Consider the following 64669-nt stretch of genomic DNA (forward strand, 5'->3'; position numbering starts at 1 on the left):
AGCTCCCACTACAGAGCCAGCTTTCCTTACCAGCCTGTCAATTCGCCCCACATCCTTCTTCCTTGTGCTTCCTCCCCAGCATACTACTTCATAGAAGAGGACGCTGGCAACAACAGACTGGTAGAACATCCTGAGGAGCTTACTGCACACATTGAAGGACCGCAGCCTCCTCAGGAAGTACAGCCTGCTCTGCCCTTTCTTGTAGAGTGCATCAGTGTTGGCTGACCAGTCCAGTTTATTGTCCAGGTGGAGACCCAGATACTTGTAGGTGCTAACCACCTCCACATTGACCCCATCAATGTGGACTGGTAGCAGAGTGGGCTTAGACCTGCGGAAATCCACCACCATCTCCTTGGTCTTTGAAGTGTTAAGTTGAAGATGATTGAGTTTGCACCATTGCACAAAATCCTCCACCCGGCTCCTGTACTCCTCCTCCTGCCCGTTCCTGATACACCCCACAATTGCAGTATCATCAGAAAACTTCTGCATGTGGCATGACTCGGTGTTGTAGCAGAAGTCCGATGTGTACAGGGTGAACAGGACTGGAGAGAGCACAGTTCCCTGTGGCGCTCCGGTGCTGCAGATCACAGTGTCAGAGAGACAGTTCTTCAGTCTGACGAACTGTGGTCGCTCGGTCAGGTAATCTGTAATCCAGGTTACCAGGTGAGCGTCCACACCCATCTGCAAGAGCTTGTCTCCCAATCTGAGGGGCTGGATGGTGTTAAAAGCACTTGAGAAATCAAAGAACATGATTCTCACAGCACTTTTCCCCTTGTCCAGGTGGGAATGTGTCCTGTGTAGAAGATAAGTGATGGCATCGTCCATGCCCACTTTCTCCTGGTAAGCAAACTGTAGGGGGTCTGCATGGCGTACCTGGGGTCTGAGCATGCCTAAGACCAATCGCTCCATTGTCTTCATCACATGTGATGTAAAGCCTATGGTACGGTCCCGCGTCTGCGTCCCGCGCACGCGGCACTGGTGAGTGCGTGACGAGAATTGTGTCATTTTTACAGCATGCGTCACATCTTTGAGTCGACCGAAATTTAAGACCGCGCGTCAAAGTGACGCGTAGACTGCGCATGTGTGAAACGGAACTGCTGTAAACACTCCCCTCCAGTAGGTGGACCACATAGAAGAACAACACTTAAACGTAGAAACAAACCTAGACAGAAGAAGACTTGTTTGGTTACCATAACGACGATGGAACAGAGCGCCTGTCCTCAGCTTGCCTGGCTTTGAGTTACGTGAGACACCACGACATGGAGTCAACTTCGACCGATGTAAAGACAATCCACAGATACATTGTTTAACATTATATTTAACGGTCACTTTACCATCTATGGTGTAGAACCCAAAGTATTTCAAGACACCACATTTTAGATGAGTTGGGGACGTAATTATCTGTCTGCTCTGCTGGCCGTTCTGTGCGTTACCTTTGATTGTCGAAACAGGGTGGCTGCATGGGCTCATTGTGGCTACTGGCTATTATATTAGCTTGATTTGGTCATGAGCCCTCGATCATATAGCACTGAATGAGATGGCAAACAATAAAATAAAACTAATCATAGACTGTAGAAATGCGCTACACAGCACTAAAAACCGAATAGTTTAATTATAGTTCGACTACGGATATTTCACGTCACGTCATGTTCGAATAAAAAGTGACAGCCCTACTCCCTGCATAGAGAGCTGACATGACTTCGGATTAAATGCATCTTTTAAAAATGAGCGTATGCTGAAATCAAATCGCGAAACCCAGAGCCAATTAAAGGTAGGCTATCTATCTACAACGCTCAGGCGAAACCCAGTAACACTTGCTGATCGAGATGCATTCTCGCCTGTTCCGTATATAATGCGTTATCAATAGTGATTATAATAATAAAGGGAATTTAGCCTACCTCTCCCAGGTGCAATCATTATCACCTAGCCCAGGGGTCCCCAACCTTTTATGTACCATGGACCGGTTTGATTCCTTTTTTTTTTTCACGGACCGGCGGGGGGGGGTTCCATGTTCCATATGTGTTGTGCATGCATTACTTGAAAAGAACTAGCTTTAGTTATGTATGAACAGTGAAGGTAACGATCTCTTGTGAAAAACGTGAACTTCAAGAAGTGAAAATTGAACAATATGAACTTTGAATATTGAACAACTTGAAGCTACATCTATAAGTGTGAACATGCTTAACAAAATATGGGAACAAAACATGGGAACTAAACGTGCATTAGGCTACGAATATAATCAGTGGGAGCCCTGCTTGTTTCACTACAACAAGAAGCTTCCATCTGGGGGTGATGGAAGACAGTGACACCCTCAGTGTGTTTGAAATGTCCAGTCGATTGCGCAATTTGGTCTTAGTTGCAGTCATTGCCGAAAACCCGGCCTTAGATACGTGGTGGGAAACGTTTTCAGCGCTTTTACGGCTATATCTCGGGATATTCTGCTTTGGTTTTGATCCAAAAACCCGCCAGAGAGGTTTCCTTATACACACTCTTAAGACCACCGTCATTTGCAATTTCGATCAACTGCTCTTCCTCCTGCGCTGACAAGTTAGGACTATTCGGGATCTTGACAAATGGGTTGCGGACCCACTCATTGGTTTGCCGTAGCCTAGATCTTTGGAGGATGGGAAGTAACGCTCAAACTCATTTGAAAGCGCAACAAGGTGATCGCGCACCAGCTGCGAGAGAAAGGGCCCTGCCTCAGTCTCTCCCAAAACCCCCAATATTGTTTGGAACTTATCTGGTCCACTCGTCGTCCCCACAAATCAAGCTTGGCTTTAAATGCAGCGACTTTATCTGCCAGTTTAAAGACAGTCGTCATTCTCCCCTGGAGTGACAGGTTGAGGTCATTAAGCAACCCGAATATGTCACACAGGTAAGCGAGTTTTGACACCCAGTCCTCATCACTAAAATGTGCAGCTAACGGTGACTTTTTTTCTGTAAGAAATCTCTGCAGCGGCTCTCGCAACTCAAACACTCTGGCCAGTGACCTGCTAAAGATGCTTGTTTTTTGTTGCTGTCTTTGTTCGCCAAGAACTGATCAAGTGAAGTGAGCTGACCTGAGGCTGCGCAGCGCTGAAGGCAATATGTAAAAGTGTTGAAGGCGGGACAGACAGACGTAAGAAAATAGACCTTGCAAAATGCAAACATGCGTGCAATCAAACAACTGCATATAGGCCTATGCCATGTAAAAACGTGACATTATTGCGAATTAAATTTAGTTTAGTTTGCATGCATTTTTTTTAAACTCATGTCGTAGGCTACGGCCGGTTAGGAATGTCCTGCGGCCCGGTGGTTGGGGACCCCTGACCTAGCCTACTCCTTAACAATGCTGAACTCAAATCTCGAAACTCGCCTGTCAATACCGGGAAATGCGCTACACAGCACTAAAAACCGAATAGTTTATTTATAGTTCGACTACGGATATTTCACGTCATGTTCGAATAAAAAGTGACAGCCCTACTCCCTGCATAGAGAGCTGACATGACTTCGGATTAAATGCATCTTTTAAAAATGAGCGTATGCTGAAATCAAATCGCGAAACCCAGAGCCAATTAAAGGTAGCCTATCTATCTACAACGCTCAGGCGAAACCCAGTAACACTTGCTGATCGAGATGCATTCTCGCCTGTTCCGTATATAATGCGTTATCAATAGTGATTATAATAATAAAGGGAATGTAGCCTACCTCTCCCAGGTGCCTTCAATCTCGAAACTCGCCTGTCAACACCGGATAATGCGTTATCATAATAATAATTGAAGGAATAACCTAGGCTACCTCTCGCTCTAAATATTTTGACACCATTGACCACAAGATCCTTTTAAAACGCCTGGGTGTTGAAGTTGGTCTGCAAGGCACTGTATTAAATTGGTTCAGATCTTACTTAAGTGATAGATCTTTTTCAGTGCATTTAGGCAATGCCTCTTCGTCATCTGCTCCCATTAAGTGTGGTGTCCCCCAGGGTTCTATTTTAGGGCCTCTATTATTTTCTTTATACATGCTTCCCCTGGGCTCCATTTTCAATCAATTCAATATTCGTTACCACTGCTATGCAGATGATACCCAATTTTATATACCGGTGGCCCCTGAAAATTCCTGCTCATTGACAAAACTTTTTCTTTGTCTTAATGACATTAAGAATTGGATGGCTAACAACTTTTTACAGCTAAATGACAGCAAAACTGAAGTAATAATTTTTGGACCACCAAATTCTGTCAACAACGTAAGCAAGTCCCTTGGCCCTCTGTCTGTTAACCATCACAGTGTGGTCAAGAACCTAGGTGTTTTCCTAGACTCTTCTCTGACTTTTAATAAGCAAGTCAACAGCGTTGTTAAGGGAAGTTTTTACCAACTTAGGACAATAGCAAAGCTCAAGTCTTCTCTCTCCTACAGTGATTTAGAAATCCTTATACATGCCTTTATTTCCTCTAGGCTTGATTATTGCAACTCACTGTATGTAGGTGTAACTAAATCTACTCTAAGCAGACTCCAGCTGGTCCAAAATGCTGCAGCCAGATTACTGACTGGATCTAAGAAACGTGACCACATTTCACCTGTGTTGGCTAAACTGCACTGGCTTCCTGTGGAACAATGAATTAATTTTAACATTCTTCTGTTTGTTTTCAAAGCTTTACATGGTTTAGCACCTCAGTATTTATGTGATCTTTTAATTCCTTACTGTCCTCCTAGACCTCTTCGATCATCTTCCCAGTGTCTTCTTTGTGTTCCTTCTGCCTCTCTTAAATCCAAAGGTAAGGTCTATGCTCCCCAGCTTTGGAATAGCCTTCCTGATGTTGTGAAATCCTGCCCCACTATTAGTAGTTTTAAATCCAACCTAAAGACCTACCTCTTCTTCCTAGCTTTTAACACTCCCTGACTCCCTCACCTCTCCCTTTTTTTAAAATATATGTTTATATGTATGTATATGTATTATTGTTATTATTATTTTTATTATTATTATTTTTATTATTATTATTATTTTATGTAAAGCACTTTGGTGCAATGCTATTGCTTTGAAATGTGCTATATAAATAAATTTGACTTGACTTGACTTGACTAAATACACCCATTATCACAGTGAGACATTATACATTATGAACACAAATAGTTACTTCAAAACTTTTATTGACACGTCATATTTACAGGTTTTTGGTTCATACTTTTTGGTATGAGGCAGGTGTGAAGACTCAATAGAAATTTAATTGAGGACATCTGTACGCACAACTCTTTCTTACCATGACACTGCTGCATGTGTTCAGAAAAATGTCTTTACTTTGTATCGCACCAATATTGCTGCCCTCGCAGCACCGAGTCACTTAGCTACAGGCTAAGTAGTTCTAGCCTAATAAGCAAGTAGGCTAAGCTAGTCTCTCAGCTATACCAACAGGTGTGCTGTGTGTGTTCTGGTGGATGATAAATGGAGCGATGCGATGGGCCAGCTTATCAAACTTCCCAGCAGACAGGCGAATGTACTCGTGGTGCTTTTTCCTTCATCAGCTCTTCCTTCGTTCAGTGCGCGCAGCTCGCACATCCCAAGTTCTTCTTTTCTTCAGGCGTTTCAGGCTTCTTTGGTGGTTGTGTCCTACTTTCAGGCTCAACGTACCGCCCCCAGTTGGTGGGGCAGAGTATCACAGTTAATCCATAGTGCGCAGGCGCTAACCTTAACGATTTAACGTGCATTCAGGACAGCAGAAATTGGAGTATGCTTCACGTCCACGGCAAAAATGACGCACGTCTTGGACACGCGCAAGTGTGACGCAGGACTATGCCAGAGCCTTAAGGTCAGGTCGTGACGACAGGTCTGTAGTCATTAAGCTCACTGGGGTGTGGCTTCTTAGGGACAGGGGTGAGACATGATGTCTTCCACAGTGTTGGAACTTGTCCAAGGCGTAGGCTCAAATTGAAGATGTGCTTCAGTGGCTCCCCCAGTTCAGCAGCACAGGCCTTGAGTAGCCTTGGGCACAGTCTGTCAGGCCCAGCTGCTTTATTGCTGCGCAATTTCTTAAGTTGGACTGTCACTTGATCTTTTGTAATGGTGAGGGGTGTGAGGAGGGGAGGGGGAGGGGTGCATCTGGGATCTGTGTGTCTGATGGCTGTTGACTGAGGTCGTTGTCACCTCATTGTTCGTTATCGCCATGTGGGGGAGGGGTGCAAAATCCAGTGATGGTGGGGGTACGATAGCCTGTAATGATGGAGGTGAGTGTTGCGCTGGTATCGAGGGGGTGTGAGGGTGGGGGCTGGGGGATGGTGGACAGACCACCGCCATTGGAGCTGGAGCAGGGCAGTCAAACCTGTTGAAGATAGATAGATAGATAGATACTTAATTGATCCCCAGGGGAAATTCAAGGTTCATCATTCATCAGTGATAACCTTCATGCAGTCCCATGTCTCCTTCAAGTTGTTTTCCTGCAGTTTCTGTTCCACCTTCTTTCTGTCATCCTCCTTAGCTTCCTTCAGCTTGAATTTGAGTTCCCCTTGCACGCGCCTCAGCTCTGCCATGTCCCCCTCTCTGAACGCCATCTTTTTCCTGTTGAGAAGGGTCTTGACATTGCTGGTTATCCAAGGCTTGTTGTTGGGAAAGCAGCGTACAGTTCTGGTGGGAACAACAATGTCCATGCAGAAGTTCAGGTAGTCTAAGCAGCTTAAGACTCTTAGCTCAGTTCAGGCTTACTGAGAGTGGATCACCACTGTTTCTCACCCCATAATCTAATTAAACAAATCTATTGACTAACCAGTGTACTAATCAGGCGAAAGTTGTGGGTAAACATCTGGGGAGGCCTCTTTTGACAGTCACACAGGCAGTCAGTCCTTATCTAACTTTAAATTAACACAATCTTCAGATGAATTACACTTCAGGAAGGTGGTGGTAGGCCTATGTGATATGCTACTTTTAGTTACAGTGTTTGGGACTTGAGCCTACTTAATGCAAGCCAATTTGGTGGTAGCCTAATTGGGGTTTTTTGCCCCGCTTCTGTGTGTCTATCACACAAAAGTCTCTCTTAGTCTTACGCCTATTATTATTATTATTATTATTATTATTATAGCCTATATAGGCCTAACATACTATTTCTAGAACGTTCTGGAAGTAGTAGGCTGTATTGCAATATCATCATGAACATCCCTCTCTCAAAGAAGTGTTTTTTGAGGGCGGGGTTAGATTAATGACGACATATTTTGAAATCACGCATTGGCGCTGGGTGTGTGAGTTCATTGGTAGCACCTACAGTAGCCTATGTGTTTGGTGTTGAAACGACTGTCTCGTTAAAATAGTCTGCTTTGTTTTGACCGTATTAGTCTTTTGTCGTTGTCTATCAAAGAAAGGACTACGTTCGTTCCGCTCCCAAGATAGGATCAAGGCGTGTCGTCTGTTCTGGGTCGTCATTGCGTCGTCGAACAGCTTGATTAACAAGGAACTGGGCTCATCGTCGGAGCGATCACTGTGACCAGAGGCATCCGCTGTCCCACAGGGGTTGTCTCGCCTTTGTGTGGGGGAATATCAGCTAGGATGGCTCCGACAGACCTACAGAATCAAACTAACAGCATAGTCTGGTGCCTTTTTGATGACCAAGCAGGTTGCCTCGAAACAGATTGCATTGGCGACGGTAAGTGGAAGTCTAGGCTATATTCCAAGCAGTCGAGGTGTTTATTGAAGCATTAAAGACATTGACTTTCACCAGCTATCTATTCTGGTGATAATGTAATGATCATTCAAATGAAAATAATATGTTCTCGTAGAACCAGAGGTAGCCTATATGCGTGAGCTATGTTGAATCTTTCCAAAGTGAAAGTGCATGACGTCTCTGTCCCGGGCCAGACAAGCTAGCTACCTTTCCACACACTGTGTACAGCATATCCAGTAGGCATGTGAACTGTATGGCTAAGTCCCTCTCATAATGACATTAACAAAACACTATTCTAATAACAGTGTTTCCCACAGAATTGAATTCTATTTGTGGTGGTAGGTTTGCAGAATTAACTTGAATGCAAAAGTTTTTAACAAATTAGTGCAGCGTGGTTATGATGCATATTTAAGCACAATTTAGCCAGTCGACTTTTATATTGCAGGATTGTTAATGTTTTCTTTAAACGTGCATGTAGGTAGTTGAGATACAATGAGAGGCTGCGCAAAGGTGCACATAGCTCTACTATAAACTAATTCCATCCTATTTAAATAGTACAACATGGAAAATCATTGTGTGGTGGTCAGTGTTGATATTGTGGTGGGCCGCCACAAATAAGTCCATGTATGGGAAACACTGAATAAACTCAAAGTTTCTCTCTCTCTCTCTCTCTCTCTCACACACACACACACACACACACACTGTCAGATTCAAATCCAGTGTTGCTCTAGTAGCATATTGTTGAGACAGTGATCAAAGCATAAAAAACAATGAAACATATCAACTTGTAAAGTAGTATTAATAGTCACAAACACATACACACACACAAGCACCTGCCCCAGCCCAGTCAGCTGTTCCTTGTCAGCTGAGCTAGATATTTCTCTTCTTTGTGTACGTGTAGGCCTACAGTATGTGAATCAGCTGTGTGCTTTTGGGCCTGACAAACTGTGTATGTTTCCTTTAATCCACACAGAGGATGGGTTTGACCCTGTCAAGATTGCATCCAAGCTCAGGGAGATTGGGGATGACTACGACGAAAAGAGAATCCAGCCGCTGATCAAGTGCCTGGAACAAGCAGCATCAGACCAGGTACACCCTGCTTAAATGCCTAACCATGTTATTTTATGTCTCAAAAATGTATCACAAAATGAGTAATGAACCACATTCAGGCAGATCAACATTCAGTGGAATCAACTGATGAAGCAGCTGATTCCATTCGGTCAATCAATCAATTAATGCTCATATTTTGTCACTGTTACGACTCTTGAAGTGTAATCTAGTCTAATCTAGTGAATCACAAAACAATTGGATGCCCCACACATGTTGGCATAGAGAGCCGTATGTACACTCTGATGACCACATATCTATCACATGGAGTGCGTGCTTGCAAACATGCAGAGTGTACAGTAACGGCTCTCCAAATGCTGAGCTGTCCAGCTGATTGTCCACACGTTTCAGTTCTGCTTCACTTCAAACACTCCCCCCTTCTAGTTGACCCAGCTTGGTGAAACCGAAGGCTATTAAAAACTTCTTTTTCCGTGATCAGCAGATTGCTTGTTTTATACTCTACCTAACTTTTTAATCCATTTTTGAATCAGAGTGTTTGATAAAATGAATGTATGTGAATGCTTAGCGTGGTCTATTTCTTTATCATAAACATGATGTGTTTAAACAAATATTCGCATGACACATTTGTAAGTCCAATACGGTGACACCTGACCAAGTCGTTATGAGTCACTGATCTTCCTGCAGCTCTTTTCACTTTCACTTTTTGTTTACAGGAAGTCAAACAAAAGTGGTTTCACTGGAAATGGTTGCCAGATGTGTACGTAAAGCAGGCCTAGCCTATCATTTCACTGTGACACAACTTGTTGGTATTTGAAGTAAAAAGTCCTTGGAAAATTAATATACCACTTAGGAGAGGGACTTGTGTCAGATACAAGATGACACAATTATTATGATTATATACAAGTTATAGGAGTGTAACTAAGTGTCTTCATTATAATTTAATTATACTGTAGCATTATAATCCACATGTAACCTCATAGCCACCCTGTCTGTGTCGCAATCATAAACACAGCGAGGTGCGTTCAAATTTGGCAACAGTGGCGAACGTTCGTGGTGAAAAATGTGTAAAAACAGTAAAATTTGAACGATTTGGTGTTAATATTCCGTTACGGTAATTGCATTGTTGCCTTCGTCAAACTCACGTCCAGTTCCACTGTATGTTTGCGGAGAACTACCTCCTCAGACTGTTTGCGATTGTTCGCAAATGTTCGCCTATGTTTGCGAATTTGAACGCACCTCAGGTGTGGGGGAACCGCACAGCAGCAGCAGCAGCACCGTTGTCCCGTACCACACACAGGCTCAGTTCCCGTGGAGACCCAGGTATTACCGTTGTCCCGTACCACACACAGGCTCAGTTCCCATGGAGACCCAGGTATGACCGGTGTCCCGTACCACACACAGGCTCAGTTCCCATGGAGACCCAGTTATTATCGGTGTCCCATACCACACACAGGCTCAGTTCCCATGAAGACCCAGTTATTACCGGTGTCCCATACCACACACAGGCTCAGTTCCCACGGGGTCCCGTACCATCTCCCTCCCAATCATTTCCTGTCCTCTCTTCACTGTCCTACAAGTCCTGACTTGTAGATAGTGTAAGCTGGATCTTACCTGCGGTCCTGATTAGTAGATAGTGTAGGCTGGATCTTACCTGTGGTCTGGGTTCAGGTGCATTTATGGTTCTTTGGACCTGAGGGTTACAGCATACCTGTGTGGTTAGTGTGTATGTGATAAAAATGACCATTTGTAGTGTGTGTGTGTGTGTGTGTGTATGTGTGCATAGCTTGTAAACTGCTGAATGAGTGAGAGTGAACTGATGATGTTCAGTAGTGGAATTCGATGGTGTTTGCGTAATAATGTGGTTAGTAAGAGACATGCTATTTGGTCTTCCTACCACCAGATGGTGTCAGCGTTCAGCAGCAGCGTGGAGAGCCTGTGCCAGTCGTGGGTGGTGCAGCGGTCCGAGGTGGCCTCGGAGAAGGACCTGCTGAAGGCATCCGTGGCCGTGGCACTGTACGTGAAGAAGAACTGCCCAGACATCGTCGACACGGTGCAGGGCGCCATGGCAGCCTTCCTCAACACACGCCTCGCCAACTGGGTGGCTTCACAAGGAGGCTGGGTGAGTAGTGTGTGTGTGTGTGTGTGTGTGTGTGTGTGTGTGTGTGAGAGAGAGAGAGGAGGACACTGGATAGGTGTTCAGGCTTACGTGGTAAGAGCGTGCACGGCCTGAGTAAACTTAATGGGTAAGTTAAGCACTTGATGGATGGGTTAGGTAATGAGGTGGAGTGGGTTGGAGGGGGGGCACTTGGGTGGGTTTGGAGGGGGGCCACTGGAAGTGTATGTGTGGAAGGTGAGACACTGGATCAGATGTGGGGTGGGTTTGGGGGGTGCACTGGAAGTGTATGTGTGGAAGGTGAGGCAATGGATCAGATGTGGGGTGGGTTTGGGGGGTGCACTGGAAGTGTATGTGTGGAAGGTGAGGCACTGGATCAGATGTGGGGTGGATTGGGGGGGGGGTGCACTGGAAGTGCATGTGTGGAAGGTGAGGCACTGGATCAGATGTGGGGTGGGTTTGGGGGGTGCACTGGAAGCGTATGTGTAGAAGGCGAGGCACTGGATCAGATGTACAGGCACAGTGTGTGAGGTGGCCTCTTCGTCATCATCCGAGTTCTCTAGTTGTCTAGTGCAGCAGTTCCCATCTCTCTGTGAAGTCAGCTATAATCACACAGGACCTTTGACACACATGTCTAGGTGCCCATATAGAAAAGCCTAGAAAAGATTATCCTATGTTCATTTCTATGTAATATATGTATAATAACTTATACTTGTACAAAAAGTGTGACCCATTATATACAGTAACTTAGAAAATGCACAGAATATGTTTTGTATATGATGACCTACATTACATGTTGCCGGGTAGTATGCTGTTTTTATGCAAGCTACTTACCACAGACTTATACAGTCATGCAAGTATTGTAGTCATTTCCTGTGTATTCGTCACATTGTGAATAAGCCGCAGGACAGTGTTTTATGCAAGTTGAAAGAAACAAAACCATATTAATACCATATTAACTGCCTCTGTGTATTAACCTCATTCCTGAAGAAATTGAGCAAAATCAATGTATAAGCCACGGCTAATAGTTGAGAAATTACGGTACATGAAATGTGATATCTACTGTGTATGAGCAGGGTTTCCCACACTTTACTTGGGTGGGCCGCCCAGGTAAATTAATTGCAGCCCAATTATTATTATTATTTTTTTTCTCGTTCAGAAGTCGGGTCACTTTTCGATCAGAGGTTGCGTCACTGTAGGCCTACCATATTGTCTTCTAACATATTGCAGAGGTGAGATGATATAAGTTAAGTGAAGAAACCTGATAGAGAGTTGCCGGGAAAACCCTGATTTGCCTTGCACAATAATCCTCTCTTGAGCCATTGCTCACTATATGAGAAAGTTGTAGAACACCATGGAATTATGAATACCGATTGTAAAAAAGCAGATGTACAGATTGGTCATCATTTCCTTCTCTCTCCGCCCTTCGTCTCCTGTAGTAACGTTATTTGATCAGTGCTCTTTTTAAGTTGAACTAGGGTAGTGCTTAGCTACTAACTACTACAAAGTATTGATGACTATTGTCTTATGTCATGGGGGAGGTCATACATGATCTAACATTCAACAACTGCACCCTAGACTAAGCTATGACACTTTTTAACCACATAGGTCAGTTTTTGGTCTTTTACTCACCCCATGCCACCTTCTATCCCTGCCCAAAGAACATCATCGTCTCTCTCTCTCTCTTTATGCTCCTCTGAATGCATTAGTTTACATGATCACATGGAACCACGATAATAAAGCCACACAAAGGTTTTTGAATATTTGCTACATTGGCCACAATATTCACAGATTTATGTTCATATGATTATAGTTATGGTTGTAATTTGTAAATGAAAACATATACGCATATCACCCATGTGTTAATGAATTTGTAGATATAATAGAAAGGCAGGAATTGATTTCCCCCACCATGCACATTTGCCTCCCAGAAGGCATCTTTTCTTATGGGTGCTGTTGTGTGAAGGTTAGAAGATTGTGGTCGACGGTTTTGATTTCAGAGTTCTCCCCTCACTTATGGTTGTAATGACTCAACAGTTTCCGATCTTGACTTGAGCACAGGATGTGATGCTGACTAACTGGTATGTGATGTTGAGTATTGTTTGTTAAGAAGTTTTTTGGACTGAGCTTGTGTGAGATGGTGTGAAAGCCTTTTGTGTTGTGTGACCTAAAATGTTTGCTGTGACTTCCTTTGTCATTTTCACTGTGTCACTGTCACTTTCTTTTTTTCTTTTTTTTTTAAAGTATATTTTTGACTATTGGGAGAGAGAGAGTCGGGGTGGGATCCGGAAAGGACCACGGGGCGGGAATCAAACCCGGGTCGCCAGCATACGGTGCAGGTGCCCCAGCCAGTCGTGCCACGGCCGGGGCCTCACTCTCACTTTCTGTCTGTCTTATTGAAGTCTACCTTAATAACACGTCGTCTAGATGCCTCCGTGTGAAGTTAAGTCGACTGATGTTGTTAAGTCGGCTGATATTGGTCCTAGTGTGGTTGTCAGAATTCGTCTGAACAGTGTGGCTCCTCAGTCAGGGATTATGTATCTGCTGATGAACTGGCCTGGTACACACACTTTCTGTGGAAACATCTGCTGATGAACTGGCCTGATAGACACACACTTGCTAAGGAAGCATCTGCTGGTGAACTGGTGAACGCCGATAATTATTTTTAAATTAAGTAAAGGAAAGCCAAATAGTGATCCTAATCTCCAGTATTGTCTTTCCATTGTCGTGCTGCAAGCATGTTGGAAGCATTCCCAGCCAAAAGAGACAGTATAGAGATGTATGTAGGCCACTATATACAGTAGGCCTTAGTATAGAGATGCTTTAATAGGCCTCTATATAGGCCTCAGTATAGAGATGTATATAGGCCTCAGTATAGAGATGCTTTAATAGGCCTCTATATAGGCCTCAGTATAGAGATGTATGTAGGCCACTATATACAGTAGGCCTTAGTATAGAGATGCTTTAATAGGCCTCTATATAGGCCTCAGTATAGAGATGCTTTAATAGGCCTCTATATAGGCTTCAGTATAGAGATGTATATAGGCCTCTATATAGGCCTCAGTATAGAGATGTATATAGGCCTCTATATATGCCTCAGTATAGAGATGCTTTAATAGGCCTCTATATAGGCCTCAGTATAGAGATGTATATAGGCCCCTATATATGCCTCAGTATAGAGATGCTTAAATAGGCCTCTATATAGGCCTCAGTATAGAGATGTATATAGGCCTCTATATAGGCCTCAGTATAGAGATGCTTTAATAGGCCTCTATATAGGCTTCAGTATAGAGATGTATATAGGCCTCTATATATGCCTCAGTATAGAGATGCTTTAATAGGCCTCTATATATCTGTCTGTGTGTTGTGCATCTGCCTGCACAGTCTGTCATGTGTCACGTTGTCTGTTATCAGTTCCGTAGGACGTATGTGAATGAATCACGTGGTGAATCTGCATCTCTGCTGGCGGTGAAACTGCAGTTTCCTCAGGGGAAAATGGGCGAAACTAAAACTCAAACTAATACTAAAAGGGCTATCTGATTATGCCTGCTGATTAGCCTCTGTGTGCTTCCTCCTGGACTGGAGTATTCCTGTTAATTACACATGTCTCGTTCCCACCCTGATGCGACGTGTCTGGTTACATTCCTAGAAGAGTAGTAGTCAGTGCCTAACAATGGCATACTCTCCTGCTGAGTCATCACAGTGATGTGAAGCATGCAGTGCCCTAGAAATGGAAGCTCTAATACTCTCTGAACACGTTTGTGCACGATTAACTTCACATCGGAGAACAAACCTGCATTTCCACATTCTACAATTACAAGCACATTTGCTTGAGTGTCCATCCTCCATGACGCGTGAATGAATGAAAATATGAATTATTCAGTATTGCTCTATGATTTATGTACTTTTATGACATTTTCATAAATATACTGTTTAACATTCTCAGAGTGAACTGGTGTAATGTCTTCAGTTGTGATATAGAAATAGTCTTAAGTCAATGATCATGAAGAACATGAAGAACATGATCATGAAGGACTTTATCTTATATCAACCAGGAATCATGGGTGCTTAATGTACTTTATCTTATATCAAGGGGTGTTTAATGTCCCCTGTCTTATATCAACCAGGATTCAGGGGTGTTTAATGTCCCATGTCTTATATCAACCAGGATTCAGGGGTGTTTAATGTTCCATGTCTGATTGATGTTTGCTTGTTTGCTCTTCTGTTTTTCAGGACAACGCCATCTCCTGTTAGAGATGACTCATCAAAAAGAGTCCATTTTGGGTCCATCTGGAATCGGTGCTCCCCACTACACCACACCATCTCTGGGACACACACCTTTCAATCAGAACTGATGGCCATAGAACGAATCAAATCACTCAGCAAGCCATCTTTTCGTGATGCTTCCTGTGCTGCAAACTGCTAAAGCTGTAGAGGTGTAGAAGTATTAGTAGCATTTGTAGTAGTAGTAGTAGTAGTAGTAGTAGCAGTAGTAGAAATCATGTTCATTATCACACACTTTTTGCACAACTGAAATCATGGGGCTCTTCTGACACACATACCTCTCTCTTTGTATACAGTACCCCATCCACACGGGTATGATTTTTAAAGAAATATTTGTTAGTACATTTTGTGATATTTGTAAGACTACTCTTTCAAGAGAGTAGTAGAAGTAGTAGAAACATAGTGGTGGACAGCATGGATCCTTTTTGAGCTGCACCAGATATTACTTGAAAATGTCAAGTGTGCTAAGTTGTGGGTTGGTATGTGGAGTTACGGTCTAGTTATCTGGTGGTCAGTGGTGCTGCCCAATGGTTAGTTTAGTTGGTTAGGCTTTAGGATGAAGGGCAAAAGACAATCTGTTCAACACGTTTCCACATCCACCTCTTGTCTTAATTTAAATGTAATTTAAATTAATTTAAAATTGTAAAAAGCTTCCTCTAGCTGATGATTCCATTTCCTCCCTAAACCAGCATCACTATCCAGGTGGGAATGGAACATATCAGAGAAGCGTGTCATAGCTTAGACATGAACAGTTGTCTACGAATATGTCTTCTCATCCGGCAGTAGGGATGGTTATGCTTATACTTGTAGTAACACTTGTGGATGTTTGCCATTTGAAACACCAAAAACATCATATTATACCAAATGTGTTGATTGATCAAATACACACTTTTGAGCCAGCCACAATGTGACTTGTGATTATTTTTTTCTTTCATTACATGGTTAAAGTACATACCAGTTATACCGACCACTCAGATATCACTGGCTCAAGGAATATGCATTCTTTTCAGATGTATACTTTACTAAGTCATTGTGGTGTGTGGTAAGCAGTAAATAGATGTAATGTAATATAATAAATGCCTTTTATTGCACTAATCAGAGAGGACTTTAACAGCCACCCTTGTTACGGCCTGTCTTTATCTAGAAATGTGAGCTCTGAGCAAGTACAAGTTGGAGAAATACAACTTCCTTTCCTTGTTTGTCAAATCAGCCTTCTTTGTACAGATCCTCTTGTAATTAAAAATAGGCCCAAGGAAGCTTCGCAAGCAAACTGAAGAAAACACAACTGACCTCCAATCTGTTGATTGCTATCTGTTAGCTACAAGCTGCTTGAAATTCCGATGAACTGTACAGTATACTCTTGGTGAAGTGCAAACAAGGTTCACTGGTAAATGATATCATGTGCAGAAAGTCCACTTGGAGGCGGGCCAGTGTGTAGAGTGAGGGTCAGACTGACAGCTCAAACAGCTGATTCCTGGTGATTAGTGTGTTAGTTCTAACCCTACCATAAATAAACTTTTATTCAGCACTTTAACCTTTGTTAAAGCACTTACAGTATACTGACCTTAACATGTTACCTGACATGAGCTGATCTAATAGACACCCCCTGTTTCCTCTTCTTCTTTTTCTTCTTCCTCTTCTTTTTCTTCTTCTTCCTCCTCTGGTCAAGAGTATCTTATATTCCCCTGTCATGTCCAACCTATTCATCACCTTCCCAACCTTACCTTGATGACCATCTACACCTAGAGGATATTATAGGCCAGTGTAATTAGAGGACATTAAATCCACCCCTAACCCAATCCTGATACTAAACCTACCATAAATAGCCATGTCTTGTTTTCTCTTGCAAGTCCACTACAGTATATAAAATAGCCTGACGAGCCAGACCCACATTAAAATGTAGGGTCTGGTCACTCACCGTTCGCAGTGCTCAGTCCGAGGGGCGGGATAATCAGTTCTCTATCAAATTTGCGCGTCTAGATTTCTAGGCTACTATCTAAAGGCATGCTTGATTTTGCACATGCACTTTACGGATTGAGTCAGCAAGCACTTACCCAGTTGTCAAGCCATGTTTACTTTGCACTTCCACTTTATGGATTGAACCAGCACCTACCCACCCTGTCTAAAGTCATGTTTGATTTGGGATTGGGTTAGAGGTGGATTTAATGCCCTTTAATTAGGGCTGCACGATATATCTAAAATCTATCGTTATCGCGATATCAACACTTGCGATGGACATACCGCAAAGATTACTTAATTTTCGATAAATTCGATACATTTTCTGTGCCGTGCGCATTCCATACAGTCTATGGTGTATTCACATTCTGAATGTCAACATATTTTACCAAACTGATGCGGTCATGCAGCCCAGGAAACGCCCGTCCCCTACCAGTTTAGGTGTGTCTAAGGGAGCTAAGTCGTGATGGCTGAAAATAGTGAGTCGAGCGAGATAGGCTACACTTGGGTGAAGAGGAATTAGTGACTAAAAGGAAAAGCACGTCTGTTATATGGGAATATTTTGGTTTTATGAAGGATGCCGTGTTACAAACACAGCGCAAATGCGTCCTTCTCCACCGTGTTAAAATAAACAATTTCTTTCGTTATCGTTATATCAGAAGTTGTCTTTCACTGTCTGTAAGGCTTGTATTTCATGATTTGCATTTAGCAAAAGCCCCAGACAGCAGCACAGAGGTAATCAGGATTCGTTATTTGTAAAAGTTGTTTAACCTACTTCTGGACTGTGCGATTGCAGCCCAATTACTTTCACTTTCCGCTGCCCTCATAGTCGGCATGCCGGTAGCCTAATAACGTGGGATGCGCAGCGTACTGTATGAGGTTACAGACTGAGATGATTGCCGCGATATAGCTTAAGTAGGCCTAGCTTCTTTGCTAGGCCCATCGAAGGCTGGCAATGTGGAATATTCCGCTGGTTGGTGCACAAGTGTTCAGATTGGCTGTCCACCCGTCTTTTATGAGGATTAGGAGCAGATCTTCCACACAACTTCGATAGCCTAGTCAGTAGGTCTCTTAGCTGTCCACTTTCATCAGGCCATATAGGCTACATGATATTTTATATTATTTAAAAATTATACATTTATTTCTGTAATTATACATTTACCCCCCCCCCCCACCCTACAGTGTATGTTTGCAGCAAGCAGAATGAAAAAAAAAACATTAAATATACTGCTCAAAAAAATTAAGGGAACACTTCAATCATACACTGAATCACTCTGTCACTGTTTGGTTCTGAGCACAAGTAAAACTTTTGAGGCGAGTGTTTTATTTTGCAAGAACTGTCAGACATTCTGTGAATGTAGTTTGAGAATGGAGAAAAGGGTGGAAGGTTTCAAAATATGTGTGGAAAACCTTTATTGAGCAGTATATTTAAATATCGCAAATTATATCGTTATCGCAGTACTCAATAATGGTATCGCATATCGCATGTTTTCCTAATATCGTGCAGCCCTACCTTTAATGACAATGACCAATTGACACACTCAAATTCCCTCTGACTCTGGTGAGTTGGGTAAGGTAGGAAGGGGGATGTACAGTATAGGGTATATAGGATGTATAGGTTGGACATGAGAGGGGATAACAGATGGTTCTTGGTCCTGCTTTCGTAAGGGATGTATATGTATAGGATGTAAGGGATGTATAGGTTGGACATGAGGGGATTAAATATGTTTTACCGCTGATTGGTCAAACACAAGGTAACCCAGGTGGTCAAATACACCTGGCCAAGGTAACCCATTCATGCTGACTTTAATCAGGTGTGCTTAATGAACAGCGTTAGACTGAGACAGAGCCATGGAAAGAGAGAGTTGCGACACTCTTTGATGTCACCACCACGCGATCAAAAGTTCCAAAAAACCTGTGCTGAATGGCAGGAGGGTGGGATGTATTTCTGGATGCAGGAGGACAGTAGTCTAGTAACTCATTGACTACTGACCAAGTGATTGGCCGTGTTCAGTTCCAAAACTCCCACAATCCGGAAACTGGCATGGAAAACCACTGCTTTTTCCATGGTCTCTCCTGTTGTGTTTGTGGTCAAATTTGTTCGATTGACAATTCTTTTCTCTCAAAAAAGTACATTTATTCTGATTATCATGACTTTGATAATACAGGATATCTGAACACACAAAGCAAATTCTGATCATTTTCATAACAATGTGGGTGTTTTATTTAACTTTAAAACACCCATTGTGTTCCCAGTCAAAAATGACCGGCCGGCCATTAGAAATGAATGGGTGAGAAAATGGTCACTGCATAAAATTGAGTCCAGGAACATACCTGTTGATCAGATGGACTGTACATTCAGATTCACACAACCCCCCTTCACCCCCCTCTTTGCCTCTATGCCAGCCCCCACTGGAACCTTTTCCCAATGGAATCTTCCCCTTTCTGACTTGCATGAGCTCAGGTCAATGAGGCCTGTAGGCCATGAACAGCAAATGGAAGTACACAACTGATAATATCCAATAGAACTTAAGTTGATACAAAGGTCTATCATAACATTAGATGATAATATATGTGTTACTATGGATTTATAACAAGTCATAATGCAGTGGTCATTTTTGATAGGGAACACAAAATTAGTGAACATAAAACAAACACAACAGGAGGGCTAAGTGTCGCCACTCTGCTCTACCGCTCTGGACTGCGGGGTTTCGAGAGAGGGGTTTCCTCCGCACTGTTGGCTACCAATCACTGGTGCATTGAACAACTAGTTACACAATAGAGATGTGGTTTTTAAACACTCTCTCAGTGGCAGCTGAGGGTTGCTGCATGACGGGAGGGGATGAGGGTGCATGGTTGTTTTTACATGCAACCACTAGAGGGAGGTAAAAGCCTTCCATCAAGAGGGCGCTATCACATCTAACCACCTGTACTGCTTGGATAATATGTTTCTCATCAACTAACTACATTATATGTCTGTTTTATGATTGATAGTAAAAGTTACATGTAAGTTGTTAAGGGAATTAGTGACACATAACTGTATAGATAACATCATTATATTTAATAGAAGTATAATCAAACTTGCAAATTTGTTACCATGGCTCAGCAACAACGTAAATCACCCCGTTTGTGGCCATGGCCTTTTTTTTAGCAATGCAGCAATAGTTATTCCGACTGGGAAGTATGACTGGCCAGTGATGAAATAGGTTGTTTGCTACAGTCCTTCTTCTAAGAGATGTTTCTGCAGAGTCACTGTTATTAGAGTGATAGCCTACATTTGTTCCTGACTCATAGCTGTGAGGAATCTGTTTTGACTTGGGGTGCCGACAGCTAGTCGCTCAGGGGGTTTGGTGTTATTAACCTCTAACAAAAAAAATAGACAGAGATAAAACATTTAGAAAATAGGAAAGACACATGTGTCTGACTCCTCACAGAGTTAATATCCTTATGGAGCTCAAGGACTCGCTTCAGCATTCTGCGTTTAAGAAATTTTTTTCGTGATTACTCATGTACTGTGTCAATAAGCTCTACACCAGAAAACACACAACCAAATGATTCATTGGTGACAGTGGACTCTGGAATGGACACAGTGGTCAGTGCATCATATCTAGTCCAGATAGTCTATGGTTCAGATCTGATCCTCAGCCTCCCACTCTCTGATGTGTTCTGATGCAACAAACACGACATCAGTAACATGATGGACCAAACTCTGTGAACTCTGGAAGCTTCTGGAGATTGGGTTGTCTTTCCGCAGGCTCCAACGCTCGTCTCCCTGGTGATGTTACCTGAGTGTGTTTGTGCCAGCCTAAAGGCACATGATCGCCACGGCGACCCCTGCCATCACGAGCGCCGGAGGAGACGGATGGCTCTGTGTGATGCGAGCTGGATGACGCCCATCTTTAGAAATGTCACAACAGGGGCCCCTGAGTCAGCTGACTAACGTAAACAACTTGTGAATATGAAGCGAGCCGCAGTGGTGACCGCTGACCTCGACCTTTCGACAGCTTTCCCTGTTTATACAGAGCAACGTCACCAAGCTTTACACATGGCACCATGAGAATAAATAGGAAGCTCTATATCAGTGAATTGTCTTTAGAATCACACCTCTGGAAACCAAGCTATAATACACAAATGTGATATCATTTTAAGGATTTGTAATTTCAGTTGCCTTGGAGTAGTAGATTTTGTTCAGTTAAATTTTGTTTGTTATGTAGTTCAGACCACATTTACTCATGCACATCCATCTTTTAATCTCTTACTTTTCTGAGATTTCTTTTACAATGCATTTTCTTATTTTTCCATGTTTACATGCTAATTTGTAATGCAACATATGTATCAGTGTGCATGAATTGTGCTATAAACTTGCCCTCTCGATCATGATGTATAATGTTTTGAAGACATTGATTAGTATGTTTTCCATGTGTGCATAGAGTGGCCTCCAGCTGAGCGCCAGTGTTGCGTATTCCCGTAGCAGCGGCGGGATTCACAGACACACCCCGGTGTTGTGTATTCGGGCTGCAGCGGAGGGATTCCGGACGCGTCTAGCCTTAGAATCCGACTCCTCCATGTTTTATTCATCTCTCGCTGTGTGAACGTCCTGTGGAGGAGCTGCTGCCATTTCCCATTTCCTCTGTCATGCATCGCCCCTTCACTCATCACTGCACTCGAGTAATCGGTGCCTGGACACTTTTAAATATATATATATATATATATATATATATATATATACACATATATATATATATATATATACATATCTATATCTATATACATATCTATATCTATATACATATCTCAGTAATGGTAGGTAAACTACTGGCCTGAAGTAAGAAAGAAAAACAAACTCACCAAGGTTTTTTTTTTTACTTTTTGATTTATTTTTCTTCCAGTGCCAATTCCTCTTACAGCTACTGAACGTCATAAGGGAGATGAATTTCAAATCAAAACAGGAAGAAACAAATGACCTTCACAAAAAAAACACTTAAACAGAACCCCCCCCCCCCCCCCCCCCCGCCATACCCCACAGTCTTCTGGTCAGTTTGCCAGCTTATTGATCAGCCACCCTGAGAGGAACCAGGGCTTCCCCTCCTTCCCCTCCAGACGCACTCGCTATGGATTAGACTAACCCTAAGCGGGGAGAGCAGCAAATGGTAATACTTCACTCTAATATCCCACCTGTCACACAAGATGGATATTCCTCGGCCAAAATAGCCTCGTCAACATTTCAGCGTGGATGGCCGATACGACCCTTAACCCTTAAGAAGGAGATCTAGAGGAGAGGAGGAAACGTCACCACGCTCTGAAAATCGTCCCCACGCTTCTAGAAAGGCACCGGCTGTGAACCGCGTGTTTCCTTCCGGTTAAATAGCCATGGTTGTAAATGCTCCTATAAGGTTTGCACTTCTGTGGCTAGAGATTAAGCTAAATGGCACATTAGAGAGGAATGCCACTGCACAGATTGCAGGTCCTGTGTGTGTGTACTTGTGTGTGTGTGTGTGTGTGTGGTGCTCGCGTTCTGAGGGCTGCCTTTGTGATTGCTATAATGGTGACAACCACATAGTCCTCATCTGCCAGGAGTCATTTCAACGCTCCGCTCCACAATCACACAATGTGCCCTGGATCCTCATCTCAGAGTGAAACGTCCTCTCTCTGATGAACACCACTGAGAAGGGAGATGGGCTGGTCCAGCTGCCTGAAAGCTTTTAATGCCACATACGTGTGTGTGTGTGTGTGTGTGTGTGTGTGTGTGTGTGTGTGTACAGGAACTTCACCACCACAGTGAGACATCACAGAAGCAAATGGTCCACGGAACACAGATGACCACACTCCTGATAAATGGGCCACACGCATGAGGGACACTTAAAAAAAAAAGAGTCTCTTAACATCTCTCTCTCTTTCTCTCTCATCCATCTTTTTCCTATCTCTGTCTATCCATCATCTCTCTCTCTCTCTCTCTCTCTCTCTCTCTCTCTCTCTCTCTCTCTCTCTCTCTCTCTCTCTCTCTCTCTCTCTCTCTCTGATGTTCTCCCTGATGTGCCCTCGGTTTCAGTCACGTCTCGTCCCCGGCGAGGGGGACTCTCAGATGCCGTCGTTGGAGCGCAGACGGCGCTCGTGACTGCCCCTCTGTGGGCTGGGCCGCCCCCGCAGCCGCCCCGTCTCCCGGCAACACACGTAGCGCTCCCAGATGCTGAGGAAGGCGCTGCGGAACTTCTTGATGCGGAAGGCGTAGACGATGGGGTTGACGGCCGAGTTGCCGTGCGTCAGCAGGATGGCGATGTAGATCAGGTACATGGGCTTCTGGCACTCTGGGCAGAACAGCGTCAGGCAGTTCAGGATGTGGAGGGGCAGCCAGCTGACCGCAAACAGGAAGAGCACCAGCGCCAGCGACTTGGCCAGCTTCAGCTCCTTGCCGTAGTAGCGGCTGGGGTCGGTGTGGTTGGCGGTCACCTTCTTGTTGAGCTGCCGGTGGATCATGTAGAAGATCTCGACGTAGATGGCCAGCATCAGCACCAGCGGCGGCAGCACCCAGCCGAAGAAGTTGAAGTAGACCATGTACTCCATGCTGATGACGTTCTCGAACTGGCACACCACCACCGGGTTGGCGCCCGACGCCGCCGCCGCCAGCGTGCCGTTGCTGTCCTGGCGGAGGCGCTCCAGGTTGTTCCAGCCCAGCATGGGCGTCAGGCCGACCACGATGGCCACCAGCCAACTCACCACCACCGCCATCCCCGCACGCCGCCGCGTCACCACACGCTTATAACTGAGAAACACAGAGGATATAAGGCTGTTAGAACTGCACACACACACACACACAGAGGGGAAACACAGAAATGATATGTCAACATGTACTTTAGCTTATAACTGCACACACACACACACACACACACACACACACACACACACACACACACACACAAACACAGGGGAGGCACACACAGAGGAGATGAGACAGCCTCTTATAACTGTACACACACACACACACACACACACACACACGGGGGAGACACACAGAAGAGAAAACATCTAACTCTGCTTCCTATAACTGCAGTCAGAGAAAACCCCACTATGAACAACTAAAGCGCTCTGCATACTGGGACCAACATGACCATTGACCAATGTCATACCCATACCCACTCATCATGGCAGTGCCTTACCACTGCAAGAGCGCCATTTCAAATGACAGCCAGAATGCAGAACTACTCAGACACTACGCCAGATACTATGCCTCATACCTAAGGACATTACAGACACACATACACACACACACACACACACACACACACACACACACAGGCAGTACACCCGATACTACGCCTCATACCAAAGGATATTACAGACCTGAGATGTGAGAGGGAGGATAAGAAGATATGAGAAAGACAAACATAACATAACCTTCAGTCTCACGGTTTTCGGCTAGTGAAAAATAGTTGCATACAGTGCATAACAAGGATGTGTGGATGTGGAGAAGTTAGGCAGAAGTCAGTTAGACATACACAACAAAACAGATGAGTGATCAAACTAACGGAGTAAACACATGAGAAACAACCCAACACAGAAACAAACCAACACTGAAAAACAACCCAATATTGAAACGACCCAACACACAGAAACAACCCAACACAGAGAAATAACCCAAGAGAAACAACCCAACACAGAGATATCAGTCAGCTCTATATCAGCCAGAGGAGGAGAGGAGAGGCAAGGGCAGCCAATTAGGGCTGCACGATATTAGGAAAACATGCGATATGCGATACCATTATTGAGTACTGCGATAACGATATAATTTGCGATATTTAAATATACTGCTCAATAAAGGTTTTCCACACATATTTTGAAACCTTCCACCCTTTTCTCCATTCTCAAACTACATTCACAGAATGTCTGACAGTTCTTGCAAAATAAAACACTCGCCTCAAAAGTTTTACTTGTGCTCAGAACCAAACAGTGACAGAGTGATTCAGTGTATGATTGAAGTGTTCCCTTAATTTTTTTGAGCAGTATATTTAATGTTTTTTTTTTCATTCTGCTTGCTGCAAACATACACTGTAGGGTTGGGGGGGGGGGGGGGGGGTAAATGTATAATTACAGAAATAAATGTATAATTTTTAAATAATATAAAATATCATGTAGCCTATATGGCCTGATGAAAGTGGACAGCTAAGAGACCTACTGACTAGGCTATCGAAGTTGTGTGGAAGATCTGCTCCTAATCCTCATAAAAGACGGGTGGACAGCCAATCTGAACACTTGTGCACCAACCAGCGGAATATTCCACATTGCCAGCCTTCGATGGGCCTAGCAAAGAAGCTAGGCCTACTTAAGCTATATCGCGGCAATCATCTCAGTCTGTAACCTCATACAGTACGCTGCGCATCCCACGTTATTAGGCTACCGGCATGCCGACTATGAGGGCAGCGGAAAGTGAAAGTAATTGGGCTGCAATCGCACAGTCCAGAAGTAGGTTAAACAACTTTTACAAATAACGAATCCTGATTACCTCTGTGCTGCTGTCTGGGGCTTTTGCTAAATGCAAATCATGAAATACAAGCCTTACAGACAGTGAAAGACAACTTCTGATATAACGATAACGAAAGAAATTGTTTATTTTAACACGGTGGAGAAGGACGCATTTGCGCTGTGTTTGTAACACGGCATCCTTCATAAAACCAAAATATTCCCATATAACAGACGTGCTTTTCCTTTTAGTCACTAATTCCTCTTCACCCAAGTGTAGCCTATCTCGCTCGACTCACTATTTTCAGCCATCACGACTTAGCTCCCTTAGACACACCTAAACTGGTAGGGGACGGGCTTCTTGGGCTGCATGACCGCATCAGTTTGGTAAAATATGTTGACATTCAGAATGTGAATACACCATAGACTGTATGGAATGCGCACGGCACAGAAAATGTATCGAATTTATCGAAAATTAAGTAATCTTTGCGGTATGTCCATCGCAAGTGTTGATATCGCGATAACGATAGATTTTAGATATATCGTGCAGCCCTACAGCCAATAACAAAGCAGTACCCAAACAGACTGACTTATACTATGTTAAATGTGATAAATGACCAATTAAAAGAGAAAGACAGCCTGACTGGCAGACAGACAGACAGATGGAGAGACAGACAGCCTGACTGGCAGACAGACAGACGTTGGCTCCATCAGCATCACTAATCCCTCTCTAGTGGTGCTGGCCGACATAACGAGTAGATGAGCCAGGTAGCGTCCGACCTGACAAGACCCATCCCATATCACACCCAGTTGTTCTAGTGTCTGTTCTACTGTATATCCCATATCACACCCAGCTGTTCTAGTGTCTGTTCTATATCCCATATCTGTTCCAGTGTCTGTTCTACATCCCATATCACACCCAGTTGTTCTAGTGTGTCTGTTCTATATTCCATATCACACCCAGTTGTTCTAGTGTGTCTGTTCTATATTCCATATCACACCCAGTTGTTCTAGTGTCTGTTCTACATCCCATATCACACCCAGCTGTTCTAGTGTCTGTTCTACATCCCATATCACACCCAGCTGTTCCAGTGTCTGTTCTATATCCCATCCAGCTGTTCCAGTGACTGTTCTACATCCCATATCACACCCAGCTGTTCCAGTGTCTGTTTTACATCCCATATCAATTCAATTCAAGGTTACTTTATTAGCATGACTGTAGGTACAGTGTTGCCAAACGAGTCCCAGCTACTGTCCCACTGTCCCATCTACTTGTTAGCCAGCTGTTCCAGTGTCTGTTCTACTGTATATCCCATATCACACCCAGCTGTTCCAGTGTCTGTTCTATATTCCATATCACACCCAGCTGTTCCAGTGTCTGTTCTATATCCCATATCACACCCAGCTGTTCCAGTGTCTGTTCTACTGTATATCACATATCACACCCAGCTGTTCCAGTGTATGTTCTCTATATCAGGTGCTCCAATGTTCTTCTGTTCTTCATTACAAATACAGTAACTTTATTATACTGTGTTTAAGGGATTATTCGAGCATAACGAGTAATAGAATGCAAAGCATGCCCTTTGGCAGTTGAGATCAAATGTCTAATAAACATAAAAAGATGTTTCTCCTGAAAAGTACACACTGTTGGATAACCGCAGTTGACACTGGACTGGAGTGAATCTGGATCTGTGTGTTCCTGGCACAACATCACTGAATCTGGGCCAGAATAATTCATTACAGAGTCCAGTGCTTACGATCAGGTAACATAAGGACAGGGACGCGACTGGGCTGGGCGCGTCCTGGCTAACCGTCCACATTGCATACAGACCCGCTTTGCTGACTGAATGACTGAAGGACCAACCTTCCATCAAGGGAGTCCTGACTGACCGTCCACTCAGACCCACATTAAGGGGGGCATCCTGACTAGCTAACCATCCACACTCCACACAGACATGAGTCCTTCTTGACCATCAAAATAGGTGTGCCTTCCACAGGAGATTCTCCTCTGAGGTTACAGCAGTTCTCTCTGGAACAGATCCAGCCCTCATTTGGCGTGGACCTGTGCTGTGTGTGTGTGTGTGTGTTACAAAAAGAATGTTGCTAGGCTACAAAAGAGCTTAAACATACCGGTAATTAATCATTTGTTTGTCTATGGGCCCTATCATGACATTCTAAAGTGCATCGTCACTCGTCAAAAGTCTATTCAAATTTAGTAGGATGTCCAGTTCACATTGGGAGGGTTTTCGTCCTCAAAAGTGGAGCGCATGGCGTAACAAGGTGTTCCTAGGTCTTTTAATCAGTCATATGGGTGTGTTTGGGGCGTAACATCATTTTAAACCAATGAGAATGACATCTGTCATTCCCTTTAACGGCGCAACGCACGATATGTCAGATAAATGCATCGGTATTTTGGCATTCAACGGCGCATTTGAAGGAGGCTGCTTGCGAGACCGTATGGAATAGTCATTCTTAAACCATGCTTTACTAAAACTTAGCATAGCCTTCACGCATTTGCACTCGTCTATTATTTGAACTCATTGGCAAAGTGAAACTAACTTCACCAAGGAAGTCAGTCAACGACAAGACAGTTATATGCAGTTACTTTCACTATTGACTGACAATGGGTTACCATCGAAAACATAGGCTGGAAAAAGCAACACTTACCCTAATGTTGCTCAAATGACTGAATAAAACAACATTTATCCTGCAGAGGAGTTGCTTATATCTCGTGACAGTGCGTCTTCAGCTGTGCTCCATACGTGTCTCTCGCCTCTCCCCTAATCACTTTTAACCGTCATTACCAATTTGCAAATGATGGTGAATAACTACTCATCATGAGATGTACAGTATTTCGTAATATCTTTATTCTAATTATGTTTAACATTGTAATCGTGCAATTTGTAATGCTTTGCATGGACGTGCGCTGGTGTGCGTTCATGAATGATAGAAGGATGGTGCGTGCACCTGCCAATATGACTGTTGACATGCGCTCTTAAAATAGCATATGAACAACTCGCCATTGACCTCTGACCAGGTTTAGGTGGTGTATGATAGCGATTTTTAGACAACGCGCCAGGGCCCGCCCTAGGTTGTTAATTGCCACACCCCTGGGCGCAATGCTTAAAAAATAAAGGTGCAAAATACCGAATTCAACTTCGCGCGACTGAAAAACGAACTGTACGCCATGCGCTGGTGCCCCAAAGGGCCCTATCATGACATTCTAAAGTGCATCGTCACTCGTCAAAAGTCTATTCAAATTTAGTAGACTGTCCAGTTCACATTGGGAGGGGTTTCGTTCTCAAAAGTGGAGCGCATGGCGTAACAAGGTGTTCCTAGGTCTTTTAATCAGTCATATGGGTGTGTTTGGGGCGTAACATCATTTTAAACCAATGAGAATGACATCTGTCATTCCCTTTAACGGCGCAACGCGCGATATGTCAAATAAATGCATCGGTATTTTGGCATTCAAAGGCGCATTTGAAGGAGGCTGCTTGCAAGACCGTATGGAATAGTCATTCTTAAACCATGCTTTACTAAAACCTAGCATAGCCTTCACGCATTTGCACTCGTCTATTATTTGAACTCATTGGCAAAGTGAAACTAACTTCACAAAGGAGTCAGTCAACGACAAGACAGTTATATGCAGTTACTTTCACTATTGACTGACAATGGGTTACCATAGAAAACATAGGCTGGAAAAAGCAACACTTACCCTAATGTTGCTCAAATGACTAAATAAAACAACATTTATCCTGCAGAGGAGTTGCTTATATCTCGTGACAGTGCGTCTTCAGCTGTGCTCCATACTTGTCTCTCGCCTGTCCCCTAATCACTTTTAACCGTCATTACCAATTTGCAAATGATGGTGAATAACTACTCATCATGAGATGTACAGTATTTCGTAATATCTTTATTCTAATTATGTTTACCATTGTAATCGTGCAATTTGTAATGCTTTGCATGGACGTGCGCTGGTGTGCGTTCATGAATGATAGAAGGATGGTGCGTGCACCTGCCAATATGACTGTTGACATACGCTCTTAAAATAGCATATGAACAACTCGCCATTGACTTCTGACCAGGTTTAGGTGGTGTATGATAGCGATTTTTAGACAATGCGCCAGGTCCCTCCCTAGGTTGTTAATTGCCACACCCCTGGGCGCAATGCTTAAAAAATAAAGGTGCAAAATAACGAATTCAACTTCGCGCCGGTGAATAACGAACTTTACGCCATGCGCTGGTGACCGAAAATACAGCCCAAAATATAGCCCTATGTGTGTGTGTGTGTGTATGTGTATGTGTGTGTGTGTGTGTGTGTGTGTGTGTGTGTGTTATCTTGTGTAGTTACAGCAGCCCTCTGTACAAGCTCCAGCCGTGGCATTGATGTGTGCCACAAACAGGTGCTCCAACGATGCCACTGAGCCAGCCCTGTGCTCCTGCCCTGCCACTGAGCTATCCTAGGCAGGCTGGAGCTCATCTCCTCTCCCCCCTCTCCCCGCACAGACAGCTGATACGGGTGCAACAGGCCTTGGGCCGTCCCATCTGATACACTATCTGTCTGCTGGTAGACTCTCTTCTTCGTTCCAGAGCGACGGACAGTGAATTGATGCCAGGGAGCGTCTCCCTTGGGCAGCTCTGGGGAGAGTGCCAGGGGCCGGAGTAGGCATCTCTGGGCAGACTGGCCCTTGTAATAATTGACATTATGTTTTACATTTATTCATTTAGCAGATGCTTTTATCCAAAGCGACTTACAGAGGAGAATAACATTCAATTTACTACTGTGTGAGTCATACTACTACAGACACAAACACACTCCAGAGGGACTCCAGAGGCACTCCAGAGGCACTCTAGAGGCACTCCAGAGGGAATGAGCAGTTATGCTAGTCCAAGGGGTAGTTTAGGTTAGTATTGGATCAAACACTCATGAACACCATCCCTTCATAAGAACCCATCTCTGATGATATAACCTGGTAGGAGTTTAGTTTCCTCATGTGCTGAGGGATCTGACTATGTAACATTTTACATTACACAGTTGTTCAGCCAAAAGAATAAAAACAAAATATTATAATTAATATATGAGTACTGGGACCCCTGATCCTCCTCTTCCCACAGAGAGTGTATATGATTACTGGGACCCCTGATCCTCCTCTTCCCATAGAGAGTGTATATGAGTACTGGGACCCCTGATTCTCCCTAATGCCTACTATCTGGTCCTGCCATCATAAGGTAAAGCACATTACTTCTCTCATTATACTTCTATCATTATTAGTGAAAGCATAAAGCAAAAATGTACCACTGAATGAATATATATATATATATGGGCCTCAGGAGGGTTGCCGGTTCGAACCACGACCAGTAGGCACGGCTGAAGTGCCCTTGAGCAAGGCACCTAACCCCTTACTGCTCCCCAAGCGCTGCTGTTGTTGCAGGCAGCTCACTGCACCAAGATTAGTGTGTGCTTCACCTCACTGTGTGTTCACTGTGTGCTGAGTGTGTTTCACTAATTCACGGATCGGGATAAATGCAGAGACCAAATTTCCCTCACGGGATCAAAAGAGTATACACTTATACTTATAGGAGGAATCTTCTAGAATGCTACATTTTGTCTGCATGCTACTGGATTCGTCCGGAGAGGCAGTGCCCCATAACCAGGACTAAATGGATGCCACTGAAACATTGTTGATCACTGCCACATGGACTTATATGAGCTGAGTTGTTGAAAGTCTGCCGTGAGTCAGCATCACCATGTCGTAGCAGCGCCAAGTCAGAGTAATTAAGAACTTTTACAGAATAACCTTGGAACGACCTAGGATTCACCTGCTGCATTTTATTATACTGAGCATAAGGCTCGAAAGGATTAACAGAGCATAAAGTGTAAGAGAAAGCATGTTCTTTGGACAGTTAGGGTTTATTAAAACGTGAAATATGAGTGTTTTTAGAGTTTGGGAGACAACGGAATTCATGAAACTCATTACTATAAAAGTACACAGTATGGGATTGCTTTGGCAAGAGATCCTTTGTACAGTCCTTGTGCAGGAATGTCCCAGGCTGTCCATTTATTAGGAAAGGGCTGTGGTCATTAATCCACCTTCAGACTGCAGATCACAGTCCCCACCAAAATAAACCCCTCTGTTGATAATGATCATGCAGATACAATTAATCAAAGGGATCTGGAGGAGCGGCTGGTTTGGGAATGGAGGTATGAGTGCACCACTGCATCAGGACTACTTCAAATGACAGCCCTGATGCATGTCTGGAGAAGAGAAGGGCTTTTCTCCACACACACACACACACACACACACACACATACACACACACACACACACACACACACACAGAGGCAGGGGTGCGCTCCAGAACACACACACACACTGCTGAACACACACACACACACAGAGGCAGGGATACGCTCGCGAACACACACACACACACACACACACACACACACACACACAGGCAGGGGTGCGCTCGCGAACACACACACACACACACACACACACACACACACACACACACACACACACAGAGAGGCAGGGGTGCGTTCACGAACACACAGATACACACACACACACACACACACACAGAGGCAAAGGTATGCGCGCACACACACATACACACATTTGAATTCTATATTTGAATCCACCAATCAAATTTCTACAGAAAGGATTCAAATATTCCCAGAGGTGATAGAGCTTTGACATTCAAGGGTACATAAAGCATCACCTACGCCACACAGCAAGACTGCCCATCACAGCTGGAGTTCTGCCAGTTGTTTAGACTTTCCTTTTGATAGCCCTGACAGTCTTAGTCCACTCACAGTCATATGAGAAAGACAAACACACACACACACACGAGTTTTAACAAGATTACTCCGGCACTCACATAGACACACACACACACACACACACACACACACACACACAGAAATACCAGCACACATATACACACACACTAGTTTTGTCACGATACCAAAATTATTTTTTCGATACCGATACCATATTTCATTTCATTTGATTTGGGGGGCCGCAACCCCTTGACGTCATCAGAAATATTACAGTAGTGTGATCATTAACATTCCTAAATTCTGCTCGACCCTCCACACACACACACACACGGAAAATGATGGCCAAATGTCATATTTTCTGTCATATATTTTGGAATTCATAAGTGTATATATTTTGTTAATAGTGTGTAATATTTTATAACCTGCATAATTAATAGTAAATAAACATATTTAGTCATTTCAATACTGATTTTAAAACTATTACACTTAGGCATATCTTTAATGTGGTGTGTAGGTCTAATTGAGTGTGCATTGGTGGTGTGTAGTTGAGTGCCTGTCGTTTTAAGAAATACATGAGGGTAATTAGCCTTCAGTCTCATGGTTTTAGGCTAGTGAAAAATAGTTGCATACAGTGCATAACAAGGATGTGTGGATGCAGTTTGTTATGCTTTCTTTGTCATTAGATAAAATACATGTTCAAAAGAACAAACAAGTCGAAGAAAATCTTTCTGGGATCATACAAGAGATGAGTGTCATTTATGATTTTAGTGGGCACTATACAAATGACAGACATGACCTGAGTTAGCGGGATAGTTAATGTAAAAGTTTGCCAAGGTTGTGTAGTCTATTTCTGATATTAAACCCAACAGTAAGCCTAATGACCTAAATCCCATAGCCTAGGTAGGTTAGCAACACAAACTTGAGAGATGTAAGTGAGCAAATCAACTTAATATTAGACTATTATTATGTGTTACTGCTGTGCAGCCACAGCATCACTTAAACTAGCAGCCATGTCTGGCTGTTTATGGCATGACAGCTAATAATGTGTGTGAGGAGAAAAAACGCGCAGGCTAGGAGAGGCACTAGGCATGCCTTGCACACACTAATGTTACTACAAAAGAACACGGCCATTTTTAAAAAATATCGATACTAATAAAATTAAGTATTGTGACATTTTTGATTTCAGGGCATCGCAATTCTTTTGTAGTATCGGTGCCTACATTAGTGCAACACTAACACACACACACATACACCCCTACACACACACACACACACAAACACACACACAAACACACACACACACTTGACTTTCAATAAGCTTATTCTGGCACTCACATAGACACACAGGCATACACATGCACAGTAACACACACACACACAGAGAAGCATCTGCACATACATACACACACACACAAGCTCACATAAGCTGACACACAGAAAGAGAGAGAGAGAGAGAGAGAGAGAGAGTGAGAGAGAGAGAGAGTGAGTGAGTGACTGACTCCAGCCAGCCACGGATACGTTTCAGTCACGCATTGCCATTTAAAGCCCACCATCCCCACCACCCCCACTACACACACACACAGGTACCAGGTCTGGGAGCGTTCCAGCCTCACGATGATATTTAAAGCCCCAGTGGCTCTCCTTCAGGTCATCCCCATGACATCACTCAGATCAGATCAACTCAGTCCAGGGACATGGTGCAAGCACAGTGCGGTGCTGTGGTGTGGTGTGGTGTGGTCTGGTGTGGTGCCATCGCTGCGGTAGGGTGTGGTCTGGTGTGGTGTGGTGTGGTGTGGTCTGATGTGGTGTGCGGTGCTGTGGTCTGGTGTGCGGTGCTGTGGTGTGGTCTGGTGTGGTGCCATCGCTGTGGTAGGGTGTGGTGTGGTGTGGTGTGGTGTGGTGTGGTATGGCGTGGTGTGCTGTGGTGTGGTGTGGCGTGGTCTGGTGTGGTGCCATCGCTGTGGTAGGGTGTGGTGTGGTGTGGTGTGGTGTGGTGTGGTGTGGCGTGGTGTGCTGTGGTGTGGTGTGGCGTGGTCTGGTGTGGTGCCATCGCTGTGGTAGGGTGTGGTGTGGTGGTGTGCGTCTCATTATCCGGCACTTTCCATCTCAGTCAACAGCACCTCCATGGGGACACCCCTGCATGTGATGAGGAGGACCTGCTGCTGAAACCACTAATGCTAACAGAGGTACTGTACAGTAAGTGGCAATTAGTCAGACACACTCTCTGGAGCCCACTGATCCCTACGGCCCAGGTCACCATGCTGGAGAATAAGGCTAGCGCTACCAGCGCTACTGAGTCTCTCTGGAGAATGGCAGGACTGCCCATGGGGCCCCAGTAATGAATGACTGCCCCCTTTCAATCTCAATCAATCAACAATGACAAACTTGTAGCACTTCACTGAGAGAGTTGTTTACACAACTACAGAGTCTCAGCCACGCAGTGAACAATGTCAAGTGACAGCAGCCATAATGTGAATGCTCCTTTTCAGAACATGACTGCATGTATTTCAAATGGTGAGAGAGAAGTGGACTCTTTCTCTCTCTTTCTTTTTTCTCAAATAGTGAGAAAAGCCTCACACGGATGACAGGAGAGCTGGACGCAATGGGATTCGCTGCAGACTGAGCGCAACGTTGCACCTGTGGAATTCAGCGTCTGTGAGGGCCGGGGGCCTCTGGCAAACACTGCCCAACCTCTCTACCCGCCCCCCCCCCCCCCTGGCAAACACTGCCCAACCTCTCTACCCCGCCCCCCCACCCGGCAAACACTGCCCAACCTCTTCTTCCTCTCCGCTCTCTCCCTCTCTGACAGTGGGGCATGGAGACTGGGAAGCGCTGCCTGGAGGGCTCCCCGAGACACCAAAACAAAGCACACCTGCCCAGACTCAGGGAAAACACACATCACACACACAAACAACACATACAAACATCCACGTCTAATGAGCTGTCACCATCATGGGGGGATTTAGTTTCAGCCACTGTAAGCAACTGTTGATGCAATCATTCCTTGTGCACATATTCATACTTTGGGGAATCTTAAAATGCTAATATCACATGCATGTGGTTTCTCTGTATGGTTGATGAGTGGTCCTGGCATCTCAATTGCTTCTTGGGGCACCAATGAATGGATTAATTAAGTAAACCTAAAGACAATAGGTTAGATGAAATAACAGAGAGAGAGAGCAAGTGTTCCATGACCTTCAAGAAGGGCACTGGTGGTGATCAATTTGATTATTCTCTCACCCTTGCACTGGTTTTCAAACCAAATCTCAATCATGATCAGGCTCGGGAGTTTGGCCTTTAAATTTGGCCCCAGAGGACCAGATCATACACACATCTGCAAGAGATGTAAGCGCGTTCGTCTCTATAGGATAGGATAGATCTTTAGAGTTTACTCATTGTGACCCATAGCCTACTTATTCAGTGACTGGAACCTGACAGAGCAGCCACCATATTATCACATGGACTTTGCGAATCATCTCTGACTCTGACCTACTGGTATTATTATATTTCATACAACAGAAATAGACTGACATTTAATATTTAGGTGGGGTCGATGTGCCGGCTTGCTATGTCGTGAAAAAAATCAGCTTACCTCATTGGGATTTTCACTCTGAGATAGCGATCAATTGCTATGGCCAGCAGAGCCAGGATAGAACTTTGCGTCAACACCAGCACGGTGCAAGCCACCAGCAAGCAACTGTAGAAATACGTCTCGAGCCCGATGCTGATGGTGACGGCCAGCGGGATCACGAGCGCGCCCACCGCAATGTCCGCCAGCGCCAAAGACACGATGAAGTAAAATGTCGTGTCCCTCAAAGAGCGATTGATCAGCACAGCCCACACCACCATGACATTCCCAATGACCGAGGAGAGGGCGATCACTACCTCCATACCAATGTAGAGAGACTGCGAGTGAGGTAAACCAGTAGGCATCCTTGGTGCGTTCGGGTCGCGGGCTCCTATATCGTCTTGAAGTGCAATGTTACCACCTTAAGTGACAGGTAAAATAATGTATCTCAAATACACTTTTTGAAGCAGTTCATTGTGTGGACGTTCTGTTAAACAGGACAAATGCGCAGCCATATCCAATATCACGCCAACTTCCATTGTTTACATGTTCAGACGCAGAACGTGAACATGCAGCGTCCTTGTAAACTATAGCAGAGTCTTAAACTTGCCCCTGCGCCTATATACCGCACAAATGTCCATGTCCAGTATTCCACTCCGATGTGCTCCAGCAGGAGACGGGATGATTCATCTCACTTCCCGCCGTGGTCCGGACGGCGTTCGCCCTTAGTCAGTATTTCAAAAGAACGGATCATCCCGTTTATTTTTTTAAGCATGTCAACTCCCCTGCACTCTCGTGAAACTCATAACTGTACCTCAATGACGCTCTCCGTCTATCTAAAAGACGAGAGTAGTTTTGCCTTCCGTACGCGGTTGGAGACGGTCTCAGGTTGTTCAATGCCTTGTCCTTGTGGTGAATGATCTAACCGTCTCTTACGCTCCTTTCTTACCACCTTTGCCTCAGATCCGTATTCGTTCGTAGTCACATGCTAAGTTCTAGACCACCCAATGACTTTCACTGTGTCATTCTCTGACAGGAGGTAAATTAGCCGCTCCTGCGTCCAAGCTCGAGGGAGGGACATGCGAGCGCCAACTTATCAATTAGTCAATTTTCTAAAATACACATTTACCTCTAACTGTAGGTTACGTTTCAAGTGATGCAATGATCCTTTTTGCTTCACATTATAGCTGCACAGCCCAGACTTTGCGTCTCCTGTGAACTTACCCAGCGTGTAATTGGTTTGCACTTAGCTTTTCCGTTTTTTACGGAAAATTAAGTGCCCAAGGGAGCCATCCTTTCACTGAAAGGTGGAAAATAAAGTAGACATATCATATCATATCGAGAACGGCGTCCGTCTGCAAAACAGAAGAGTTAACCTACAGGAAGACATGATCACAATTTCGATTGTTGATGAGCGGATGAAGCTCAAGGCATAATTTTTTAATACCCCACTAGGCCTATGTATGTAGGCTACCATCATTTGAGGCATTGAAGGCGAGTCATAATTGTTGGTCAAATATTAAAATTTTTCTCGATTTATTACATACATTTTCTGAAAGCATACCTCATATTCTCAGAACTACACACAAATTAAAAAAAACACGCACACAATGGGCAAAACCCCTCAATTCTTCAAAACAATGTTATTTCTTCTTAAAACACAAACCATCATATGAATAGACATTAATCAGAACCAGTTGAACACTAACGTGCTCAATGTAAACCACTATGATGAATGGAAAACACTTCTTCTCCATTTATCATAATGACTTAGGCCTTTTTTTGATTATTACACTTACTACAGGCAGCTGTAAAATATTTGAGAATATTGTTTTTATACTCGGGACACACAAATACAAGGTAACAAATATATTTTATTGTTCCCCACAAAAACAATGTACACAGTGTACAAACAACACAAAATTGCACATTCAGTGGTCTACATACAAAACAACAGAAGAATTTACTACAGTACTCCATCATCTCTTCTGTTTTTGTCTGGCCACAGCACCTCATCCACATCACAAGCATATGCTAAAGCTCTGATTGCTAATTGTAAAACTGTGTGACAGGTGTTTGCCCATGTGATGAGTCAGTGTGCACAATAGGGCAATTACTGTAACTTTAGATATTTGAATGGCAGTGTGTTCCTAGTGAAAACAAGATATTTTGTTCATGAAAACTGTGCCAAATGCAGATAATTGTGTGTAGATGGTATCCATGCAGTGCAGAGCAGAGCAGCAACAACATCCACTTCCACAGGGTACTGAGAGCCAGGAAGAGATATGGACACCAGCCAACAGAGAGGAGAGAGGTGAGGAGGAGAGAGGAGAAGTGAGGAGGAGAGAGGAGAGGTGAGGAGAAGAGAGGAAGAGAGAGGAGAAGGAAAGACGAGAGATCAGAAAGGGGGAGGAGGAGATGAGATACCAGAGGAGGAGAGAAAATGAGAAGAAATTGAAGAGGTCTCTTTTCAGCAAGGAGTGGAGAAGAGAGAGGAGAAAAGAGAGGAGGAGAGGGGAGAGGAGGAAAGAAGAAATGAGGAGAAGGGAATAAAGGAGAAAGGAGAGGAGTAGAGAGGTGCAGAACATGGAGAGAAGATTGGAAGAGGAGAGAAGAGGGGAGTGGAAGAGAAAAAGAGATAGAATACCCATACCCAGGAAAATAGGAAAAATACAACCTTGAAGGGAAGCAAATTTATTTTGAGAAAAAGGAAAATCTCATAAAGAAAGAAATAACAAAAACACTTCGCTCACAATTATTGGCACCCCTGCTTGTAATACCTTTTTAAGCCTCCCTTTGCCAAACAAACAGCTTAATATTGTCATATGACACCCCATAAAGTCGGAGAATACAAAGCAAAGGAATTTGCCTTTACAAAATCTCCCCAAATTGTCCAGATTCCTAGGTCTACACTTGTGCTTTCTCCTCTTAGACTCACCCCACTGTTTTTCTATGGAGTTTAGATCAGGGGACTGAAATGGCTGAAGCTTAATTTTGTGTTCAGCAAATCATATTTGTTTTGATCTTGACATTTGTTTTGGTTCATTGACCTGATGAATGATCCAATCATGACTAACCTTTAGTGTCTTGGCAGTGATTGACAAATTTCCTTTGAAAATGTTGGTATTGATGAAACCATGCATCTAATTAGGTTCCCAAGGCCTTTGGGAATAAAAACAGCCCCACAATAGCACAGCCCCTCCACCATAATTCTCATTAGGCATGGGGTTCTTCTTTTCAGTATAGTCCTTTTCTTTGCAAACACCGCACTCTCCCGATTGTTCTCTTGTTTCTTTACTTGTGGGTGCGTGATACAGGGAACTCATAGAAAATAACAGAATGGTTGCACTCCAAAAATCTTTTCTTTCTTGCTTTAATCCATAGCAACAGGGGTTAGTGAACAAACCTTGGCCTTCGTCAGTGTGTTCTTTTTAGTATAGCCATTCTTCTATGTATGCCAAACACACCTAAAGTGTTTCTAGCCAAAGTGCGCAATTTTCATTTCATCTGACAATAGACCACACTTCCAGACAAAGTCACTGTACCATTCAGTAACTCCTGCTGTTTACATTGGTAAATAACTGGACAGGCTTTTACCTGGCATGCCCTCTAAATAAGCTATTAGCAGTGAGGTCACTTTTGAAGATTTTTTGAGGGGACTTGGTGACCCCAAGATGATACCTTTGTCTGTAACTCTCCAACAGTGGTTCTTATGGAATTTTTTTCCTATCTTACCATCCTCCATACTGTACGTGGGGGCAAGATAACCATGGGTCTTTTTCCAAGCATGTTTGTCACATTTCCAGATGATTAGCACCTTTTAATAATTTTCAACAAAGTATCTAGTTGTCATAGACATTCTCTGACTGACAAATGTCACACTTTCACACACTTTCTTTTTTATTTAAATTTAGTGTATTCTCTTGTCTTTCCGATGTTGAAAAATGACTAGAGGATTTAGCCTCTGTGTGACTCTATTTTCATACCATAGTGAAAAAGAAAGTCATGAACTACTTCTGAAAGTTCACAGACACTCTGATTAACTTAAATAAATTGAAATTAGATAGGAAAATGCTTCTGTTAGGTTTTGTTTATAAGATTTTTCAGGGGTGCCAATAATTGTGAGCAATGTGTTTTAGTTGAAAATATTTATTTATTTATGAGATTTTCTTTTTTCTCAAAATAAATTTGCTTCCCTTCAAGGTTGGATTTTTACTATTTTTTTCATTGTGAGATTACATAAATAAATTAAATCACCAACAGATATTTTTTATACCGGTTTTTAGTCAACTTTAGCAGAGGTGCCAACAATTCTGGAGGGTACTGTATATAGGGGTGTATAATCTGCTCAGGCCGGTGGACCTTTGATTAGATCCACACAGCAGGCACACAGCACAACACTGCTTCAGGGCTAGTCCACACGTACGAAACCGATCTTTTTTTCCTCCGTCTTCCCTGAAACCGCATCAAGAATATTTGCCACACACACACACGCACACACACACACAGCAGGGCCGGAGTGGGGCCACTTTTCAGCCCGGGAGTTTCAGGCCCAAGACCAGCCCGCTTTTTCCATGGTGGTGGAAATTGGATAAATTAAGCAACAGTTCAGTTTGATGGTAATTTTCATGTACCCCAGTTATCTTGAAACTCAGTCAGGATGAATGGTCAATCAGGAAACAGGCTTTATTCTTTACAATGATGCGCATCAAGGGAGAGCCACACCTTTCACCAAGAGGATTCACCCGTATCTCTAACTACACAGAGGTTGATACTACTTTATGTTACAAACAAAAGAAGGAGTGACCTCTAGGTCCAACCCAGTTTGAATATGCAATAGAAAGGGAAGATGATGATGTGGCCTTCATCAGGTCAGATCACTCCTTTGTTCTGGGATGTCTCTCAGAGGCCTATGTTTTCACACCTGGAGATAGGCTCCTATTGAATTCAAGGGTAGATAGATAGATAGATAGATACTTTATTGATCCCTAGGGGAAATTCAAGGTCACAGTAGCATACAGACAACATACACACACACATTCACTAACAGCAGAAAAAGTAATTAAAATTACTGTATATAATATTAAAAAAAACAACTAAGCAATAAGGACTGTAGAAGAAAAAGAATATACTAAATATACTAAAATACAAATTATACAAAATAAAACTTAATCTAAATCAATTCTAAAAAACAGTATCCACATAGTGGGTGATTAATCAATCAGGTGCGCTTGCAATGACTGAAGCAGGGACTGAGCCTGTGGTCCTCTGTGCATAAGGTAAGGTAAGGTGCTCTTTGTGAATGAGTGTCATGGTGATGGTGCAAATGAGTAAGTCAAACAGTGCAACAGTGCAAGAATAAAGTGTATATATCTATGTATAAAAAACTATATAATCAAAAACAGAAAAAAATAAAGCATTTGAAATGTATTCCACTCTTCCACAAAGAGGCATATTGAACTATTGTTTACATGTTTTTCAGCGTGGGTAGGCTATCATATTGGTGTTTGGTGATGTAGGCCAGGGGTTCTCAAACTTTTCCACGACAAGGCCCCCCAAATACCACTAGGTTCTGGCCAAGGACCCCCTTGATGTGTTATTAAACCCATCGACAATACTACGGCAAATGTACAAATACGTTAAGCTAATCCTAATAATTATTTTAGCCGCATGCACTTTGCGATGGAGCATACAGTGTGGAAAAATTGCATTTGGGGCTTTCTGCTATATGAGAGCTATCATTCTACTATTATTCCCAGTCATTATCATGGAAAATATAATGTTCAGATATGCGACAAATTATTATAATGGCATTGTATAACAACCCTCATAGTAATAGGTATATTTTACATTTTTCAGTTGTATTTATTTGTTGCTTTTATTTTTCCTTCCAACTTGCTGAGACCCCCCTGGCACCCCCTCGCGTCCCCCCAGGGGGTCCCGGCCCCCACTTTGAAAACCACTGATGTAGGCTACATCTTTACTACACTCACTTCTGAGCAAACAAGACATATAGGTTGACCATGTAGATTACTGCTGTCATATACTGATCTTTCTTACATTAAATAACAATATTTTAATTTGTATTGTTTACTCTTTTATCCTCTCTTGGGCTCATCATCATCAGGGACTGGCTGATCTGCTGCTCAGAGGCTACAGTACAATTTTTACTGCATAGCCACACAGATCAAGCTTGGGTTTTGTTATCAATATTTGCATAATAATATTCACAAAGTTTATGAATCGCAATGTTGGATGATACAAAAAGGCTAATATTTTAATTAATTTAATAAGTTGCTTGTAAATAGGTTGACAACGCTAACGTCCAATATTACCCAATAATTACGTATCTCTACCAGTTGCCAGTGTCTTAAAAAAAATCTGGAAGCTTGGCACATTTGGCAACATCCTCCTCCAATGCCTTCCTTTGTTTTTTAACTGGCCTTTTCAGTCCCTCCTGGCTTCTTTATACCATTTATCCTTCCTGACACTTATTGCTACGGTAGGACCGGACCGGCTATCGGTAGACCTATCTGAGAAAACGTTTTGGAAAAGACGGGCTATATAGATAGATAGATAGATAGATAGATAGATAGATAGATAGATAGATACTTTATTGATATGGACCCAACCAACTCTTTTTGGGAGGGGAGAACTTCCTCACATGGTAGGCTACAACCCATGCAGAGGCTGCGGTGTCAGGCATAGATTGCGGAACGTGAGTAGCCTACTTTAAGCGAAGATAGACTAAGTGACAAATGTCAATATGTTTTTCCTTCACCGGCCCAAAAGTGAAGCGGCCCACCGGGAATTCTCCCGATTCTCCCGATTACCCACCCCGGGCCTACACACACACCAACACACACACACAGACACACACACAAAAACAAATGGTTAATTCATTATGTGTTATCTCTTTTGTGGCCCATGTAACCACATCCATAATCTTCATTCCAAAGTTCAGTTTTTATAACCTGGTGGATTTGATACCCTTTACCTGAAATGGGCAATCAGTACCTGAATGACCCACTTCTGTCTTTGACTGACAGGAGATTCTGAGTGGTGTGTGTGTTGTTTGTGACCTTACTAAGTGTGTTTGCTGGCTCCCCACAGCCTTCACCACTTAAGCTGGCAGAGGGTCTGCCTGACGACCAGGACTTCTCACAGATGGGAGAGCACACGTATACACACACACACACACACACACACACACACTCACACACACACACACACACTAGACTGTGCCTGTATATTTCGGAGGAGCCATTACCCCTATATTACTCAGCTGATCCTCAGCTAAACTTTCTCTCTCTCTCTGTCTCACACACACACACATACACACACACACACACACACACACAGATCTGCTGTGATGGATCCCGGTGTGTGTCTGGTGGGGAAGTGGAACAGTGTGTGTGTGTGTGTTCCTTGAGGTGAGGTCATTACCAGTATATTACCCAGCTGGACGGACTGATTACTCTTTTGCTCACCTTGGTTCTGCCCTCAGGCATTCTTTCAGTGTTTCTCACAGTTTTGTATCTCCACACACGCACGCACACATATACACACACATACAGTACACACACACATACAGTACACACACACGCACACACACACACACACACACACACACACACACACACACACACTGTTGTGTGATGCCTTCTGGGGTGTCTCCAGTGCTATCTGCTTTGGCTCTGTGACAATGCATCTCCGGAAGAAGGGTTTACTTCACGTGGACGCTGAAAGCTTATTAGAGGAGAGTCCAGGGAACTGTGTTGTCCACTAAGGAAGTGAATCATGCTGACATAGCTCTTCCATACTTCTCCATTTTACACCAACACAGGGTGGCAGGTTCACTGAATTTTCACAAGACTGGCCAATGCTTGTATATTTCAATGTTTTCCTTTCAAATTGTTTTGGAAGGTGGTTTTAAATTCCATTGTTTTGATACAGAGTTGTCACAAACACAAAATATGCATTATAATCAGAAGCACAAATGCACCCTTTCAAACAGGCTAATTTATTAGTATCACAAATGTAATTTAGTCTACTGATTGGCTGAGAGTGGATGTCAAAATCAAATAAAAGAAGTCATAGGTTTAATCCTCCGATACACTTGCCTAATACACGAAAGTCAACAAGCAAGGAACACGAGTAGGTGGGATGAGGAAGAGAAAGATAATAACATAAAAGCATGAATATGGATAAAATAATAGAAATAACATAAAAGCATGAATATGGATAACTGCATAAAAAACAAAACAAGTAATCAGCTAAAAACACACATAGAAACAGAGCCTGGTCATTAAGACTAGGTGTAGTCTAGTAAGCAGTATGCATGCAGTGTAGTGTAGTATGCATTATGTATTGATATTTCCAAGGAAGGAAGGTAATGTACAACAACCCAATCACTTCTGACTGTAAAGCCAGTCACTAATGCCCATGGTTGCCCTGGAGAACGATGTTGCTAATGGAGATGCCCAGAATATCGCCAGCCTGAATGCCCTTCTACAGTAGGAGCCCTCTTTATCTAAATAGTGTGCGCGCACACACACACACATACACATGCACACACACACACATTCACTTATCTCTAGAGTCTGTGCAGCCTTTTCCCTGATTCCATGACAGCCAATCTCATTTCAGAAACATTTATGTTTACCTGTCTATATTTACTAATTTATGTTTACCCGCCTACATTTATTCATTTATGTTTACACATCTACATTTAGTCATTTATGTTTACACGTCTACATTTATTCATTTAGCTGATACTTTTGCCCAAAGCTTCGTGGGATGTCATTCAAGCTTCAGTGCAATAAGAGACCTTAGTGTAACAATTCAATACAGAACCAAAATCAGCACTGAGTACAAACCAATTCTGTTGGTTATTATACTGCCTTTAAGGACATGTGTGTCTAATTAGAGGAATTCATTCTTCTGTGTGTGTGTGGTGTGTGTGTGTGTGTGTGTGTGTGTCTATGCGTGTGTGGTGTGTGTGTGTTTGGTGTGTATGTGTGTGCTGTCCGAGCTCTGTGGTCTTCAGGGAGGCAGGTGCTGGGAGATATTGACTTTTCCTCCTCTCGCCCCCTGGATTATTATTTGACACATGAGGCCCTCATAAAGTTCCTCTGTTTTATTGGACTATTGTCACGGCAGGTTTCAGAAAATAACACTATTGAATCATGAGACCCATATTACATTATTTAGCCATTTTCACCTCTGTGTGTGTACGCAAGTATTTTCTTCACTGGTGTCGTTAAAGGTGTGAAAGCGGTAAGAAAAAATACACACTACATAGACATGGCCTATATATGGACATCTAAAGGAAATTATTATTTTCCTATAGAACAAAAAGAAAAATAGAAAGAGAATCTTTTTAGGTAGCTGGTTTCTTTTGTGTAAAAGAATATATTATATAAAGCCAGTTACTCTGCTTTACAGAACAACTCTCTGCCAGTTACCCTGCTTCACAGAACAGCTCTCTCTACCCACGTTGATGTTGTCGTAGTGTTAGTATTAGTTAGCCATCCATCAGTATGGTGGTAGGCAAACCTTGATGAGTTATGACGCATTGTCTAGGTTGTTGGATATAGCTGTGGGAGGTCCCCAACCAATTGCACAAAGAATTGAACATCTTGCTCTGTGTATAATTGAAATGATGAATGTGTGTAAGGAGTTGCACAGTCAGTACAGTACAAGCTGTTATATGACTGACTAATCCGGGACAGTGGTGCCAAGGGGCAAATAAACGGCATTTCACAGTCCTTCTCCCCACAGTCCCCAAGGAAAGCTGAATACTTTATTAGAGACACGGGTCAAAGGTGAAATAAGCATCCAGTGTTTTTTTTCCCCCAGAACTTTCAAATGAGATGTCTACAAGGTGACTTGTAGTGCTGCCAAGTTTAATGATGCTGGTAAAGGGAATTATACAACAATTGGGTTGGAACTATTTATTTGTTTCTGATTGGCCGAGAGACGTTTCATGAGTTGGAATATCCCTGGACATTTCAACTCAGATTCAATAAATCACTCCGCGATACAATGCGAAGATTTGACACAATAGTTGGGTCATCTATGGCAGTTCCGTGACCGTGGAGAGCGAAGGTTCGTTTCTCACTGGATTTGTCATCTATAAAGGTTAAAGAAAAAAATTAGCCGGGGTGCCCCTCACAAAAATGTGGGGAAGTTTTGTGAGAGCCCTATATCCAAAATGGCTGCCATCAGCCAAGCTGGAAATTAACTTTTTAACAGTTTTTCCCACAGTGCGACATAATACATGGTTTCTGAGACTATTTGGGTCAAAAAATTCATAAATTATGTAGATTTATTGATTTCACCTATTGTTGACCTTCATATTCAAGATGGCCGCCGATTTTTGGCTCTTTAAATGTCAATATTTCAAAATTGTCATAGAGCCTTAATATTAGGCTCAAATGGACATTCTGCTCATACTGAGTTCAGTTATGGACAGTAAAATTACAACATACACATATGTCATCAGATGTCTGTCATTTTTTTTAAAATGATTTATTTATTATGATTTATTTATTGAATTAAAGGGACACCAGGCAACGTTTTCGTGTTAATTAATCATCTTCGTAAGTCGGTATATGGTTAAATGACTAATTACAGGGCGAATGAAGACTCTCTCGCCCGCCCCTACTGCCTGTAGGAAGAATATCCCGCTTGCAAGTTCAGTGTATCGTACCCGGCGACCAAAGCAGTTTCAGTTTCCATCCTGCATCCACAGCACACAGGGAGGCTAACGAAACTCTAGCGATTGTTGCAAACGTGTGTATAATGGCAGAGCCGGCGAAGAAGCAGCAAAAACCCTTGACGGAAGATGCAAAGAAAAGGAAAAGAGCTTCAGACCGAGCGAGGGGGAGTTTCGTAGAGAAAAAGCATCAGGCTTGCCTGGTGTCCCTTTAACTGAAAAGACTCTCCATCTGAATCTGTTGAATCTCCACACTGACTCCTCATCAATGCTACTCTCATCTGAGCAGTCATGAGGTGTGAGCTGCTGGGGCAAGGGGGGAAGGGGGGTGGGACGCACTGGTCAACACTTTCTGTTCACTAGTTCCCAGCCGTGACCAATGGAAGAAGGATGCTCTTGCTGTAATGGAGTAAAGGTTGTAATGGAGCTGGCAATATGTGAGGTAGTTTGTCCTTTCCATATGAAGATTCAAAGAGTCATCATCAGGTGGGACACGGATTGTACACTTATTCTTCAGTTTGTGCCATTTGGAAACTCTGGCCTGCCTGCAGCATAAATGACGGAGAGGACAAATGCCTTTATATCCACTCCGACTTCATGTTTTAATTCCAGACTCTCACCCACTCGTTCCAGGAGCTCTCTTGCCTCAGAATTGATCTTCACCTTCTCCAACACCTTCTTCTTCCCATGCCCATAGAACCCTCCCAGCCGGCACACGACCGACCTTCAACGTTGAAATATAGGTGAAATAACGTCAGTTGTTGCGTCAATGTTGAAACAATGTTGAAACAATGTTAAATGCTAAATGGTTGTAAAAGGATATGTAGACAAACATTGAAACAACGTTCAATGTTAAATGGTTGTAAAAAGGTCAAGAAAATCAATGTTGAATTATAGGTGAAATAATGTCAGTTGTTTTGTCAATGTTGAAACAATGTTGAAACACTGTTTTAATGTAAAATGTTGACAAATGGTCGTAAAATACCAAATCAACGAAGTCAGCATGGATGTTAAACCAAATTGATTTGATATCAAGAAAAGGCGTCAATTTGATATGAAATATGTCACACCATGAACAATCATGTTAATAATCATAATAGTAGGCTAGTAATAATTGCCCACTAGACTAGGCAAATGTTTCATTTTTTTGACACTTCTAATCAGTTTGGTAGCCATTTCAATGTAACAGTCTGAAATGCAACGATTTTAACGGATGCTTATCGCCTCTTGATAAGCGCATGTGCACACACCCAGCAACCCCCATCCCCCACCCCTGACCGCTGACTGACTTTTTTGAACTTCAGTCCACCAGTCACTGTTCTGTCATGCATCTGACTGCATGTGTAAGCTGTAGAAACTCTGCCGTTATCATAAGGTAAGAATTACAGTACTTTTGTATGCCAATTGAAAACGGGAATTTATTCGAAATATATTGTTTTCATAATGGAATGTTAACCAAAGCTGTTAGTCATGTTAGAATTAGCTAGCAATTAGCTAGCGAGCTAACTTTCCCAGCTACTAACTAACTTCATTGTTGTGTGGAATAGTAGGAATAGTCAGGAATGTTTAGTAACGTTATAGCCATGTTCATTAACAGACCTGTCATATATTGGATGTGAATGGGGGCAAGTATGATGAGTGGGTATGCCAACAAGTAAAGGGATCGATCTTTAGTTTGTGAAGGGTAGTTTTAGGCTACATGTTTTTCATTTCTTAGCCCTTATTTGGCCCTTGTTTGATGTACCTGACTTGCACTGAGGCATGTGTTTATTTAGGATGCATGTGAGTGAAGTAGTGCTTCAGTGATGGTCTTTTCATGTTCTGTGTGTTTTGGAATTTATTCATCTTAGTCTCCATGTGTTCCCTCTGTTTGCAGTCGGTGTGTTGTGAAGACTGCTGCCCTGAGAACGCTGAGTGCATTCTGGAATATTCCAAATGTGTGCCACTTCCATACTGAAGAAGTTCCAAGCCCGCAAGAGAGTTCACTCACCAGGTAGACACACACACAAACACACACACACACACACACGTAGAATCGCATATAGCATTATAATGTGTAAGCATGTATTTGTGTCTGTAACTGTGTTTAGTTTATCCCCTCTTTTCATGTGTCTGTTTGTTGTTATGACTGTGTAGTGGGCTCCATCAATTATCCAGGGCAATGTCAGTCCGTCTGGATGGCACTACGTGCTACTTGATGATGTCTGATAGCCATGGCTGCTGCTTTCAACGTGGTGTAAGTGTTTGTGTTTTGAATGTATTTTTTTTGTTCCATGGTGAGGGCTATGGGTTATGTTATTATGCATGCTCTAATTTGCTTGACATATGTGCTATGTACTTAAAATAGTCTTGAATTTTGCAATTTAGCCACTTTACCATTGTCTTGGTGGTAATGTTAGTAGTGTTGTGAATATCTGCCAAACTGATCATAATCATTATTTCTGTAATTGTACTGCAATTCAATTTATTGTACAGGATGCATCGTTTTGTTTAATCTTATCTTTTACTCATCTTTTACTGGCAGAGCCCTCACAAGTAAACTGATATCAAGACTTAACATAGATGGTGATGGTGGCAAGGGTGCCTTCAGAAGGTAATTATCATTTTTGTTTGTACACCTGATTGACTTACCTTATTTTTTTGATGCTATGATTTTGACCTTTATCAACAATAACAAAATGTATGGCAATTGCTGTTTTATTTTTTTAGGTGCTATCCAGCAGTCCCAGCCTGAAGCCAGAAGCTGCTATTGCAAGTCAGATGGGGGAGGAAAGGTGGTGTAAGCAAGAAGGCAAGAGCTGCTGCAGGCAATGTTGCAATTAGGTATGATATCACACAGACATACTGCCGCCTAGACGTGTTGGGTCACTTTAAAGCCCGTGTTGCAGGTTAACCACCACTGTTGATTAATGGGTACATAAAGCGCTCAATATATGTAAATCATTTTTAAAAATGTCTCCAAATGGTGTTAAATGCCAGTTTTTGTTGTTTTTAGCATTAGCGGGGTTTTTTTAAGCAATTCGGTGATGACGTCACGTTGGGGGCTACATGATCTGCGCTTCAGTCATTTCAATGCATTCCAATGGACATCGCGGTTACACTTTCAACATGAAGTTTGTATATTTACACTTCGAATTTCATCACAGCATTTATATCACAGCTACCCTATGATCTACCAATGGTAATAACGTTGCCTGATATCAATTTAGAGCTGCTGTAACTAGGGAAGCGAGTGCATTTTGGCCGCTGGTCGAGCTCACCCCGCGACCAGCAGATGACATGATCTATCTAGCTATCTATTTACCTGTCTATATATCTATCTAGGCTATCTATATCTATTTTATAATCTGCGCTATCTACTGCTGAACACTCCCTTACTCGTCTCTCTTTTCTCCTCTCTCGTTACTTTCAAGGGTCTCAAGGTGGGCTTTGGTCTGTAGCCTCCCTAAGGTGACGTAATGCAATGCTTTGGGGGGGGGGGGGGGAGGAGAATCACTTCAAACCGCTGTGAAATAGTACCTGCTTTTTCGTATTATATTCCGTTTTGTGATGCCCAACAACATCAAATACAATGGATAACAGTTTAAATGTTTATTACCAACAAGCAAAATGTGCCCAAAATGAACCCTGCAACACGGCCTTTAAAAAAGGTCCTCTTTATCAAAAGAAATGCACCGGACATTTCTAAGTGTACCCCAAACTTTATAATGGTGGTGTATCTGCTTTACTTCTCACTATTGCACCTGACTTCGAGGCTGCTAGTGTAGGTTTGCTTTTATTTGTCACACAAGCTTGCATTACAGGTGCTAGTAGTAATTTGCAGGTGCTCCAAGAGATGTTGAGTTCTGTTGATGTTCAAACAAAACCGAGAGCTAGCTCGCCCCTCCCTCCCCTGGCTGGAACAGTTTGTTATGTTTCATGGTCCAGACTAGACCAGGCCGTTTTTGGAGCCTGGGCTGTCAACAGAGACCACGTTTTTTTTACATGGTATTCAGGGGACAGGCAAGTAGCCTAGCTATGAACTTGCTAATTAGGGCACCGCCAGAGCCCTTATTAGACATTCTCTGGCACCGCTTACTTCACACAGTGTGACTGATGGACGTTATTTGGAAGTTCAGTGATCGGAATATCCCTCAAATCCCAGAGAATGTCCACAGGCTTTTTCACTAGTTTTTGACAATAATGGTTTGTTGTTTCCTCTTTAGATGCTGTCTTCAGCGAACCACCCTCACCCGAATAATGGACACCATGGGAAGATATTTGAAGTATGCACCGGAGAGGGTGGGTGGTGGTGGCCGTCGGAAGACACTCCCTGCTGTTGCTGAATGATGCCATCGGTATACATATTGGATAGATCATTTATGTTGTAAAACATAAAACAAAATAAAATAATGTAAAAAAATATATAAGTTGACTGGTTCTTGATGAAGGTGTTTATCATTTTTGTGTGTGATAGGCCTACTGCAAGTTGCATAGGCTAATAAAGGTAAAATGTTGAAGCAATGTTGCAATATCAACGTTTATTCAACGGTAATTTGTAGTTGAGGCTTTAACCAATGGATTTTACTGTGTTGTTTCAATGTTGCAATATATCATATTCAACAGTGATTCACTGTTGAGGCTTTCAACATGTGTTCAACTATGTTGAAACGGCAGATGTTGAAACAATGTTGCGATATCAACGTTGATTCGATTTGCAAATCCAACTCATAATTCAACGTTGATTCACCCTTGGTATATAACGTTTGTTCAACGTTGAATCAATGTTGAAATGCCAGCAGGGCTGAGGTGTGGACACCGCCAGTATGATGATATCTGCAACCTCTTCCTAGAGCATGGCACGGTAGATGATTAACACATGCTTGCGCTTAATCAGCTGATCACCTCTGACTTGTTTTGAGACGTAAGCTGCTTGGACATACACATATGTGTCCTCACAGTCTAGAACAACAGGTCCACTGTACTTACTGGCTCTCATCTTTGCATAGGCAGAGAGCAGCATTGTATCTGCTTCTGGATGTCTGAAGACATAGTCCCCATTAGCCACGCCAGTGCTCAGGGAGGTTGACATTTCTCCCTACCAGTATATGATGTCACCCTGCACCTGACCCACTAGTCTTTCCAGCTGTTCCTTTACAAGTTGCTGTAGTCTGACCTTGTTTCCGGAATTAAACATGAGTTGGTTGAATTCGGCAGCACCAGAGAACCTGTCTTCGGACAGATCAGCCCCATGTCCACAAGGCCAACGTGGTCTCTTGGTTTTTCACTTACTGGGTTTAGCTTGAAGAGCTCTAACGACTTGCTCTTCACAGTCTTGCGCATTGAACCACCAGTGAAAAATCGCCTTGAGAGGAGTGTGACTCAGTGTGGACATGGGGTTGATCTGGCGGCTTGCCACCCCCACACCTGAAGATCGTGAGTCTTGGAAGCGGGATGGTTTAGAGTACCACTGGGGTGACTTCTTGGATAAAATATGATCTTCTCATGCCACGCCAACGCATACCTCATCATCCTTGTCAGTGACAAATATGGCCTTGCTTTCAGCTTCAAGGATGATGAGCACGATGGTCGGGCAGCAAAACATCCAAAAGGCCCAAATGTTTTCCCCAAGCCTGAAGCCCAGGTGCTGCTGAGTTCAACCAACTCATGGTTAATAAGGTCAGACTACAGAAACTTGTAAAGGAACAGCTAAAAAGACAAGTGGGTCAGGTGCAGGGTGCCATCATATATTGCAAGGGAGAAATGTCAACCATATCCTACATCATCGATTACTGGCAGTGACCACACCTCATATGGGCATGGGAAGAAGAAGGTGTTGGAGAAGGTGAAGATCAATTCTGAGGCAAGAGAGCTCCTGAGACGAGTGGGTAAGAGTCTGGAATTAAAACATGAAGTCGGAGTGGATATGAAGGCATTTGTCCTCTCCGTCATTTATGCTGAGAGTGCAGATGTGAGCTGCGGGCAGGCCAGAGTTTCCAAATGGCACAAACTGAAGAATAAGTGTACAATCCGTGTCCCACCTGATGATGACTCTTTGAATCTTCATATGGAAAGGACAAACTACCTTACATATTGCCAGCTCCATTACAACCTTTTCTCCATTTCAGCAAGAGCATCCTTCTTCCATTGGTCACGGCTGGAAACTAGTGAACAGAAAGTGTCGACCAGTGCGTCCCACCCCCCTTCCCCCCTTGCCCCAGCAGCTCACACCTCATGACTGCTCAGATGAGAGTAGCATTGATGATGAGAGGAGTCAGTGTGGAGATTTAACAGATTCAGATGGAGAGTCTTTTCAGTTAATTCAATAAATAAATCATAATAAATAAATAATAATAAAAAAAAAAGACATCTAACGACCTATGTGTATGTTGTAATTTTACTGTCCATAACTGAACTCAGTATGAGCAGAATTTCCAATTGAGCCTAACATTAAGGCACTATGACTATTTTGAAAAATTGACATTTAAAGAGCCAAAAATTGGCGGCCATCTTGAATTTAAAGGTCAAAAATAGGTCAAATCAATAAGTCTACATCATTTATGAATTTCTTGACCCAAATAGTCTAAGAAACAATGTATTATGCAGCACTGTGGGCAAAACCATTAAAAAGTTAATTTCCACCTTGGCTGTCGGCAGCCATGTTGGATATAGGGCTCTCAATACATTTCCCCACATTTTTGTGAGGGGCACCCCAGCTAATTTTTTTTTTTTTTAACCTTTATAGATGACAAATCCAGTGAGAAACGAACCTTCGCTCTCCACGGTCACGGAACTGCTAGCAGCTATAGATGACCCAACTACAATGTTCTCATCCCAGCTCTCCACCATTTCAAGCAATGGGTTACTCCTTAGCAAACCATAACGAAACAGTGCTTCACCACATCTGTGGATTAAGCCACACAGTCAACTCAATGTAAGTAAGATAAACGAGGATGCTAATTGTTCTCAGCATTGCCAGCATTGTGTATAATATGATTGTCACTTGGAGGAGACTTGTAGATAACTAACGTTAGCATAATTAGCTAACCGCTGCTAACGTGCTAGCATCGTCACGTCAGGCTGTCCACAGTAGTGTAACATTTATTCACCATAAATTAATAAAGTTAGTGGTTCTGCAATGTAGACTATGTTTCCGTTTTTTTTGCAGTACCATGTCCCTTACATGACATGGCCCAGTGTCCTTGTAACATGCATGCAGCAAACCTAGATATGAACGTGATTTCAGCCCGACTTTCAACATTTCTTTCAAGAAGACACGTAAACCACAAAGACCCGTAACTAGGTATCTGGAATGTTGGTTACCTAGCAACCAAGACGCTGTCTATTGAAAAGGGAACCCCACTCTCACTCGTGCTATATTGCTTATGGCACACACACACACACACACACACACACACACACACACACACATACATACACACATACATACACACACACACACACTATGGAAACTCAGAGAGTGTAGGAGCACACTTGGGAGCATTTCAAGTCATTAGGTAGACATTCTGTATTTTGTCCTGATGAGGTCTTTATTCTGTAGGCCTATATTGGATTGTCCTGATGAGGTCTTTCTGTAGGCCTATATTGGGTTGTCCTGATGAGGTCTTTCTGTAGCCTATATTGGGTTGTTTTGGTCCTGACCTCATAGTCTAGTGAGAGTGTTAGTGTGAGAGTGTAATTTCCTCTGCAGTCGACATTTCAACATCTTCATTTCCTCTGTAGTAGTCTTCTGTGTCTCTCTCTCACACACACACACACACACACACTGAGTGAGGTGTCTGCCATTTCATTCTCGCTGATTCCCAGCTGGGAAATAGCGTTGAAGAGGTCCTGGGTACAGGCTACACCACAGCAGAGGAAGATGTGTTCCCCATACAGGCTCATACAAGCCTCGGGGTGTGGGCCTGGCTCCAATGGGTTTGTTTATGGTTCCTTAGAGGTTTTTTTCAACTGCTTACACACTACAGTTTTTTTCAATCACTTTAATGCTTGTGTCAGCTCTGACATCACGTTTTCAAAACAATTAACGCGCAGGTGTAAACAAAAACACTCTGGCCAAAATTTTGACATTTTGCATGCAAAAAAGGCTCTTACTCTCTCAAAACATTTAAAACATGCAGCAAAAGCAAATTTTACCTTCAAACAACACATCTTGTAATCAAATCACAAGTCAAAATGAGGAGTTTCAGCCTTCATTTTTGCTATGGCTGTGCCATTTCTTTCTCATTTTTCTGGTATCAGAAAAACTTAAAAGACAAAATGTATTGAATACTAATTAATTGTATTCATTCAGACTTTGGGCAATGAATGTAGCCCATTTCACAAACACACACACACACACACACACACACACACACACACACTCAGAGGGTGTAGGAGCACATTTGGGAGCATTTCAAGTCATTAGGTAGACATTCTGTATTTTGTCCTGATGAGGTCTTTCTGTAGGCCTATATTGGGTTGTCCTGGTCCTGACCTCATAGTCTAGTGAGAGTGTCATTTCCTCCGCAGTCGACATTTCGATGAGTGTGAGTAGACATCTTCATTTCCTCTATAGTAGTCGTCTGTGTCACACACACACACACACGCACGCACACACAATGAGTATTTGTGAGGTGGCTACCATTTCATTCTCGCTGATTCACAGCTGGGAAATAGCGTTGAAGAGGTCCTGGGTTCAGGCTCCGCCACCACAACAAAGGCGAAAGAAACACTAAATAAAGCCACTTCCCCACACAGGCCCACACATGCCTCGTCACTGCCACTGTGTGGTTCTGTATGGCTTTATTTAGGGTTTCTTAAACACATGCAGGAGGTTGACTCAATGGTGTCACCAGCTGCTTTGAGCTACATGGGGGTGTAGTTCATGATGTTGAGCTACATGGAGGTGTATAGTTCATGATGTTGAGGTGTAGTTCATGATGTTGAGTTACATGGAGGTGTATAGTTCATGATGTTGAGGTGTAGTTCATGATGTTGAGCTACATGGAGGTGTAGTTCATGATGTTGAGTTACATGGAGGTGTATAGTTCATGATGTTGAGGTGTAGTTCATGATGTTGAGCTACATGGAGGTGTATAGTTCATGATGTTGAGGTTTAGTTCATGATGTTGAGTTACATGGAGGTGTATAGTTCATGATGTTGAGGTGTAGTTCATGATGTTGAGTTACATGGAGGTGTATAGTTCATGATGTTGAGCTACATCGGGGTGTAGTTCATGATGTTGAGCTATGGGGTGTAGTTAATGATGTTGAGCTACACGGAGGTGTAGTTCATGATGTTGAGGTGTAGTTCATGATGTTGAGCTACATGGAGGTGTAGTTCATGATGTTGAGGTGTAGTTCATGATGTTGAGGTGTAGTTCATGATGTTGAGCTACATGGAGGTGTAGTTCATAATGTTGAGGTGTAGTTCATGATGTTGAGGTGTAGTTCATGATGTTGAGCTACATGGAGTTGTAGTTCATGATGTTGAGGTGTAGTTCATGATGTTGAGCTACATGGGTGTGTAGTTCATGATGTTGAGCTACATGGAGTTACATTACATTATAAAGGACCATTGTCCATTGCTCATGATGTCGTGCATTACATTATAAAGGACCATTGTCCATTGCTCATGAGGTTGAGTCAGAATGACCATGGCTTGCAGATGTGCTGTGTGAAGCAGGCCTTTGGGAGGATGTGGGAGGTTGGGGAAAAGCACACTGGGATGATGAGACAGAGACGGACCTCCGTGGCTTCCCGCTGTGGTTGCGCTTCCGTGGTGAGCGTCACTGTGGGTGGTGGGCCGCTGAGCATCGTGCGGGAATATGCGCTCCTGGGTCTTCATCAGCTAGCTTATTTACACTCACAGGTTTATTTGACCTTCTTCTCAGGAAGACAAGCAGACAGACAAAACAAGGAACAGGGACTTTTTCCTGTTAGTAATTCCTTTACTAAGCTTTACTAAGCTTCACTAAGCGGATGTTGGTCAAGCCCTAAAAGTCAACCTTAGACATTATATACTAGCTGATAAGAGATAACAACAACTGCAGCAGCAGCAGCAACAACAACAACAACACAATACATTTAGATAGTGCTTTTTCAATGGGAGGGTTGTTATCACGTCAATTACCACCAGGGAGATCCATGGCAGCCATTTTGCTACAGAATGCTCATCACACACCAGCTTGAGGTGGAGAGTGAGGGTAATCAATCAGCCCAATGTTTGCCAAAGCCAGATGAGTAGAGAACTGCCCGCTCCACTTAGCCAGAAGCAGGTAGTGGAGAAAACAAACAACTCCACAGCGCACGCACGGGAGCAGCGGGCTTCAGGGCGGAGCAGGCCCGGAACTGGTGCATGTCTCCTGGTTCCGTTCCAGAACAGGGCCATATCGGGGCCGGGTCAGGGCCAGATCTGTGTCAGATGTGTGCCAGAGCTGAGCCCTATCTGGTTCAGAGGTTCCGGAACCATGTGGTGACACACACACAGGAGAGGAAATCTAAGGGCTGAGCTCCACCAGGTGCGTAACTGAAGCGTTCCGTTCGCGACGCGTAAAATCCATTTTACATGAATGGTCTATTTTTTTTCGAACGTACGCCCCACTGTCACGTCTGGTGTAGCTACTTCCATTGATTATAATTGAAGCTAATTGTTGCAGCAGACGCAACGCGAACGGAACGCTTCAGTTACGCGCCTGGTGTAGCTCATACCTCAGTCTGCTGCTCTCTCCATGCACCCGTGGCCAGAGTTGGTTAAGGCTTTCATCAGAGCCATGTGCCAATGCAAATATTAGATCAATCTCAATCAAATAGAGATTTAACAATGGCCGCATTGATAAAATCTTTTGACAAGAGCCAGTCAGACAAAACAGGCAGTGACCCTAAAAGGCAGTTGAACGTCAGAGAAGAGTACAAAGGACATGTTTTCGAAACTTTTACAATATATTTTCCCCTTAACTTTCGAGCTGAACTTGGGCTGATCTTCTGTGTTTGCTGTTTGGGTTTTTGAGAGTAATATGATTTACAGCATATGGTTTACCTCAGTGCTTATTCCTGATAAGAGTGTCTACTGCCAGACGTAAACACGCACCAGGCGATTGTCCATTAGAGGGACCCCTGCTTTGTGCGCTAACATCCTACTGAATATACAATGCAGCTTGTTTAACCAGCTATGAGACAACGCAGAGCCGTCTCGAGTTCCACACAAACAGATACCCTGAGGGTGTAGACGATGTATGGGGAGCAGGTTGTGTGTGTATGTATTTAAATTGTGTGTGTGTGTGTATGTGTGTGTGTGTGTGTGTGTTTGAATGGGGCAGCAGGTAGTGTGTGTGTGTGTGTGTGTGTGTGTGTGTGTGTGTGTGTGTGTGTGTGTGTGTGTTTGCATGGGGAGCAGGTTGTGTGTGTGTGTGTGTGTGTGTGTTTGAATGGGGAACAGGTTGTGTCCCGCAGGTATGGATTACTCTGGTTGATTAGGATCATGCAGGTTGTAACGTAAACATTTACCATTTCTGGGGATAGCCGCAGCATGAGAGGAATGACTGTATCCAACACTCTGACTAAAATCAGACCCTTTGTTTACAGTATGCTATGCAGTTTTTACTCTAGTTAGTGTTACTCTGTACATGTGCCCCTGTCATGTGTTTAATACATTGCACTATTCGTTTCATAAAAATACTAAGATTAATATTATTTCATTGTGTAAAAGCTAAGAATCCTAGCTACACAATACACTGGACACATAACAGTTCTGGTTCCATTAGTTCTCGTCTGTTGTACAAACATGACAGGGACGGTGTTGTTATGGATACTCTAAACTTATCTGAACCCGATGCATATCTGGCACAGGAATCCCACTACACCATGAAGAGGAGGAGGAGGAGGAGGATGAGGAAGATTATGAGGAGAAGGGCCAAAAGGACAAGGGAGGATTAGGAGGATGGCCAGGAGGAAGAGGAAGATTAGGAGGAAATTTACCAGGAGGAGGAGGAGGAAGATTAAGAGGAGAAGTGCCAGAAGGAGGAGGAAGATTAGGAGAAGAAGGACCAGGAAGAAGAGGAAGAAGAAGGACAGGAAAAGCAAGATGAGGAACTAGGAGGAGGAAGAGGATGATGTGGTGGAGGATGAGGAGGAGGAAGAGGATGATGTGGTGGAGGAGGAGGAGGAGGAAGAGGATGATGTGGAGGAGGAGGAAGAGGATGATGTGGTGGAGGAGGAGGAGGAGGAGGAAAAGGATGATGTGGAGGAGGAGGAAGAGGATGATGTGGTGGAGGAGGAGAAAGAGGATGATGTGGTGGAGGAGGAGGAGGAAGAGGATGATGTGGTGGAGGAGGAGGAGGAAGAGGATGATGTGGTGGAGGAGGAGGAGGAGGAAGAGGATGATGTGGTGGATGTGGTGGTGGAGGAGGAGAAGCGTATTGACCACACCGGCTCTAATCCAGGACATGCTCACAATACAGATGTTAGCAGTCACAGGGTCTCAGAGTGGTCGGGCTTAGGCGTCCACGGATAATGCCTTTGTGGGTGTGTTCCTGTCCATGCCAGTCTAAATCATAGATATTAGAAAGCTAGATACCGCATTGGGCTCGAGTTCTATTAGGTGGCATACGTAAACGCGGCCGCTATATTGCGGGGGGCAGCACCTTTACTGTCTACGGGGGAGTTACAGCACTTGCTGCAATCAGAGACACCTGTTTGATTTCCAGTCAGAGTCACGTGTTTCTCTATTGGTCTCTGGCCTCAAATAATGGACCTGAACTTTATGGATGCTCGCTTTGAGTCCCACACAGAGAGAGTTGATTAAAAAGAGAAGACTGGTGTGTTGTGTTGTGTTGTGTTGTGTGGGGGAGTATGGTCTCTTTATTATAAATACTATGATTCAGCTCTCTTTGTCTGGATGAGCTCATCTTGCACTAGAGCACAGTCACACATCATGTCTCTTCAGCGCTATCTGTTATTTGCTCTACTCGGACAGGCTAGAGTGTGTGTGTGTGTGGGGAGGGCAGGTGTGTGTGGAAGGGAGATTGGTGTGAGGTGTTTAGGTGTGACTGCTGGACACTGTGTTGATGTGTAGAGGCAGTGGCGTGTAGGTGGCGAGGGAAGGTGTTAAAAGCCTGTGGATGGATGATGTTCCACAGGGGTCGTGACCTCTCCTGCGCTCCTGCGCTTGGACAGCGACCTGCTCTATTCCTGCACTCTCTAAGGGTGATGCCCTCACACTTTAAATATCTCTTACGTAAAGGTGCAGTCAGTTTCATTTGTTGTACATGATGCGCATGATGTTTCTGATGTTTCTATATATTTCAACCAGGGACCAAATGGCCCAAAGGAACCCAGAACACTCCACAGGGTTTTGTTTTGTTTGGGAGACAGGCTGCCCCCACTTTGTTTGTTTCCAGTTTTCGGAGCCTGGGACCGTTCCTTTTTGCAGTGTACTCAGGGGGATGGGAGATTGTGAGGAGATGTGTGTGTGTGTGTATGTGTGTGTGTGTATAATTGATTTTAAGCTTGCTTAGGTGCTTATCCTCCCACCTGTCTCTCCCACTCTCTCGTGTCTCTTGTTTGTGTCTGATATTGCACTCTTTGCCTTCGTGCTGCGCTGCCCGCAGTGCTTTGAGCACTTTCGTTCCAGCTGTCAACCAACCCAAGTATCCGCTATGATTAATGTCTTTTTTCCATCCACACACACACACACACACACTCACACTCTCACACACACACACACACACACACACACACACACACACACATCCCCATGTGCGCAACACCCGGCAGAGGAAACTTTGATCCAACATGAGCCATATCATCCATAGGATCAGAGTTCCACCTGTGACATTGCTGGAAAAAGAGCCATCTCTAAACCCACTTATACCGATGTCCCAATGTAATTACTCCAGGTTATGCTTCACCTGTCTCTACATGAGCACATGTCTGTGTAGGGTACTGAATATGAAATGTAAAGGCTGTCATGGTGCTATGCGGCGTGCTGTGTGAGTCTCATATGGGAACTGGGCTAGGAGGCCTGCCTGGGTTGAATGGAGTGCCAATTAGTGCCAGCTCACTGCTCTAGTGAACCGTCGGAGGCTCGGTTTTTCTGATCCTGTCCTAACAATCCCTCTACATGAGCGCTGCCCAATCAGCCAAACCCCAACCCCACTCACCCATAATAGAGGGCCCCTACAATTACTGCACTGTGACAGGAACTCATAAAGCATTGGGACACATATATATATATTTCTTTAATAATTCACACTGTATTGCTAGGATCCAGAACGTTTTTAAGCGGGCAAGAGCTGTCCATGGAGTAGATGACTTGGTTTGAAAGTTATGTATTCATGTCACAGTCCAGCAGTGCTCACTGTGGCTGGCTCATTCCTGTTTCCGCCGCAGACACTGCAGAACATTCTAGAAGACTTGTGGCCTCTTTGTGAGTTGTACAAAAAGCTTAAACGTCGTCATATGATTTGCGGAAAAACAAAGGGGGAGGGGGAAGGGTTATCTGACATGCACGCTACAGTAGGCCTACACGCACAGAGAGTGACAAAGCACAGGCTAGTGTAGCCTACTAAGAGGATCATTGGAGCACCACTCCCCTCCCTGCAGGACATTTACACCACCCGCCTCACCCGCAAAGCACTAATGATTGTCAAGGACACAACCCACCCTGCACACAAACTGTTCAGCCTCCTGCCCTCCGGAAAGAGGTACAGGAGCCTCCGCTCCCGCACCACCAGACTTGCAAGTAGCTTCATCCACCAAGCAATCAGGATGCTGAACACTCTACCCACTCTCCCATCATTGACAGCCCCCCCACCCACCAGCCAGCCAGGAACCTAGGATCCTGTCTACCCTAACCCCCCCCCCCCCCCCAACACCCCCCCCCAACACCGCCCTGTGGAACTGCACTGTGACTGCGCAGCCTAACGTGTTGCTGCTTCATATCAAGCCTGATATACTTGAAATGACTGCATATCAATGTAAATATACAGTACACACAAGCACAAGTTTAAACTTCATGTAAAGGTTATCAATGTTATTTATCACTCAGCCACAATGCTGCTGCTACTACTACTCTGTCAGAAGGTTACGCTAGGACTATGTAAATATACAACACAACTACCTCTATTTTTTTTTTAATATATGTTCTATATTTCAGTCTCGCACTTTAATGTCTGTATGTGGTAGGCCTATGTCTGTATATTTTTATGTTTTATTGTCTATGGCCATGTCTATGTCTAAAGTATGTCTATGTCTGTATTTAAAGTATGTCTATGTCTGCATGGGAAAGTAAGAAACGAAATTTCAATTCTTTGTATGACCAGTGCATGTAAAGAAATTGACGATAAAGCCGACTTGACTTGACTACTTGTTTGCACCGGCAGTCAAGCGAGCGGGTGTGTCAACGACAACGGTAAGTTAGGGCTGTCTGCCAATACATAGCCTATCCCAAAAAAGGCCAGAGTAAAACATTGTGATATTCCCTTTGCCCTTCAGCATACATGTTTGACCCTTTATGTGCTTAGTAGATCAATATGCCACCCAAAAATATACGAAGCTTTTTCATTGCAGCAAAATAATTAGCCATACAAACTGGCAACTGGTGACCAGGCTTTCAAATGCGGATTTTACTGTGTAAAATAGCATTAGCTGTTAGGATATTACCCAGGATATTGTCACAGCTAACCTAGCTTCTGTAATCTTTCAACCAAAGTTGAGTCATGTTGAATAAGGGTGACCGTCCCGAAAAATTCGGGACAGTCCCGATATCCAAGCAGTTGTCCCGAATCCCGAATCCTGCCCTAATTGTCCCGAAAAGTATACTCAATCAGAATACTGAGTAGTTATTTTCTGATAAACATTAAAAACTGTCCGTGGAGAGGTTGAGTCGACGGCAGCTAAGTGTCTGGATGCAGCCCGGCTACTTTGTTTCTTTTTGACGTTCTATAATTAGGCGCGAACTGATTTCGCGAAGCCGAGGACATTGAATGTGCAGGCAGCGCAGCAGGCAGAGCCAGCATGTGTGCAAAATAAATACGTCGGAAGTTCGGCCTAATGTCCATGTCGTTTTAACATCATCTACTTAATCTAACAATTATTTTGTATTCTTACTTAATGACCCATAATTTTGGCAAGGCTTGTTATTAGCGTTAGGCTATTATCCTTATTATGACCGCCGCGCAGCGAAGCGGCGGTCATATAGGTTTAGTCCTTTTTTTTTTTTTTTCGCATGCCCAAATTTCCGTCAATGATTCCCGGGACACTGAAAGACCGGGGTACACGAAACTTGTTGGGCATGTAGCCCCACATGGATAGCATGGAACCATCGTTTTTCGTTTTGATCTGTGCCCCCCCCCCCGCTGGACTGGACTCCCGAAAGGAGGGTAGGGCAGACACAGTTTTCTGTGAATATCTCGAGAACCATAGGGTTTAGGAGGACCATTTTTTTTTGTATGTTGATCTCAACGAGCAATGTCAACCCATTCCATAACCACTCATTTCATGTATAGCGCCACCTAGTTAAACACAAAAAAGTAAAAATGAGGTGTTGTAATTGAAGGTATCTGTGACCTATCATAGCAAAACTGCACGAAATTGGAAGAGTAGGATCATTATGACACCCTCTGTATGCACGCCAAGTTTTGTGGAATTCCGTTGATGGGGGGCCACACAATAAATTAATTTATGTTACTATACACCAACTGGCCTGTAGGTGGCCGGAGACAGTTTTCTGTGAATATCTCGAGAACCGTAGGGCCTAGGAGGTCCACCTTTTTTATGTATGTTGGTCTTAAGGGGGCACGTCAACCCATCCCATTACCACTTATTTCATGTATAGCGCCACCTAGTTAAAAATGAAAAAGCAAAAAATTAGGTGTTTTCACTACAATATCTCTGGCTGACAAGGTCAAAACTGCACGAAATTAAAAGTGTAGGATCATTATGACACCCTCCGAATGCATGCCAAGTTTTGTGTACTTTCGTTCATGGGGGGCCTTACAATAAAATAATTTATGTGTACATTTAGTGACGTACACCAACAAGGATTCCCGGGACACTGAAAGACCGGGGTACACAAAACTTGGTGGGCATGTACCCCCACATGGATAGCATGGAACCGTCATTTTTCGTTTTGATCTGTAGCCCCCCCGCTGGACTGGACCCCCCGAAAGGAGGGTAGGGCAGACACAGTTCTCTGTGAATATCTTGAGAACTGTAGGGCCTAGGATGACCATTTTTTTCCGTATGTTTGCCTCCAGGGGTCATGTTAACCCATTTCATGTGCACACATGTGCACAAACAGATACACACACACACACACATACATTCACAGTAATCATACGTATGACACATACACAGTAGACATATGTACGCTTGCATGCACAGGCACATACGCAGGCACACACACAAGCACGCACACACACACACACGCACACACACACACACACCCACACACATAACATAACACAAACAATCAAGAATTTCTCAGAATTATGAACAGGCAAGATGGAGGTGGGGTTGTATAAAATGAATTTTACATGTAAAATCTATGAACTAATCATGTTTTGGTACTTGTTGTCTAGCAGATACCAGTGAAAATTGAGTGTGGATAATGCAATTTAGTGAGACAGTTAGAATCATATAGGCCTTTCAGCGTGATTTTTTTTTGTGGAAAAAATGTGCTAGACTGGGCGGCGGTCATATTTTGTACCGCTCTGCGGTACATCTAGTTCTGAAAGGTCTGATTTGCACTGTTACGCAATCATTGTTTTTTTTTTTTTTTTCCCACAATGACATTTTGAGTTCATGATTTCTCTGTTGTATTTTGAGGCAGACTTGCTGTTTGAATAAAAATGTGTTTTGGTACAGGTTTGAAAATTCGCTGTAGGCCTACCACCCCCCCCCCCCCCACCCCCCCCCCCGCGAAAAAAAAAGCGTCCCGAATTTCAGCCAATCTCATCTGGTCACACTGTGCCGCACGGACAGTCACATAGGCTATAAGTCACCATCACTGACTGTTAGGCTAATTGGGCTACCAATCTTGCAGTCGCAATAAACAATGGATCCGAGACATTTTCCTGTTCCTATATTCTGTTTATGTAGGCTAATGTATTTGTGAATG

The 64669-nt window shown here is 43.4% G+C and overlaps 2 protein-coding genes and 1 long non-coding RNA gene across 3 annotated transcripts; 2 read left to right on the forward strand and 1 right to left on the reverse strand.

Annotated features, from left to right (window-relative positions):
• The first annotated feature begins 7180 nt into the window (after nucleotides 1-7180).
• Nucleotides 7181-15990, forward strand: LOC143104175 (bcl-2-like protein 15). The gene is made up of 4 exons (XM_076268138.1): nucleotides 7181-7601; nucleotides 8593-8708; nucleotides 10588-10806; nucleotides 15034-15990. The coding sequence occupies exons 1-4, from the start codon at nucleotides 7505-7507 to the stop codon at nucleotides 15052-15054; spliced, it is 453 nt and encodes a 150-aa protein (XP_076124253.1). The 5' UTR covers nucleotides 7181-7504; the 3' UTR covers nucleotides 15055-15990.
• A 7086-nt stretch (nucleotides 15991-23076) lies between these two features.
• LOC143103837 (adenosine receptor A1-like) lies at nucleotides 23077-36721 on the reverse strand. Its single transcript, XM_076267676.1, has 2 exons — nucleotides 35874-36721; nucleotides 23077-23800 (listed from the first exon to the last, which is right to left on the reverse strand). The coding sequence occupies exons 1-2, from the start codon at nucleotides 36212-36214 to the stop codon at nucleotides 23119-23121; spliced, it is 1023 nt and encodes a 340-aa protein (XP_076123791.1). The 5' UTR covers nucleotides 36215-36721; the 3' UTR covers nucleotides 23077-23118.
• Nucleotides 36722-47318: 10597 nt separating this feature from the next.
• Nucleotides 47319-50936, forward strand: LOC143104079 (uncharacterized). The gene is made up of 6 exons (XR_012982996.1): nucleotides 47319-47944; nucleotides 48446-48562; nucleotides 48706-48805; nucleotides 49094-49162; nucleotides 49279-49392; nucleotides 50775-50936. It is a non-coding gene; the product is annotated as an uncharacterized LOC143104079 (long non-coding RNA).
• The last annotated feature ends 13733 nt before the right edge of the window (nucleotides 50937-64669 follow it).

The sequence above is a fragment of the Alosa pseudoharengus genome, unplaced genomic scaffold, assembly GCF_046254945.1.
Source record: "Alosa pseudoharengus isolate Yale_2024_CS ecotype anadromous, Long Island Sound unplaced genomic scaffold, YU_APseudo_1.1 YU_APseudo_1.1_scf_5, whole genome shotgun sequence".
Lineage (NCBI taxonomy): Eukaryota > Metazoa > Chordata > Actinopteri > Clupeiformes > Clupeidae > Alosa > Alosa pseudoharengus.

Bases quoted from the DNA above. Each gene is read 5' to 3' on its own strand.
- LOC143104175 (XM_076268138.1), top strand. From the start codon at position 7,505: ATGGCTCCGACAGACCTACAGAATCAAACTAACAGCATAGTCTGGTGC. The intron at 8,709-10,587 runs GTACACCCTGCT...TCCTACCACCAG, and splicing joins AACAAGCAGCATCAGACCAG to ATGGTGTCAGCGTTCAGCAG. The intron at 10,807-15,033 runs GTGAGTAGTGTG...TCTGTTTTTCAG, and splicing joins TGGCTTCACAAGGAGGCTGG to GACAACGCCATCTCCTGTTA.
- LOC143103837 (XM_076267676.1), bottom strand. From the start codon at position 36,214: ATGCCTACTGGTTTACCTCACTCGCAGTCTCTCTACATTGGTATGGAG. The intron at 23,801-35,873 runs GTAAGCTGATTT...TGTGTTTCTCAG, and splicing joins AGAGTGAAAATCCCAATGAG to TTATAAGCGTGTGGTGACGC.